This window comes from Impatiens glandulifera, chromosome 9 (genome assembly GCF_907164915.1).
Source record: "Impatiens glandulifera chromosome 9, dImpGla2.1, whole genome shotgun sequence".
Classification (NCBI taxonomy): Eukaryota; Viridiplantae; Streptophyta; class Magnoliopsida; order Ericales; family Balsaminaceae; genus Impatiens; species Impatiens glandulifera.
The window spans coordinates 33,369,470-33,428,929 of record NC_061870.1 but is presented as its reverse complement, the minus strand read 5'-3'; the positions used below and the strand labels follow the sequence as shown (position 1 = coordinate 33,428,929).

The following is a 59,460-nucleotide window of genomic DNA, read 5'->3' as shown; positions in this document are numbered from 1 at the left end:
ATCATAAAAATATAAGATTGCAAGTATTTTTTTAGAAAAATCAAACCTACACGAGTATTTCGGTAGTAAGTTGAAAAAAATATAACAAATAATTAAATAAACTGGAGCGATTACAAAAATTGAATATTATCATAATTATATTAGTGTTTAAGGCCAAATAAATTAAATCAATCAAGCCCATATATATATATTGGAGAAAAATACAAATTAAGTTGAATACTTTAATCATAAAATATATATATATTTTTTGAATTTAGGAAACTAGTATAATCCTTACGAAACGAATCATTTCTCAACTTTAGTTTAAGATATTTTTATTGAAAATTGAATTCATGATATTTGGTTTATTAGATACGATTCTTATCACTTGAGAGTCTTAAAATAATAATAAAGCATTATTAGTTACAAATTTATTAATTTAAAATTACATTAATATAAATGTTCAAACTTTAAACATTTCTCCCCTTAAACTATTTTGTAAAAATATTGCTATACAAATGAGTTATTGATGAGATGTAACGTTTCATGAGTTATTTAAAATCAAAGGTGCTTGAGTTTGACACGTACATGTTCTTTATAAAATTTATAAAAGGGAAACCTATAGTTGAAAATGAGTCAATAATAAAACAAATGCATTTTTGTGTGATAAGATGGTGTCAAACAAATGCATTATTTAAAGTTAAAATATGTTGTAAATATAAGTGATTCCTATAAAATTCATTAAATATATATTAAATATTATATAATAAGATTATAGTAATATCAATAATATGATTAAAATAATTAGATTTGATTAGATATTATTATCTTTTACTAATTAGATTTGACTAAAATAATTAGATTTGATTTGATTAAAACTGCATTGTATACAATGTTTATTAATAAATTATATGATGAGAATTATCTTAATAATAAATTATCTTTAATATATATATATATGTTGCATATATCCATATTATAAAATGGCAAAAGTAACTGTCTGTTAAATAATATATATTATAATACTGTTTCAAGTATACTAATTAATACACGTCGTCTACACTAAACTAAAACCCCTATTTAATTATACGCCTCATCTTTAACTCTTTAGTTAGTCAACACTCATATGGTGTTTGTCCATGCTTTAACCATTAAAAGCACACCACGTCACAAAACTCACTTTATGTATAAATAAATAATTATTTTTAAAAATTATTATTTAGAATTGGGTTATTATCTTGAGAATGACAAATAATCAAGCTAATATAACTTAATTAGTGCAGACAACATGATTTTGACCATATTTATAAGAAAAATTATTTTAATTTTTTAAAATTATAAAACGAGAAAGGATATATATAGAAGACAAGAATAATAGACAAGAAAATTAACATGTATACTATGTATGCTGTGTTAAAGATTCTTTGAGTGGTTAAAGAAATGACACGTCATTCGTGTTAATTTTATTCTCTTGCTTACCTAAATGTACTATAATATTATTATTCTAACTTAATCAAAATTTTGAAGAAAGATATCTGAAAAACTAATATTGAAGACTAATAATACAATTATGTTATATGATTAATATTTATCTTTTTTTTAGTTTTAATTAAATTACATGAACTAATATACAATTTCTATTTTCTATTAAAGATAAAATATAGAAAAGTGTGATTATAAAGAATCCAAGTAAGATAAAGTAGTCATAAATTTCAATATCTACGAATTTATTATGTCAATATCTATTTACAAAAATACAAAATACTAATAAATCGTAACAGTTATAAAAATTAATGCAGCGAAAACAATTTTATTAAAAACAAATTACAGCAGTAATTAATAATTATGTAATTCGTAAAAAATAGAGAGAAAGGATAGATGGGACCCATAGGTAGTTCCCGCGTTATGCCAGTTGTCATGTTCTGACACCATTTCTAACACGTACCCAAAGATGTGGGAGCCCCAATTCAAATCTAATAAATAGTTAAAACAAATATATTTATAATTATTTATATTAATATATGAAAATTGTAAGATATTAAATTTGAAAATATATATTTTTTAAATTTATAAATATGAATTATTCACAACCAAACTAGATATAAAAATTATCACAAGAATAATATGGATGATGCTCACTATCAATCTTTTTTTTTTAAAATGCTTTCTCTTCTTCCGTCCCACATTTATATGACAGAGAGAAAGAGTATGTGTGTGTGACTGTGTGAGAGAGAAAGAGAGGAGAGGGAAGGTCGAGAAAGAGAGACAGATAGATATATAGAGAGAGAAAGGAGAGAGAGAGGAAATGGAATACAAGTGTTACACGAAAGGGTGATGAAGCAGAGGACTCTCACTCTCTGTTTCACCATTCGCGGCACCGACGAGGAGGAGGAAAAACTCTGATGTTGTTTTCCAATTCCGGCTTCTTTCTTGACTTGATCTGCACCTTCAACAAACCAAAATAACCGCAGCAGAAGCGGTTTCCGGATGGCGAAAACGGCGGTTTTCGACGGAGATCCGCCGATGGTCGTCGCCAAGGCGACGGAGTTAAAGAAGGAGTTGCAGAGACTTGTTCGCGCCATCGTCGATGACGATGATTTCAGCGCCGATTCCGTTGATCGAGCCACTCATGCACTTTCCTTGTTGAAGGAAATGAAGTCGAAGAAACCGGTGGATCTGAAACTTCAGGAATCACTTTCATGTCCAGAAGAATTTCGTTGCCCTATCTCCAGAGAACTCATGAGAGATCCTGTCATTCTTTCCACCGGTCAGGTTGGTTACACCTTCCTTCATTATCATGTCAGGTTTTGATTGAACTGTGTTTCGTCGTAGTGAAATCTCTTTAGTGGTTACAGTTACAGTATTCGTAGCTCCAGCGTTTTGGATTGATTCTATCCATCTAAAGTGTCTTCAAATTTTGTGGTTGGAATGACTACACTGCTACAATTTTGTTCATATTTTGTTAATATCTTTGCTGATTTGAAATTAAACAGACTGGTAGGGTTTAATATTTGATACACTAAAATTGCGGTACAATTTGATCAATTGGACTTCAATTATCAGTAACCCTTTGTTTTAATCATCCAGAACGGTAGGAGATCTGGTTTGTTTTCTTGTTCAATCCTTTGGATAAAACTGTATTTATTAATGGTGTTTGGAAGAAGATCGATTGCTTTATGGTTAATTTGTTGACTTAATTCTGAAATTGGATTGTTTACAGACGTATGATAGAGCCTTCATACAGAGATGGCTAAAAGCAGGACACAGAACCTGTCCCAAAACTCAACAGGTCTTATCGCACACAATCCTTACACCCAATGTTTTGATACGCGATATGATTTCACAATGGTGCAATAGCCATGGGATGAAAATTCCGCACCCTGTTTATGATCCAAATGAGGATGGCTTGACCGATGCAGACAGGGAACACTTTGTAGCTCTACTCGACAAGATGTCAGCATCATTACCGGATCAGAAGGATGCGGCCAGGCAGCTCAGGTCACTAACAAAGAGGATGCCTTCATTTCGTGCTCTATTCGGGGAGTCCACAAGTGCGATAGGTCAACTGCTAAGCCCGCTCTCTAAAAGCAAGTCATTTAACGATATTCAACCCGATCTCCAGGAGGATTTGATCACAACCCTCCTAAACCTGTCAATCCACGACAACAACAAGAAGTGTGTGGCGGAGATGCCTACGGTGATTCCCCTTCTAATGGACGCTTTAAAATGCGGTACAATAGAAACAAAAAGCAACGCGGCTGCAGCCCTCTTCACGCTGTCTGCCTTAGACTCAAACAAGGCACTGATAGGAAAGTCGGGTGCCCTGAAACCGCTGATAGAGCTGTTAGAGGATGGGCACCCTCTAGCCATGAAGGACGTTGCTTCGGCTATTTTTAATCTGTGCATACTGCACGATAACAAGGTGAGGGCGGTTAGGGACGGGGGCGTGAGAGTGATACTGAAGAAGATAATGAGCAGGATACAAGTTGACGAGTTGTTGGCCATATTGGCAATGCTTTCTAGCAGTCCAAAGGCTGTGGAGGAGATTATAGAATCGGACGGGGTTCCTTGCTTGCTGAAGATAATAAGGGAGAATCCTTGCGACAGGAGCAAGGAGAACTGCATTGCTATCCTGCACACGATATGTTTCAGCGACAGGACTAAATGGAAGGAGATGAGGGAAGAGGAGAGCAGTTATGGGACGATATCGCAACTTGCTAGAGATGGGAGCTCGAGGGCTAAGAGGAAAGCGGGTAACATTCTGGACAGACTGAACAGGGCGGTTATCAATTTCACACACACTGCGTGATGAATGAATGGGCGGTCTGGCAGGCATCTTCCAATTGTAAATTCTCTGCTGTGGGCAAATCTCTTGTAAATTCCCGGGGTGGTAAGGAAGAAGGAAAATGGAGCATGCCAAAAGATGGTTAATGAGGTAAAATATATATATAAATATTACTGTGAATAATTTAGGAGCATGCAAAAGTCGGTTTGTTTGTTTGTTTGTTTCATGTTTGGTTGGTTGGTTTACATATGATATGATTTTCTTTCCATTCATCCTTCCTTTGTACTATTATTAATATTCATATTGCTTGGTCAAAAGCAATCACTTGGCATGTTCTTCTGGTTTGGAAGGAATGGAATGGAAGGATAGAATACAAAAAAAAAAAGAAGAAGAAGAGGGTGAAGTAATAATAATAATAATAATCTATTTTGCTTGGTTTCATTGATTTGTTGATTGGTTAATAGTAATAATAATAATAATAATAATAATAATATATCTTTCTTGATTTCATTGATTTTTTAAAAAGTTTAGATTTGTTACTTGAATTTGGCTGCTTTGGATAGATTGAGTAATGGATGGATGTGAAGAAAAGCAAATAAAAAAAAAAAAAGTCAAAAGAGGAGGATTGCTTAAGTTGTCGGGTAGCGGCGGTGGTGGATTAGATATATTAATATTAATATATAGAGTAAGAATAGATGATGGCCTATGATCTAGTCTAAAAGAAAATGAGGAATAAATCTATAGTAGTAGTAGTTCCCACTACCCAACTTATCCTTATTTTCTTATATTATATTAGATTGTTTGATGTTATTTTAGGATTTTTAGTGGGTTTTTATAAAGTGACAAAGAAAAGGAAGTATCATAAGAGACTTAAAGAACTATCTATCTATTCATACATTGCAATATATTTGTTCTGCAATTAGAGACTTGAAAGGTTAATAAAGACAGTCAGTCTACTAATCAAGTATCAATAAATATGTATTCTCTTATTTTAAAAAGCCCAAATGCAAATAAGCCCAAAAGGCCTTAAAGATTATATGCCAGTTTGGCTCGCGGGTCATAGAGCGGACCAAACCGGTGCGGGTTGATATCAGGCTTCTAGATAAGGGTTGACCTAATCTAACTATTGATTACTTCATGGACATACCCAAGAGTCAGAGGTCGGGTAGGCTTAAAAAAAAATGAAAGTGGCTTAAATAAATAACGTGAATTAGATAAACAAAATAGTAAATTATATTGACTGTTTTTTTAAAAATTAAGGGAATGTAACGTGTTTATTGTAAAAATGTTTTTTACAATAGATTCGTCCCTGATACGAAGGCAGGAACTCTGTTATAAAAAAATCTCATATTTACAATAGGTGGAGAGAAACTATTTCGTTTCTTCTTTTAAAAAATTGACAACAAGTAAGTTAAATAAACTTAGATATATTTTTACACATAGTTAGTTATGATTAAAAACAATTATGTGTAAAAATTATTGTTTTTTTGAAAGTTGAAACGAATCAAGGTTTCTCTATATGAAATTTATATAAAAAATTCTGATTTCAACCCGCACCGACGATTGAATGGTCTACCGACACCTCTAGCCTTACTACTCTAATTAGGAGTTAGATTAGGTCAAACTGTATTTAGAAGTCTGGTTTCAACCCACACTGAACGGTTCTTACTGTGACCTGTGAGTCAAAGCGGCCCATTGAATCTAAAGAAAATTCTTACTCGAATAAAAAGTCTTATCATCGGTATATTACTCGAATAAAAAGTCTTATCATCTGTATAATGGAGTTCGTAATTTATTAACGATTTAAATTAAATGTTCCATTCTGCCCACAATGCCAATGGTAAAAGAGTTTTTTGGGATCAGTATTACTTGCTTTATTAAAATGTTTATTCTCTGGTTCCTTATACCGTCGATTCTTTATCAAAACATCACAAACATTCGTCGACATCATCTTCGCCTTATCATTCACTTCCTCCAATTGCTTCGCCACATTCTCTGCCAATCATTCTCATCCAATTGGCACCACTTAATTTCCTGAGGAAGAAACACTAACTTCACCTGAAATTGTGGAATCGTGTATACAATAGACAAGTTATCCAGGTCGGTCGACATGGTTATGTCAGTTAATCGATTTACTACACAAAAGGGTAAATCTTATCATACCCTCTAAAATTTCTCTACGGTTTTGCATTTCTTGGCTCTCATCTACCGGATTTAATCAACCGTTGACATAACTCTAGATCAGGGATTAACTATGATAAATAAATCGGAATCAAAATTCAAAAATGCAAAAAAAAAACAAAAAACTAAGCTGCTGCTGGATATTTCCCGCCAGCGGCGAAATCAATTACCTTGAAAAGTCGGAGTTGGTATATGATTCCATTGTTGGAATTATTTCAATTATTTGAGTATATATATTATAGAGATCTCTATATTATATTAGTTCTATATTATATTAGTTGTTATCATAATAAAGATTAAAACATAATTAAAGTAATTTGTTAAAACATAAAGGTTATGAACTTATTTAGATATTTATAATAAATATGAGGATATGTTTGTGTAAAAGCAGAAATATCATTTATTATTTCGTTAATGAATCGAATAATAAATTAATATATTATGGATAGGTCTCCAACCCATATAGATAAACTACTTATGAGTGTTTCTCTCATCAGACAAAAATGTTTATGTTCATCTTTTCAAGAACATTTAAGAGGCTATCGATATAAGGTTAGAAGATTTAAACTCCATCACATCAGACATTACGATCCAGGTTCAGATCCAGAACAAATAGATTCAAGATCAAGAGAAGATATGAATAATAACGACTTAATGAACCGTTTTTTATTACAAATTCATGTATGTTTCCGCATCTAAAGATTGTCTCAATTTATCGACATAGAGTATTAAAGTTATAGAACTAAAAAATAAAGATTTAAATTAAATATTCTAATATTCATTATATATCCCTGAATCTAGGTCCACTGTTAAGTTAACGTGTATACTAGTTTCTAGGAATAAATCAAATTCGACGAAAATAAAGAATAAGAGAGAGGGAGATTTGCAAAGAGAAAGTGCCCATGTTTTCGTTTGTTCGTTGAGGATTAGGTCTTTCTAATGGCGGATTGGCAGTGGCAAGAGCTTCGGGGAGTTTATAGAACCGTATGGATTTTGGGACTTTGTATACGTTGAACTTTGACCATTTTTATTAAAAATTAGTTATTCACAAATAGTTCATCATTTAAATCTTTTTAAAAATTAGAAGATAAAATGCCACGTAAATTAGATGATGTAGATTAAAAAAACAGTCATGTGCAATAATTACATGAAAAATTAATAATAGTGTGAAATTATTTTTTTTGTTCTATTTGAATAAATATAACCCAACATAAAATATATGGTAGATTAGTTTAAGAAATGACAACAAATTCATAGATAAATTTATTAGAATGTCATTATTTTGTATTAAATTGGAATAATTTTTTTTAGACAGCCTTAAGTTATATTAGTTTTGGTTTACTACTCATTGGTATTTTAAGATGCCCTTTCCAAATATCCCGTAACCTTTTGCAAAAATTTTGAAGCTATACTGAGAAACGTTGAATTGTTGAAAATCGACGAAGAGAATGTTTAGTGCGTGTTGAACCTACCTGATGCGACGTCTAAATAATAAAGTCCATTGGGCAGAACTCTGATGATGGGTTAGAGTACATAAAAATTCTCAAGACTTGGAGAAGAAGATGAGTTATGAATGAAATTAGAGGTGCAAGCAACGCTCTCCATGACGAATATAATTTTAGCAAACGCGGATGACGACTTCAAACGTGATTTTGTTGTATACGTCGTATCTAGTTTTTTTTTAGACAACTCAAAATCCAAAATGCAAGTAAACAACTTCTCTTCAATCACAATTCGGCTAAAATCACAGCTTTTTGACACTAATTATGATTTAACCAAAGTATACAACAAAATCGCGTTTGAAGTCGTCACACGCATTTGTGTTTTTTAAAATTCTCTCCGTCATGGATAGAGTCCAGGAGCCCCTCTGATTTCATATCTTCTCCTTTGGAGGTACTTTGGTTTATCATTAGAATTCTTCCCAATGAACCCTATTATTTCGACGTCACCTCGGGAGAGGCTCGACACGCACTAAACATCATTCTTGTCGATTTTTAACAATTCTCCGTTGTTTAGTATAAAAACACTCTTTCTAGAATCGAAATTTTCCAGTGATACGCACATTTTGAGATACCCAAGAATAGTAGTGAGCCGAAACCAATGGCTTTTATAGCCTCTTTTTGAACATCCGACATATCTCAAACTAATTTGTAAAGGCCTTTTGGGAGGTTCAGATGTTTAAAATAGTCGATAAAATTCACACTGCAAAAAAAACAATTATGACAACGTAGTATTCAAAAAATTAGGTGGCAACTCTAAAATTTAAATTAAAAAATAAAGAGAGAGAAAACTAGTCGTTACAACCTTAATTCAAAATTATTTTTTGTTTTGGTTAGAAATAATATATTTTTGTGTTTTATAATTTTTAGAATTAATTAAAGAATAAAAAATCATAAATAAATGTAAAAATGGGAGATAATTGAATGGAGGTCTTCTTAAGGCTTCTCATACGACATGTTCCTCGAAGTTTTGTAGGAAAATGTAACACTTAGGAAAATGTAACACTTAAAGTTCATCTTAAATCATCTAATCATATGAAGTCCTAAATGCACTATTCAATCATATTGAACCTAAGGCTCAGAGGATTCATCCAAGGCTTAGAAGGTAATTACCATAAGTAAGGTAAAGTATTAAGAGCAATGATAATCAATAACACCAATCAAGAATATTCAATGGATATAGGAGGCAAATAAATCATCAGTGAGTCAACTCATCAAAGCATAACAGATTCAATCATCATGAAAACCAAATAATCATCATTGAAATAAAGTTAAACATGTTAAGCACATTTATCGCAATCATTGAACTAGAGTCATCAATTCGAAGCACTTGAACATGCAACTCAAACATAATTTCATCAATTCAATTTGATCACCTGACCATACTCATGGTAATCAACTTAACTGAAGAAAGCATACATTGCAATCATCACATCAAGTCATGTTCAATGAATCAATGAATTCAAAGCATAATCATGGAATTCATCAAATTGTCAAAACAATCTGTTTATTTTCGTTTTCTGATCTGATTTCAGCTTTGATTTTGCTCAATGTTCTAAATGTTGTCTATAATTGACTTCAATTTCACCTTGACAAGTTTAAAAAATCTTAGACAACATGTAGAACTGAGACTTGACAAGTTTTCAATTCATTCCATTGGTTAAATTGCAAGATATTGTGAAATAAATTAACAGATATAAAAACAAAATAAAACCATTTAAAATATTTCAAATTTGATAGAGATAGGGTCTGATTTGTATTTATATGATTTCAAATAAATTAATAAATATTAACTACCAGTTAGAGTTAGTTAGCTATTAATTTGTACAAAACAGAAATTTGTAAAATCAATTGAACTCAAGAGAAAGAAAGAAGATGATTTCATTGAACAAAAGCATTATTTTGCAATACTGTTTTTTCTATATTGAATCACACAACAAAAACAATGATCGAATTGTTCTTCATATTATTGAAATCTTCAATTGATGATCATGATTCATGAGAACCTATACGCCCAGGGGTGCTTGTCTAGAAATGCTTCAACAGCTTCTTTTATGGCTAAATTTGAGACCAACTGGTACTCACTCAGCGGTTCCCTTGTCATGGGATCAAACATACCCACCTACTTTGTTAGTTAGTTAGTTAGTCATTAATCATCCTTAATCAAAACAAACAAAAAGACATCAAGAATAGATGGATGGAACCTTTTGAAGATGGTCAAGGATGATATCCCTCTCATATGTAACTCCACTTGGACTTATAACAGGATCGCGAAATAGTTCTAGCGTTATTTTGCAACATAGGTAATCTGGCACCTGTTTAAAATGAAATTGAACCACATTATCAATAATATCATCAACATCATCAATCAGCAAGAAACAATCACCTCTGTGGGCATGTCGACTTTGGCTGCACCATTGAATACTTTTCCTAGAGCCTCCAGCTGTTCCTTTTCAGCTTTTCCAAAAGCATTATCTTCTCGCAAGTATCTCTCCTTAAGAGCCAATTCACAGCATTCTCTGAATAAAATCATTCCATCAACAACATTCTCCATCATTGTCCACATTCAAGATATAGTTTAAGAAGGCATACTTTAAGGTTTGCAGCTCCCACAAACGGTTGGCAGATTCGTGCTCCCATTCAAGGTATTTCGCTTTCGAAAGCTCCTTTCTTATCTCCTCGACAATATAGCTTGTAGGATTTCCACCCGTCCCTAACTCTAGAGCCTGTATCAAACAAATTCTTAATCACATCAACATCACAAGCAAATCAATAAGGCAGCAGCAGCAGCTAATTACCTTTTCCAATTTCTTGATTCCTTCAGCATACTGCTGCGTCTGTAGCAATGCAAGTCCTAGCATGTAATGTCCCTGTTGTTATGTTCATTATGAACTAGGTCAAAAAACAAAACCAAATCGGTTTAATCCATAGCATTGCATGCAAACAAGTCAAACCTTCACAGAAGCATGATCAAGTTGGATGGCTCTCCTGCAATCCTCCTCAACTTTCATCCAGTCACTGCCCAAAGAATACACAACACAAATGAAAATTGATGTCTAACGTTAACAACAAGCTAACAAATACATTACTTCTGCTTCCGATGACATAAGGCACGGTTCGTCCAGTAAACAGGAACATTAGGGCACAAAACAATTGCCTGAAAATCATAGTCACAAATCTCAAGCCAAAGAAGAAAACATATATATTTAACTTGCTGAAATCTAAGCGTACCTCTGTATAAGCGTGAATGGCGGCTGCGTATCTACATTTCTGGAAGTAAATGTTACCTTCTTCCTTCAGTTTCTCCGCTCCTTTTGTCCTCAACTTCGGAGCCATTATTATCTTCTCCCTTCTCCTTCTCGACAGCAAAACAGTTTCTGGTTTTTTTAGGTCAAAGGGAAATCTCTCAATAACTGTAATGCCGGGAAATTTGAATCCTTGTCCTTTTATTATTTATTTTCTTATTTTATTTTTCATGTTATTTCCTTCTGTAAAATTTAATTACTAAAGAGCGACATTTATTTGAAGTTTTGAAGAGTAGATTTTAATTATTATTTGAAGTGTTTTTACAAGATAAAAATAAATTTTTTTTGTTAAATAAGATATTTACATAATTATTGCCCATGTATTCTGTATAAAAAAAGTAATTAGTCAAATTTATCAGATTGAAAAAAAAAAACACTGAACTGAAAAGACACACTATTATCATTGAGAAGAGTTGAAGTGGGGTTTAAAAAAAAAACTTTCTATATGAAAGGAGACACTATTAATTTTACAAAAATGAAATTTTTTAACATTTTTTTTATCTCACCAGCACATACACAAACAGAACACAATTATGGGGGTGCAAAATAAACAAACAGTTAATAAAACAACAATTTTACACAAAACACAAACGTTTGGAACATGTCAGGATGCTACTAGAACTTTGTTCCTTTCTTTCTCTTCCTCCTGCGCTGTCGGTTTTAATTCTTTACGGATTTCCTCAAGAAGTCGCAAAGCCTCCTGTCCTAGCTTTAGAGGAAGCCTTCTCAAGCTCTGCAAATATTTCAACATATCAAGTAGTACACTTGTTTGCAATTGCATTAACATTATACGTATGGTATTTGACTGATTAAGAATTAAGTATGTCTACCTCCGATGTCCATAAGCAATCATGTGTTTTGCGAGGGATTATATGGAGATGAGTCTGAAGGGAATAAACGATCGAAAAACATTAAAGAGATGTCGTCATAGCATAGCGTATTGAGCATTCATTTAATTATTGCAGAATCTTACATGAAATATCACTTGTCCTGATGCAGCACCATTGTTAACCAACAGATTAAATGAATCTGCACCATGGATATTATTTTAACCATGGGAGAAATTGAAACTTGTAATGAGAAAATATCACACTATCAGAAAAACAACACAATTTAGCTTTAGTTTTGATTTTGATTTTTGGTTCTTCTAAGGTTATTAACATACCACATCCGGTTGCTTTCATGACCGCACTGCTTATAAATGGTACCTTTGAGCACATGGCACCTATTACCTGCAAGACATATTCTTCAAGCTTGGTATGTCAAGCATTCCGTCCAGCATAAATTATTAATACTAATGACTGATTAAAGTTCATCATAAGAAGAATATCCTTCAGTTATCACATCAAAAGTATGGCAGCATGAGCACAACTTGGAAGATATTCATAACATATTGATTTTCCAAATTCCATGAATTAATATCTTTTCCACATGAGTTTTGAGCCAAATCAATGTGTGACAGGTCTTTTACCACCTAAGCGGGTGGAGCATTGATAATTTTTTATAATTTTGTGATAAAGATCTTTCTCATTAAGATATTTTCTGAAATGTTTGTAACCATCTTCCATTTGAGAATATAAACCCTAAACTTTGCCCTATTTGATCAGGTAAACACACTCTTGTAGAGATCAAACGAGAGAAAAGGTGGTATATAGCACAATTGCCAAAAGTGAGAACACTGAATTCTGACTATAAAACATAATTCATATCAAAAGAACATATCACCCTTTAAATTACCCTATTTGGTCAAGTGAGCAAAACATAAAAGATATAACACAGCTGCGAAAAGTGAGAACTTGAAGTAGACATTTGACTATGTACACTAAAATATAACTCATATCAAAAGTAAGAACATACATGTGGAGGAGTTTCTTGTAAGGAAGAAAAATGTGACTTTGGGATAATGAGAGAATGCCTGCAAACACAGGGTAAGCATAAAACACTTTCTAAATAGATTGTAGACAAGAGACAAAATACATTATGGAAAAGTTTGAAAATCTATCTTCATACACTCTATAAATAAAACATCTACACAAATCAATGCATATTAACCCTTCACCTGAATCTGATCATAGCCTACTTATACAAGGATATGAACTTTATATCAACTGACGCCATTAATCCTTTTGATACCAAATATTCTTCCTTCCAATATATGAACCATAAACAGCAAGACTCGGCAAATTGAGCTTAAAGTAACAAAATATCATTTTAAATCAGGTAACGAGCAAGAAACATTAGTACGGCTTAAACTGTTATAGAACTAGGGAACATTTTAGAACAGCAGTTGAGAATTGTAAAATGTGATGTTTGGAAAGCTCAAGCTGGAGAATCTGTAAAATTTTCAGCCTACCTATAATATTGCCTATTGGTTGATTCCTACTCAACCTCTTCTAGAACATTTTGGATCATTACATAAAAGACAATGGTACTCAGCAAGTTGCATAATGGTTCTCTACCAGAAATTCTCCAATATTTATACTTTTATGTAGTTCATATTCACTTTCGCTGACCAACCAACCAGAGATAAACTATTTAGTTGTGGCGTAGGTATGTATCATTGACTACAGAAAACAGGTTCCTAACTTCATTGATTAACTAATAACAAGAAGACTAATCAAAACAATTAAAGAATATATACAGAAGACTGCTAGTGAAATAAATGTACCTTACCCATTGATCACTGGATTAATGTCCAAAATGCAGAAGCATATATCATCTTCGTAAATCTGTGGAAAACAAATTTCAATTGCAGCATGAAACCAAAGTCAAGTAAATGAATACTCCAGAGCAACTAGTTACAATTCATCTCCAATTCCATTCCATTGCATTCAAATTGATAATACAAATACTAAAAACAATTAGTTCCTCAACAATTCAGCCTATCGTGTTTCGTGAACTCCAATTAGATTAACTACAACAACAGCAAGTGATAATGAGATACCTTGAGAGCAGGAGACTCGCCGCGACTGATCTTGCAGAAAACGCAGCCATATTTTGGATCTCCGTCTTCGTCGTTGACGGAGGAAGTTGAAGAACAATTAGAACGCCATAGGCTAGGAGATGAAGGATCTTCTGAGCAAGCCGGTGGGAAGAGAGCAGTCGGACGTAGGTGAGAGGAAAGGATGGAGAAACGACGTGCAGCGTCCATCTAGCGGTAACTTATTTCAACTACATCAACTACTGTGGCTCGAATCGCCATGGATGGATGGGGGAGAGATAGATAGGATAATCTAGAGGTGGGGAAGAGGACTGGCCTGGTTTAATCTATTTATCTCAATTCTATCAATCATTCTAATTTTTTTAATTATTATTCAAATCAATTCATTATAATTGTTTAATGACAAAGTCTTTACCTGAAAAGAAAATGGAAACACATGCCACATTTTTTAAATGTTATTAGTTGTCTATAACAATTTTATAAATAAATAAATATATTCTTTTTAAATAGATTCGTTGACTTGTTGAATTACTTAAAAAAATAAATAATTTTGTTACATTTATTTAATTTTAATGTTTTTTATGCTTTATTTGAGAAATGTAAATTGTTTTTTCTTCATTAATAACAATTCATACAGACCTGTATAGGTCAGGTTAATGATATTATTTTGTCTTATGTTTAAATATTAATATAAAACATTTCTAGAACTTAGAACTTTGAAGAAATTGATTATCTCCTTAATTCATTTGTTTCTAAAAAAATATTATAAAGGATTTGAGTTAATTCTAGTTGGATTTATTTTACATTTAATAATAATTTTAAAAACACTGATTATCTAAAATACATTTTTAAAAATACAATATGGTAATTGATTAATAATTAAATTAATCTTCAAAACTCAAAAGTTCTTTTTCATTTGTTTCAAATAATTTTCAAAGTTAAAAGGCATGTGTTATGTAAACAGGCTTTTGGGCCTTTTAACTTATTAACAGGCCTTACAGTTTCACAAACATCTTACAAATACAACTTTTTTTTGGACTCACTAGTGTTTTATTATGAGGCTATGATTCAATGAAATAGAAACTTGAAAAAAAAATGTGTTTTTTTTTTGTGATCTAGTGTTAATTTTCATTAATTCATCACACTATGCTACTGTTGGACCATTGGTGAGAAAAATAATTTAAATAAAAATAGTGTTAATCAGTTGTGACATAAATTATGGTAAATTAGAAAAATGTCAAAAATATCATTTGAAAATCTTGAGAAGAAGAAGATACAAACACAGCATTTATTCCCAATATTTTATATAGACATTGTTTCCGGAGTGGTTAGGAACACCGCCATAGTCTCATGAGCCATATTTATTTATTGAGAAAAATTGTAATGAAAATCGAAATATTTAAACATATATATATATGATCCACTCAATGGAACACAAGAGTAGACAATAATAAATAAATATATATAGAAAAAAATTCTTCTATTCATCTAGTTGAAAATGATCCATTAAATAAGTATCAAATTTGTTGAGATTATAAACAAGCATAAAGATCTTTCAAAATACAATTGAATTGTGAAATAAGTCACAAAAGCTTAACAATCCACCAAATTAAGTACCAAACACATTAAATTCTCAAGAAAAAGACGACTCACCAGATAAGTAACAAATTTGTTGAGATTATAAGCAAACAAAAAAAAATTATAATTTTCAAAATACATTAATTAATCAATTAGGAAATAACCCACAAAAACTTGACAATCCTCCAAATTAAGTTACAAAGCTCCCCCACCAATTGACAATGTGAAAGTAGGTTATAGGTGAACTCATGTGGCCTCAAGCTAATACAACAACTCATTTTATTTTGAGAAAATATATACAAAGTCAACAAACCATTATTCAAAAACACTATATCTAAATATTGGTATATTATAGTCATCTAAACATTAATGCATTAAATGAATTTATCAATATTTCGAAATTAAATGCACATAAAACGTGAATAGTAATATAGTTGTGTTGCCATAAAAAATCTTTCTTACCACCTCTTAGTCTGGGCCTCTTAGTCTGATCTCTATTTTAGACTAGGCAATAAGATGTTGATACCTAAATATCCTACTCTTTAATGCATTAAATGAATTTATCAGTATTTCAGAATTAAATGTACTTAGAATGTGAATAGTAATAGGGTTGTGTTAACATAAAAAATATTTGTTATCATTTCTTAGCCAATCTATATTTTAGACTAGGGGCAATAAGATGGTTGATACCTAAATATTGGTATATTATAGTGACCTACTCATTAATGCGTTAAATGAATTAATCAGTATTTCAGAATTAAATGTACTTAGAATGTGAATAGTAATAGGGTTGTGTTACCATGAAAAATCTTTCTTACCACCTTTTAGTCCGGGCCTAGTCGATCTCTATTTTAATCTAGCGGCAATAAAATGTGAATATCTAAATATTGATATATTATAGTAATCTATTCACTAATACATTAAATGAATTTATCAGTATTTCAGAATTAAATGTATTTAGAATGTGAATAGTAATATGGTTGTGTTACCATGAAAAATATTTCTTACCCCCTAGTCCCTCTTAGTTTGATCTCTATTTTAGACTAGTGTCTTAGGGTATTTTCAGCCTTCTTGAAATAATGGGTTTGAGTCCGTCAAGAAGATTAATTGGTTAAGTATGTTTGTGAGTTAGGTGTTTAACCTGCTAAAAAGAGTCAGCACTCTAAAAAAATTCTTAATCCGATTAAAGTGTTTTTTTAGTGAATAATTTTAAGTTTTAAAAAATATATATAAATATTTGTTGGTGTAATAATAAAATAAATAGAAAGAAAATGGTGTCGTTTTAAGATCAACACGTTTTGAAGATAACTTGGGAAGGAGGGTTTAGACTTTATTGAACGTTGAGGACAGGAACAACTCCAATTTCCTCTTTCTAGAAGTAGGCATCCTATATACGTCAGCAGTTACGTCACTATTATTTATCCCCAATATTTTTATCTTCTGTTTATTAAAAGATAATTATGACCTTAATAATGTTTCATTTTGTTATAAGACTAATTTAAACTCGGAAAAAAATTAAAATTATACTCTATCTTAATTGATTTTCTTGATTTAAACTTAATCATTTCATTTTATTACTTATATTTACCAAAGTTTTTATTTTCTTTATTATTACATTAACTCTGTTTTATTTGAATGAAGTATTATAAGTTTAATATTATTTTATCCCAGTTATTTTTCAATGGTCTATAATCTATATCCCATTTCAATTATAATGTTTTTAATGAGATTTAATTTACTTATATTATTCACTTTTTTTGTGTTTTTAATTTTATTTCAAGTAGATGCAATATTCATATATCAAACAATATAAAACATTATACCTAAATTTGTAAAAGTATAAAATCAAATAAACAGTGATATCTGAAAACAAAAAATGAAAAAAGAAGATATAATTAGTTATAAGAAGATTGGATATTCAGAATATAAGAAAACAACTTTTATTCTTAAATGGATATGTATATATTTAAATTAATTCAATTCATCTTTTTTATGATAATTAAAATTGACGTAAAAATTATGATTCAACAAACAACATATTCTAGTGACGCAGACTCTTTCAAAATATGTTATAAGAATTCGGTTTATTACGAGTCAACCTTGTAATTGAAGTCGTGACCTAAATTTTTATATTATCTTTATTTAACGGGATTTTTAGTTTTCTTTTCTCTGTGACAGTTTTTATCGGACTTCATAATTTTTAATATCCTTAAGACCGACTTGATATTTTATTCTTAATATTGAAATCATCGAAAACTCTATAAGTGACGACTGTTTTATTTTATCAAAAATTTAAATAAAATATATTTGATAAAAGATGGTCATTTTTTTTTTCTTTATAGCATAATCTACAATTTATTAAAAAAATATTTTTTTTATCCATCTTTTATTTATACAAATTTTATATTAATTAAATTATATCTTTTGATATAAAATAAAAATAAAATATTAATCACAGTTTGACCATTTTTAATTATAACAAAGTTTTGAAAATAATTGGTAAATATTTCTGTAATTAATTACATATTAATATATTATGCTATTGATCTATAAGTATATTTCTGTAATTTGAATAAATAATTGATTATTGTGATTAAATCCAAATAACCCATTAATATTCCCGCGTTTGACGTAGCTCTTACCATTTCTTCATGGATACGTATCGTCACTATATAAAAGCTGTCTTTTAGAGAGAGAAGAAGTAAAAAATGGAAAACAGATAAGTGACAGAGAGTTGAGCAAAAACCATCAAACCCATTTCAACAGATCTTATAAAGTAAACAAAAACAGAGATTTCAAAGTCAGTCAGCTGTCAGTCAGTTGGCCGCCAAGCCATGGTCGAAGATGGAAGAAGCAGTTTACGCGAAGTTCCCATTCTAGATCTCAAAAACATGAAAATCATATCACCTCTAGGCCGCGGGGCAAAGGGCGTAGTCTTCCTGGTTCGAACAGAATTTCCATACAAAGAATTTCTTGCTTTAAAAGTTATCTCCAAAGCTTCCGTTGAGAACAAAGCAGTGTCTCGCAGCAAAAACGACGACTATGTTTTCAAAAGAATATGTATAGAAAGAGAAATATTGAGTCGTCTTCATCATCCACTTTTGCCAACACTTCGAGGTGTTGTCGAAACAGAGCAGATCATCGGATATGCAATTGATTACTGCCCTGGCCGTGATCTACATTCTCTCAGGAAGAAACAAACGGAAAACATGTTCTCCGATGATTCCATCAGGTAATTAATTAATTAATTAAACACTTTGCATGTTGCCTGCTGTGTTGGCTGTTTCTTACACGATCTTACGTTTATTGTTTTGTTTTGTTTTGTTTTTCAGATTTTACGCAGCTGAATTGGTACTAGCACTGGAATACCTTCATGGATTAGGGATCGTATACAGAGATTTAAAACCAGAAAACATATTAATTCAAGAAAATGGTCATCTAATGTTAGTCGATTTCGATCTATCCACAAAACTCTCCCCACCAAAATCCCCTCAAAATCTCCCAATCACCACCAAACCAGACCCATCCAAGGAGGAGAAGAAGAACAAGCGATTGCTCTGTCTTCCGAGATGTTGGAATTCGGGCGTCCTGCCGACAGAGGAAACGCTCTGTTCCAACTCAGTGAGTTCAGAACACAGTTCTGGCTCTACCACGGCGGCGAAGTCAAACTCGTTTGTCGGAACAGAGGAATACATTCCTCCAGAAATCATACAAGGAAACGGGCACGAATTCGCCGTAGACTGGTGGTGTTTAGGCATTGTCCTTCACGAGATGCTCTACGGATTTACTCCGTTCAAAGGATCAAACAGAAAAGAGACTTTTCACCGGATTTTAAACAAGTCGCCGGACCTCGTCGGAGAACAGACGCCGCTACGTAACTTAATACGGAAGCTTCTAGAAAAAGAGCCGAGTAAGAGGATAACAGGAGAGGAAATCAAGGGTCATGATTTCTTTAAGGGTGTAGATTGGAAATCAATATCGGAAATCTCGCGACCACCGTATATACCACCGGTATGCGATAAGGATTTAAATGGAAATAATGAAATAGACGTGGAGATGTTCGTCAACGGAGTATTCAAAGACGAAAACGACAAATCTTTGGAAAATGTTAAGAAGACGGACAATTGTAATCAGATCCTCGAATTTAAAGGATATCATGAAGCTAACCCTTTCTTCGTTTTCTGATTCAGTTTTTGCTTAAACGGGATCATCGGATAATAGATTATATTAACTCTATAATTCACATTTCAATGTAATAATATATCCTTTTATCTAACTTAGAAAATTATTTAATATATTTTGTGTTATATGTAAACAAGGGTAGCTCTTAAATTTGTTTTTATCATCCAACTCAATATTCAGTTATAATCTTATTATGGAAGCTTATTCATTCATCCTTTTGGTGACTCTTATTATTTAAAGCAAAACGGTGCCAAACTATAGAAAATATGGTAAAAGTCAAAAACAATAAATTATAGGTGGCCAGGGTCAAACCTTAACGGGGTGGTCTAAGCTCCTGTTGTTACACGGTTTCTAGAAGCACAATAAAATATTATGGGTTTGACTTTGATCGAACAGTTATTTTTGTTTTTGTTTGTTCAATTTAATACTTCTGTCAGGATGGATATTTACTCTTTGACTTTATCAGATACAAAATTTGATATATATATATATATATATATATATATATATATATATATATATATATATATTTGTGGACATTTTCCAATTTTAACATTAATTCAGTGACAGTGCCAAGCACCAACTAACAAAGCCACGTGCAAAAGCTAATTAATAATTTGGCACAACTAAAATTAGTTCAAAAAGAGAGGTTTAATTGATGACAATGGGGTCTTTAACTCTTAAATAGTATTGCTTGTTAGGTGGTAGGGGTAAGTTTAAATAGGATTTAAAAAAAGCATGGATGGCCATGCATATAATTTAAATGTAACCGGAATGTGTACATGTATTCAATACATAACTTAAAGTTGTTATAATATAATAATACCGATTACACAATACACATGTCCTTATTATACACCTAGTTTGATGTAGGACTTTTCTTTCTTTGTTTTAATTATTAATTCTAATATAATATCCAAATAACCAATATTTTTATTTATTTATTTATTTAAGGAAACCCAAAATCAAACAAGCTCTTCCTCATCATCCATGTGGTATAAACTTTTCCAAAGAGTCTCCCTTGCCCAAAAATCTCCGGATGGAGAGGAAATGTCTTTCCTGTTTTCTAAAAAAATAAAAAAAAAAATCAATCCTTTTAAATAATTGATTACAAAATTTGAAAGATTATATGTTCAGGACTCCAGGGTAAGACGGTTAAAATCTCGAGTTAACTCTTAAAATTTTAAGATTTTACAATTTCACGTAAGGTTAACGAGTCTAATTTTAAATAACTCTTAAATAAATAAATTCTTACAATTTTAAATTTACGATAATAAGATTTTACGAGTTTATAAATAATTTTGATTTTACAAATTTATACGATTTTATTCTTAATTAAACAAACAAATTTATATTTAAAAATTAAAAAATAAAGTTATTTTTTATTTAAATAAATTGATTAATATAATTAATTTTTTAAGTATAATTTTTAGTAATATTATTTATTTATTATTATTTTTTAATTATTTTTATATTTAAATATATAAAATTTTAAAATTAATTAAGTATAAAATACTTCATTGTATATAAATAATAATAATATATATCTATTATTTTTTCAAATTAAACTCTTACCATTTTAAGACCAGCTATATACATATATTTATATATTATATACTTATCACTTCCAACAATTAATTAATTAAATTTTGTTCAATATGGTTCTATAAGAATTGAGTTTATTATAATTTTTCATTGTGAATTTCAAACACATGGAGCATGTTTTATCATTACGTGATTATAATGGAGATCATGAGATTTGGGTCATCTTCATTTTTCAACATTAAAATAAAATAAAATAAAAAAATTAAAGAAACACCAGTAGTACAAACAATGAAACAATCCTTAAATCATCACAAGTCTTTGCTGAAAATACACCAAAAATTGAACTAGTCTTACAAAAGGAAATAGTACTCTATATATCAGCAGAGTCTTCTTCCCTTGGTCGGTCCACCATGATTTGAACTTGAAGCAGCAGAGCTCTTTCCAGGGTTCATAAGAGGTGGCTTTCTAATAGGAAGACAATTATTCCTATGCACAGTATTCATCTTCAAAGCTTTTAAATTCTTCACCTCTTGACTTTTAAGAAGTTGTGTTTTTGCCTTCTTCAATATGTTGCTTTTGGTGTTAGTTGTGCTTGGACCATATCCTCCAAAGAAACTTCTTTTATTAGATGGTGCAACTTCGTTACAGATCTTGATTTGTCTCTTCTGTTTACGTTCATCTTCTTGTTTGTAAAGTTCCTTCATTCTTTGGAAAGACTTCTCTTGAGCATCTTCAATATCCTTCTTCTTCTTTGCATAGTACAACATTTTCCACTTAAAAGATACATTATTCTCACGCATTCTCTCAATAACAAGATTGACGTTATCTACACTGAACTCTGATTGATAGAATCTTTTCCATAGTTTGTTCGTCACTTGGCTAAGATCCCTTCCTTTGGTTGATTCTTCGATGTGCGCCAACTGTTGGATTGTGCAATGAGATAGGATTGAATCTAGAATATTTATATCGGTTTCTCCTACGTCCCCAAGATATTTAAGATCATCTATTGCTTTCTTTACACAAAGTTCAACAAGTGTGGATGGAGGAGGACTAGGGTTCTTCTTTCTTTCAATCATCTCTTCATCAATGGATCTCATCTCTCAATTAACAAACTATTGAACTTTGGAAATCCAAGGTTTCGAACAAAGAAGATTATGGGATCAACGATTAGATAGGATTGGATTTAACCTGTTAAACTGTTTTATAGCCGAAAATAAAATAAAATTAGTATATATACCACAAGATTTTAGAATATTTAATCGATCTCCCTAACAGATTTTATTCTTTCTATTTCTAAAAAACAAATCTTCCTATTTCTAAAATTAAATTATTACCTTTTATTTGTAAACTCTAAACCCTAATATGTATTATTCCTTAATTTATATGATTTTTTCATTATTTTGATCATATTAATATTATGGATCAATTTACATAAATTTATTTTTTTAAATTGCTTATCAATCCTTTGTAAAAGACAGTTTTAACTATTGTTTAAAATAATTAATAAACCTACTTTACATTGCTTAATTGCAAAATTCTTGAATTTCTCAATTAAATTAATTATTTTTTTATAAATTTATTGGATATTATTTATATTTTTTTTATATTTAACTCTTTATTTCAAATAATAAAAACTAACTACTTGTATAAAAAATAACTGTAAATATTATTTCTAACAAAAAAAAAAATAATTTAAATATTTACAAAGAAAAAAAAAGTATTTTCAAAACAATTAAATCATCTTTAAGATTATATATTAATTTGAAATAAAAATAATAGTTCTATAAAATATATTTCATAAGCAAAAGGGGTAAAAATGAAGTGTTACGATCAAATTATACAATTAATATCCGTATCTTGTAATAATTAAAACATTATTTCTCGTATCGTATCATATCATATAATATAATATCTCTGTTCTGTTCTGTTCTGCTCTTTCAAACAACAATGGCGTCTTCATCTCTGACTCTCCACCTATCCGCCATATCTACATTACTGTTCCTCTCTTTGATTACACCGGCGGCGTTATCATTCTCTAATCTCGCCGGCGTTAAATGCATTTCCCAGAAATTCTCCAAAAACAGGGTCTACATAAATTGCGTTAATCTTCCCACTCTCGGCGCCCATCTCCATTGGACCTACTCCAATCACTCGTTATCCATCGCCTTCATCGCCCCACTAGCCAGCCCCGATGGCTGGATATCATGGGCCATTAACCCCACATCGACCGGAATGATCGGTGCTCAGTCGCTCATTGCCTTCAAAGACTCCAACGGGTCAGTCTCGGTTAAGACCTTCAACATCACTTCTTACTCCTCCCTCATACAATCTAGTAAGCTCGAATTCCCATTATCCGATCTGAGCGGGGAACAGTCCGGTCAGACGATGCGGATCTTTGCCAAGTTTGTGTTACCGGCTGCGAAATTGACGACGATCAATCACGTTTGGCAGGTAGGTACAACCGTCATTGACGGATTGCCGATGCAGCACGATTTTGGTTCTGAGAATTTGGATGCTTATGGTACGCTCAATTTGTTAAGCCATGTTTCATCAAATGAGTTAGGTTCTCCGGCTCCGGCGCCGGCACCGATCCCACTCACAGGCGGTTCATCACAGTGGCCGCCCAGCAGCGGTGATGAACAGAGTAGTGACGGTAGTATGAAGATGAGTAATCTATGTTCAATATATTTATTTCTCTCTTTCTTCTTCCTAGCTTCAAATGTTCTGTTAGATTCCTACATATATTCATAGTACTTGGAATGCATTTCATTTTAATGGTAGAAAAATAAGGGTTTAAATCTATTATTTCAAATGATATATTTAATTAAGTATCACTCTCACCAAAATTAATTATTTTAAACAATAAGTTAAAATTAATGAAGAGAAAAAAGAAAAAATTCACATATATTTTATTGAAAATATTATAAAGTAAAACATAAATTTTGAAATTAAAGATCTCAATCTCTCGAAAAAATAATGATTCTTATAAGTTTTTTTTACGTTGGTTTTAGTTTTTTTTAGGAGATATCATTCTTATATATAACTAGCATGAATCCCGTGCATTTGCACGGATGAAAATATATATAAAATATTATTTATTTATAAATATTTTAGATAAATTAAGTTTTATTTTAAACTTAATATTAACTTATATTGTATCCCTTCGGCACTCACTTAACCGCTCAATTGACCCTCATCTTGTGACTCATATTTTTTTATATGCAATTTTTATCCCTTCGGCAAATCACTCATCAATCTTAGTCGACCTTAATTATGACTCACACTTTTCATATGACTCCATCTCTCGACAAACCACTCACCAATCTTATTCAACCTTTTTTTATTTCCACTTTAACAAATCAACAACCAATCCCCCAATTGATCACAGACTTCTTATCCAACATCAAACCAACCACTATCCAACATTCATCTCGTGACCTCACACTTTCAAATACTCGTCAAACCAACCATTAATTTCAACCTCACACTCGACAAACCACCCATCACCCGACCTTCATCTTGTGACCTCACACTTTCAAATGCTCGTCAAACTCAACCAATAACCCTCCAATTGACCATCATTTTGTGACTCACACTTTTTCATATGCCTCTATACCTCAATAAACCACTCACCAATCTTAGTGAGCCTCTCTTTTACTCTCACTTCAACAATTCAACAACCAATCCTCAAATTGATCACAAACTCTTATCCAACGTCAAACCAACCAACCATTAACCACCATCCGGCATTCATCTCGTGACCTCACACTTTCAAATGCTCGTCAAACCAACCACTAATTCTGACGTCACACTCGACAAACCACCCATCACCCGACCTCCATCTCGTGACCTCACAATTTCAAATGCTCGTCATACCAACCATTAATTCAAACCTCACACTCGACAAACTACCCACCACCCGTCCTCCATCTCGTGACCTCAAACTATTAAATGTTCATCAAACCAACCACTAATTCCGACATCACACTCGACAAAGCACCCACTACCCGACCTTCATCTCGTGACCTCACAATTTCAAATGCTCGTCATACCAACCACCTAACCTCCATCTCGTGAACTCAAACATTTAAATGCTCGTCAAATCAACCACTAATTCCAACATCACACTTTCAGATGTCTATGATTTGTTTAAAATTTTGCATGTATTGGGATTCGAACCCTGGTCTTCCGCATGAAATGTGTACACTTAAACCGCTAGACCACTTATGATTGTTGAAATAATTTTATTATTTTGTGTATGCATATATATTTTATATTTAATATTTATTATCAATTAGTTAATTTTTATATTAACATAAAAATTATTTATACTCATAAAAAAATATTATATATATATATATATATATATATATATATATATATATATATATATATATATATATATATATATATATATAATGAGTGAAAAAATGTATGATAAAAGATAAAATATATTTATATAAAATTAATGATTAAAACTAATATATAATATATATATATATATAAAAATATAAGGTAACCAATAAATATAAAATTATGAATGTAGGTGCATTTATAAAAATTAAAAAAAAATGTTTATATTTATATATAAATAAAATAAATATAAAAATTATGAAGTTAGATTCATTTATAACCAATTTTTTTTTTTGTTTATATCTTGAATTAATAATAATATAAATAATGTTTTAGATAATATATGATAATGAAATGTATATTATATATAATATATATAATAATGGAAAAAACAAAATTTAATTAAGAAATAAAAAAGAGGAGAGAGGAGAGAAAAAATATTTGATGATATGAATTATATATGGATTAAGGTGGTGCTTGTTGACTTTAAACATTATTATATATATAGATTGTTATTATTAAATATAAAAATAAATATGTTATGTAATATCATATATTTTAATATAACATTATTGATAAAAAAAATATTTTATATTATTAGTCTAAAAAAAATATAAATATTTATATGGTAAAAGACAGTAAAAAATATATAATAACTAAATTAAGGGAGAGAAATATATATATATATATATATATATATATATATATATATATATTAAAAAAGAAACTTATATATATATATATATATATATATATATATATATATATATATATATATATATATATATATATTAGGAAAGAGAAAATAATTAAGATAAATAATTATTAGGAAAGAGAAATTATGAAATAAAGAGAAGGAGAGAGGAGAGAGGAGAGAGCAAATATTTGATGATATGAATTATATATTAATAACGTAGATTAATGGTGTGCATGTTGATTTAAACATTATTATATATATATATTTTGTTATTATTAAATATAAAAATAAATATGTTATGTAATATTATATATTTTAATATAAAATTATTGATAAAAAATATTTTATATTATTAATGCAAAAAATATAAATATTTATATGGTAAGAAAAGTAAAAAATACTTAATAATTAAATTAAGGGAGAGAAATATATATATTAGGAAAGAAATTTATATATATATATAATTATTTGGAGAGAGAAAATAATTAAGATAAATAATTATTAGGAAAGAGAAATTACCTTATTTTATTTGTTAATGATTGTGGAGAGAGCGTGTGATACACCTCCAACATTTTAAATTAAGCGTTATTAGATATATATGTAGATTAATGGTGTGCATGTTGATTTAAACATCATTATATATATATATATTTTGTTATTATTAAGTATAAAAATAAATATGTTATGTAATATTATATATTTTAATATAAAATTATTGATAAAAAATATTTTATATTATTAATGCGAAAAAATATAAATATTTATATGGTAAGAAAGAGTAAAAAAGACTTAATAATTAAATTAAGGGAGAGAAATATATATATTAGGAAAGAAATTTATATATATATATAATTATTTGGAGAGAAAAAATAATTAAGATAAATAATTATTAGGAAAGAGAAATTACCTTATTTTATTTGTTAATGATTGTGGAGAGAGCGTGTGATACACCTCCAACATTTTAAATTAAGCGTTATTAGATATATATAGATATTATCATATATGTGTTTTTATTCTCAATCCTACGACTAGAGACTCAATATATTATGAATTTTAAAAAATATATATATTTTTTTAATAATATATTATAAATAAAAATATAGAACTATTAATCATAGTATTAAAATAACAATAAATTTAATTTCATTAACAAAATTAAAATTTGATACAATATTTTACATTATGTAGAGGATGATTTGGATTATAAAAATAATATAAAATTTTAGTCATTAAATATGTTAATAAAAATGTCACATTTACTAAATTCATATAAATAAAATTTTAAAACTTAAGTGACAAATTTGATATTTTTATTCAAATTTGTACATAAAATTGACATTTCTTCTTAAATATTTTTGGATAAAAACTTAAAAATTATTAATTTATAATAATAAAATAAATTTTTATTTCAAAAATAATTTATATATAATATTTTAATTAATAAATTAATTTTCTAAAAATATGTTTAAATTTAAAAAAAAAAAGGAAAAAACTAAACAAATTATTATAAATAAAGGTACAATATAATTTTATATATATAATTTTATGTTTGAGACATAAATACAAAAACGTCATGTTTTTCTTTCTATTTTTCATATAAATACATATACATTCTATTTTTAAAAGTCTAAGTAATTTTAAATATAGTGTAAAATGATTTAGTTGAAAATAGGTAAAATAAACCAACACAAAAGAGGATTTAATATTGCATATTAATGTGGAGATATCTTAGAAGATATTTTCCTGAATTTTGTTTAGTGAGTTGATATAAAATCTTCTGAAGTAAATTAAACTTTACTAAATATTTTATTCAAGCTAAAGGTATTGAAACTATTTTTTTTTGGAAAAAATTATATATAATATTTTTTGACACGTGCTATTTAGTAATAATACTAAGTATATCCTTGTAAGTTTCTAATAAGCAAGAGATAGGGAATGGACTTGGCTATAAGGCCTTTATTTTATGTTACAATGTCTAAGAAAAAAGCCCAAACTTTACTATTATAAATATACATATATTAATATAAGGCCTTTATTTTATGTTACAATGTCTAAGAAAAAAGCCCAAACTTTACTATTATAAATATACATATATTAATAAAGAGAAATGAATATATTAATAAAGAGAAATGATTAGGCGAGGAAATTTGGTGAGGGAATGATTATATTAATAAAGAGAAATGATTAGGTGAGGGAATTTGGTGAGTGAATGATTTGGCATAATCTTGTTCGCTAAAAAAATTAAATAATTTGTCTCTTTTATCTATTTCCTCCCACTTTTACATTTTCTAACCAATGAAGGTGATGCCAAGTCATTCCCTCACCAAATTCCCTTACCAAATTTCCCCTCTCTATCACTTCTCTTATTTTAATTTCAATAATTTTATATATAATTTTGAAGTGTTAAATCTAAAAATTTGATTTGTATACATAAATTATGATATAATATATAATGTAATTCATATTAATACTCTCTGCTAAATTTATTATGTTTTGGAGGTGGTAATAGTTTATTCAATGAAAACAATTTATTTAAAATGATTGGGTTTGAGAATGTGTGAAAGGAAATTTGAAAGGTACACAATTTGATTCATTTCACGTAATTCTTTTCTCGATAAAGGTTCATTATTACTTAATAGTGTAAAAGGTAATAAATAAATAATATATTAAATATATTTTTGTAATTATATTATATTATAAGATATTATTTAGAATAAGATGTCTTATATTTTGCAAAATAAGGTTAGCAAAACCTCTCCTCCCTCACATTTGATCTCCATCGCTCGCCTTCATTAGCACCCTTTTGCGGGTCGCGGCGGCTAAGAAGCTACTGTCTATTCTTTTTCTTCAACTATTATTAAATGTAAGTCTTCTCTTCTTTCTAACTTTGGATTTCATTCTGTAATTTCCGGATGTAGCTTTCTTAATGACTCTAAAGCCGATTAATTGTCTTCTTAGCTCATTGTTTCTTTCATTCTATGGTATCATGGTATCGTGATTACTCGATTTAGATCTGAAAGATGTTTAAAGTATTGTTAACAGTTTAGCTTATTTGATAAATACATATTCTTTCACAGATGTTATGCGAAGCCTATTCAGGATAACCCATAAATTGGCTGTAAATGCTGGCCGAACGAGTGGTGTCTTTTCCAGCGGCAGAAAGGTCTTACAAGAGGGTTCCTATAGTAATTGAACAATCATCTAGAGGCGAGAGAACTTATGACATCTTCTCTGGCCTTTTAAAGGAACGAATCATTTGCATCAACGGGAAGATCTGCGATGATGTGGCTAATGTTGTAGTAGCGCAACTTCTATTCCTCGAGTCTGAGAACCCGTCCAAACCAATCAACATGTATATGAATTCTCCAGGAGGTGTTGTTACAGCAGGTTTGTTCTTGTTTTAGCTTTTTTCTAAATTACCCATTACTATCATTAAGCATATGTTTTTTACTTACTTATTTTGTTGTTATATAAAATGATATAGGTCTTGCTATCTACGACACAATGCAGTATATCCGATGTCCCATAAACACGATGTGTTTGGGGCAAGCTATGTCGATGGGCTCACTCTTGCTGGCTGCAGGGACAAAGGGAGGAAGACGTTCACTCCCAAATGCATCGATTATGGTTCATCAACCTTCTGGTGGGTACAATGGGCAGTGTATGGATCTTACCATTCATGCGAAGCAAATGGCTAAGATGTGGGATTCATTGAATGCATTGTATTCAAAACATACTGGACAAACAATAGAAGTAATCCAGAAGAGTATGGAGAGAGATAATTTCATGACTCCTGAAGAGGCCAAGGAATTTGGGCTAATTGATGAGGTTGTTAACAAACGACCCCTAGAATTAGTTGCTGATGCCGCCGATCAAAATGCTGCATCTGAGAAAGTTTAGTGGGTTTTTGAAAACCTATATTGCTTTGATTGATCGTAAATTTGTTTGTTTTAATGATATTATGTTAGCCCATACAATTAATTTTTTAAAGCATTTTTTTTGCAATATTAATCTCAATTTTTTATGTAACAAAATGGTGGAAATTGTTATATAATATTGTCAAATATCTCCTATTATTTTATCATATTTATCCTTCATTATCATTTTCTAGTATTTTTAAAATAATAAAAAAAATTATTTTGTTAAGTATGAGAACATAAATAAATTTTATGAGGAGTGGTATGGTAGAGAATGATGTGTCACTATATTACTAATTAAAAAAAGAATAAAATGTAAGAAGAACGAAAAACTTTGTTATTTTTTCAATCAATCAAATTACGTGTCACTAAAATTCTATCTCCCAATCATTTCTCAAATTTTATACAATTAAAAGTGAGATAGGAGGGGATGCGTCAATTATGAAAAACATGTAAAGTGATTAGAGGTGTTAATTGATAAATAAAGAAGGTTGAATGACAAGTCATTTTTAAAATGTGATTTAAAAAAAAATATATATTAATATATAATAATAAAATATATATTTTTAATAAAGAATAATTTAATATTTTAAATAATAAATTTAGTGATATAATTAGAAGGGAATTAAATATTACGATTAATTTAAAATAAAAATAAAACAAACTTTATTTCGTTCATTAATTTAGGATGTGAGTGGATGATTTCAACTTGTCACACCACCATCATTTTCACTGTTGCCATTATATGGGAACTCATTACACTTTTTTTTTAAATGAAATTCAAATAAACATATATATATGTATACAAGTTTATTAAATACTATATTTTTTACAATAATTACAAATTTACTAAAAACATAGTTGAATTCAATGATTACACCGTAACAACTATTCTACAACTATAATGATAGATGATTAGATCCTTCTAAAATGCTGGTTTGATTAATTTAATTTCACGTGCAACACAAAAAATGGTAAAATAAATATATACGATCACTTTACAAAGAAGAGATTGGAGGATGGGTAAGTGGTCATAGTCAGCGTGCCTTTAAAAAAAAGAAAGTCGAATCAATCTTTACCACAATTTCTTGTAACTTTAACTATATAACATTATTATTATTATTATTATAACAACGTTGCTTTACTACCTAATTTATTTATTATTTATAAATACCTATAATAAAGCTCTACCTGTTATTTTAGCACTTCAATAATATATAATAATACCCTTTTTAAGATAAATCCCATTTACATTATAAGGAAAGAAAAATGCTATTATATCATAGGCTAGTTTAGTAGTTAGTTTCTAGTCATAATATCAAATAAATAAATATGGAAATGAAATGAAGAATGTAAGAATTTTATTATTTTAGTTCCAATTAAACAAAGAAGTACTATACAATCAAGACAAAAAGAAGTCTTAAAAACAACAAAATACAAAGCATCGTGGACGACTTTATTTAAATTAAGGTTGGTGAATTTGATAGGTTAAACTTTCTTAATTAACTGTTAGCTAGTCGCTAATTACTTACATACGAACATTTAAGAAATAGTAGAACATTTTAATTAAGGTAACTAGCATTCATGTTGAGAAATTGTTTAAGCAATATATTTAGATGTTTTCTAAAATTGAATTATTTCGTTTGGGATTTCTATTTTGATTGAATTTGCAATATCAGTTCATTATTTAAAATTCTCCCAGTTTTTATATGAATTGTTTATAATATATATTTTTTTTTTATTAAAAATGAAAATTTTAATTTACATTACATTGTTATATACTCTATAAAAACATAAAATTTTCAATAAAAAAGTTTATAATATGGTATAAACGATGCCCGGGAATTCACCGAAACTAAATTAGTCGAGATGTTAAGAAATCTCCGAAATATATTGTAGAATTCAAAATTAGACATTAAGAACATCTAAATTAGTTCATAAGAAAGAAGAAGAAGAGATTAATATATATATATATATATATATATATATATATATATATATATATATATATATATATATATATATATATATATATATATATATATATAGATATATATATATATATATATATATATATATATATATATATATATATATATACTAATTTCAAGAAGTATAAGAGCATTGAACCAGGAATAGAGAAATAGAAATGAAGAAGAAGAAGAAGATAGGTAGGGTTCTTCAGATGTACAACAAATGATGAGTAATTAAGTACGTACCGGCTGCAGTCTACTTTGAATTCGTCTTCTTCCTCCTGAGGACGATGATCCAAGTAATAGCTTCTAACACAATTGCCAGTCCTCCAATGGCTAATATCACCGCAATGTAAGCAGATTTCCACATCTTTTCTGGACTCAGTATGTGAAAACCCTTTAAGATATTAATTATGCTGATAACGATTATAGTATATCCAATGCTGTGATGATAAATATTCCAGTATAATCGAAACTTATGCTCCTTCTTAGGCCTCAAGAACAAAGCACACATCTGCACACATTTCATTCATCAAAAATCATCATCATCATCATCATCATCCATTTTCATCAATCAATTAATCAATTACCTGAACCGTCGCAAGACTAAACAGCGTGATCCCAAGATTACGATGATCAGAGTACTGCACCCCTACAGATTCACTCCCGAGCTTCAGTCCGGTAACCCAACCTGCAACACCAATGGCGTAGGCTGATAATTGGCAGGAAGCATGAAGGTAAAACCATGCCGGATCAGCAGACTCAAACGTTCTTAAGTATCTCGCGATAATCACTCCTACGGGAAACAGGATTCCCCAACTCACACCATTCAATATTCCGTGGATCTGATCAAAACAACATATATTACGTTACGGATCATCCATCTATTCTAAACAACGATGAATTACAACCGTTCCTTAATCTACAGACAGTCATCTACAATTCTACAAATGATAGAAACTTACATTTTTTCTTTTGGTTCTCGAATCAGTACCGCTTGCAGTATTACTCTGTCCATTCAACAAATCCAGCGTCCCCTTCGAAGCCAGATTTTGCGCTAAAAAGTCATGTTTCGCCGGAAAACCGTCCGTAACCGCCGGACCAATCTGCCAGACCTGATTAATCGTCGTTCCCAAACTCTCCGGCAATGTAATCGCCGCGAATATCCTCATCTGGCCGTTTGAGTAATCAGCGGTCATATCCGTCACATCAAAGGAAAGCTTCGACTCTAAAATCGAAGAGTACGAACTTATATTATACGTCTTCACCACCATCGATCCGTTTGAGTCCTTGAAAGCGACTAATGTCTGAGAACCTGCCATTCCAGTAGAGGTCGGATTAATGGCCCATGAAATCCATCCATCGGTCTTTGAGGGAGACGAGACAAAGGCGATTGATAGAGAAGATTTGGAAGCATCGTAAGTCCAATGGAGATAAGATGACAGTTGTGTAAGATCGCTGCAGTGATTATAGAGCTTGTTGTTTGTGAATTTCTGAGATGTGCATGTGAGCGCTTGTGAAGATGAGATTAACGAAACGGCCAAGAAACCACATAGAATAAGAACACGAAAAAGAAAAGCTGCCATTGATGAAGGGCAACCGTTTCAGAGAAGAGAGAGAGAGAGTGACGACAGGAGAGAGAAAGTGTGGCAGAGGAAGGAGGACAAGGATATATTCCGCCAAACAGCACAATGTAAATAGGCCTTTCTTTGGCCATATTTTCACTCTTGCAAAAGTTTAAGGACCGATATGCACTATTAATTTAAATTTAGGGTGAATATGACACAAATATATTTTACTTTTGAAATTCTTTTAATTCTATGAATAAATAAATAATTATAAATTTGATAAAAATGAGCCTTTCATTTTATTTATTTTATCAGTATCTAGATTATGATTTTGTTTATATATAGTATGAAAATTAAGAGTAAATAAAAAAGTGATTTTTTACTAAATTTGTAAATTACTGTAATAAAATTGTTTGAATAATATTTAATTTTGTCAAATGATAATTTTTTACATTTTGTCCAATATATATATAATATATTAAGAGAGAATAAGAATAGAATATTTGTCTCTCTTAAACACTATCTTTTAATTAAATAAATAGTCTAAATTTAATAATATAATTTAAATTTAAAATCTTACTAATAATATAATTTAATTCAATTAAATAATCAAATCGTACTTTTTTTTTCTGATTCAGTAAATAATTTTGGTTATATTTAATAAATTTATTTTCATATTCAGTGTCTTAAACTACTTTAATAAGTTTATTATTTAATGAGAAACTAAACATTTAAAAAAAAAAAAAAAGAGACACGGCTTAGTTTAATTTCCATTTCCATTTCCTCTAGCAAAAACAGGAAAGAAACAAATAATGTGACATGATTAGGGTCTTGTTTGTTTTTTAACTATATAATCAAATCATAATAAAAATACAAAATTCTCTTATTAAATACCTATGAAAATAAATTAAGACATTTTGAATTATTATTATTGATTGAATGAAGACCTTAGGTGTTAAAATTAATATTTATCATAATCACATTAAAATTATAATTATTTTAAATTACTAAAATAAAAGTTATTTTATTTGTATTTAATTAAAATATGTTTTTAATAAAAACAAAATCTAGAGCATATTCTAAAACAAAGTTTTGATAAAGATTTTTTTATCAAATATATATAAATATTTTAATAAAATACTTTTTAAAGTTTTTAAAAATAATGGTCTTGACTTCTTTTTATAAGTAGGAACATTGCTAAAAATAATAGGAAAATATTTAAATGAAAATTTAAGAATTAAATCTAGTAATATGATTCTTAAAAGAATAAAATGATAGAATCCCTTTTAAAAAATAAAGTAGAAAGGAAAACTGTGTAATAATATTTAGTCAATATATAATCAATTTTTTTTTAGAAGAAACAATAAATAAGTTATAAAACAACCACAATCAAATAAGATATTTTATAGAAAATAATCAAGATTGTCGAATTCATGACCATCAATGAGCCTGATTTTCTACTATAATTATATAAACTAGCTATCAAAATCTATAGCAAGATTTTATACTAAATATCACTTGAAAATTTAAGGGTGCTCAAAATTTAAATTAATGTCATTCTTTCTGTCACTCTAATACATTTAAATAAATATAAACTTAACTACATTCTTCCATGTTTATGAAAAGGCAGGGCATTCGGACATTGACAAATACTTTGATTATCAAAATAAGTTTCACTTATAAAGCAAAGTTTGAGAACAAAAGGATTATCCTTCTCAATCACTCATTTTTTTTTGTATTGAGTTCATTAATGAACATTGGAAACAAAACTCTTGCCCATTGTTAAGCCAAAATAATTTTTCAAAAGTTAGTTGATGAAGTTTCCAATATTGATTTCGAAAGATTTTATTCTCAATCTGTGTTTTGTGAACTTGATCATCTAGCGCGTCTACTTTGTAATTTGATAAATAAATAAATAAATAGATTGTTTGTGAAAATATGGGGACATTAACAACTTGTTAAGCATAGTATAATGTTCTTCCCTTTAACTTTTCTTTCAACCTTCTTTGTAATAACTTTTGTTTTTCCCAATTAAAGAAATTTTAACTATTTTAAGAAAAAAAAACAACATTGTTATATTATAAAGATGACTATGAGGCGTAACAATGCACACAAGCTAAAAAAAAGTTAAATAAACATTTATAATTATAATAAAATAAATATAACAACATATATCTAACTTTTCATTTTCGAACTAAATTCAAACTTAATAATTACTATCCAAACTCGAATCCAATAAAATATGTTAGCTCATTTAACTGATTGAAGCTACTTAAGAATTTTACTAACTCACAAGAGTATTTTTATATTTATATTAAAAACGATGTTTACAAAAATAAAAAATTGTCAAAAGAGATGACCGACAAAAAAAAAAAAAATAAAATAAAAAAAATAAGTCATTATTGTGTCACAAATAAATATGAGTTTAAAAACATAAAAAATAAAAACATACAACAGTGTACACTAATTTATTTGTGTAATACAAAAACATAATTATAATAGTTGAGAGAAATGTTTATATATATATATATATATATATATATATTTAGTAAAAGAAATTTCATAATTTTGTATAACATGATATAAAAATTTATAAAAAAATAACTTTTTAAAATTTATTTTTACCTAAAAATATTGTATGTAATTCAATCACACTTCATGTTAATCAATATTATTTATATTACTTATAATTTAATAAAAATGATTGGGATATTTTTTATTATTAAAAATAAATTGAAAATATAAAATATTGAAACAAGTTGGGCTAAAGCCCATATATAGTTTGTCCAGTCTCTAAACGTGGACCACAATTCACAATATGACAACAAACAGCTTTATTGTGGCCCAATAATAAATTGGCTTTATTAAATTATTACACTGATATTTTTCATATTTTTGTTTTTCTGTAAAACATTATTATTTAAAACTTCAATGTAAAATTTAAACATTGATATGAAATAAATGGGCAAATATAGAATTTGTTCCTAAACATTATCGCAATTGTGCGTTTTAGAAGCCAAAACAAACGCGTTCGTTCACATTATAAACAATCATTATCACCGCCGGCGACACAAACTGACCGGTCCTCTCGTTACCATCAGCGCCAAAACACGGTCCCGCCTTCGCTGATTCTCGGGTATATGCTCTACGAGGACTGATTATTATTATTACTAAGGAAGAAACCAGCCGCAACCTCAACATTATTACTCTCCTTTTCCTTCCATTAATTCATCCGATTACAGGGTTTTGGTGAATGCACAGTTGATGGGACATTGATGGAGTCTCTGCAAAATAGAGTAGAGACGTGGATCAGAGACCAGAGTGCCAAGATCTTGAAGGTCCAATGGCCGACACGGATGGTTGTCAGGTGGCCTTGGGGCACCGGACGGGAGCAGAGGAAGAGGATTCAAGAGGAGTATCAGCGGAGGAAGAAACAGTTAAATGATCTTTGTCTGTCTCTGAAGGCAGAATCGGTCTCCGATTTGCAGGAAGTTCTCTGCTGCATGGTGCTTTCCGAGTGCGTTTATAAGGTATTTCGTTATTAGAATCGGCACTTGAAGTGAAATTCATTATCTGATGATCTGAATAAGTAGGAATTGGTTGCACAGTTCATGTAGTTTCATGGAATTGAGAATTAGGGTCTGGCTAAATATATATACTGACTTGTGATTTTGAGCTACTAACTAAACCTTATTTGTGGATACAGGAAATTTACTTGCTTTATTTGATAAATGTTGTGTCCTTTTTCCTTCAGCATGTTATTGCATCCAACTACCAACATTCTCTCTTGATGATTTTTGGGATCAAAATGGAAGCATTAAAGTGTTCTTATTTCCTTGTTATGCTTTTTCTTTCCTCATATTTTGATAGAAACCTGCTTCAGAGATGCTTAGAGCCGTGAATAAATTTAAGGAAGACTTTGGGGGTCAAGTTGTTTCTATAGAGCGTGTGCAGCCTTCTTCAGATCATGTTCCTCACAGGTGGGCACATTAATTGTCCTGTAGATTAGTATGCATGAGTACTCATTTGAGTGGATTTTTAAATTATGCTGCAGTATATGATATTATTTCTGTTTGATGCCTTAGTATGAAATTGTATTAATGTATGGTTGGCAGCTCTTTGACATTTATCCTACTGGTGCTTAAGAAATTTCCAATTTGAATTCCTGGAGTCACATGTACCTGGATAGGCCTATGCTTTATAGCTTTACATCTGATATAATTAGCAAGAAAAAATATTTGGTTGGGCATATAGAGACAAATTGGATGAACACTTGATTTTTCAAAGTGTTTCAACAAGTTCTCCATACTTTGGCTGATCTGGATTTTATTTCATTTGAGTTCTCATGCTGTTTTCTTTTCATTCTGTTCAGTTCTATATGCAGCAGAACTACCTTTATTTCTAGTTCTATTCCCTTGATGTTGATGGCCTTCATGTCTGGCAAAAGGGCCAATTATTCAAATGTGGAGAACAATGATGAGGGGAAACATCTATATTTTAAACCCAGTTTGTCTCCCTTTATCAATTATTTGTTGCACCATAGTTTTTCACCTTGTTATGTATTAATGGAATATATGAGACATCTCCAGACTTCCCCCACCCTGGACAAAGAGAACCGTGCGATGATCCTTTTTGCAGCTTATGTTATAGTGTTTATCAAGATTCTGGCTGTTTTTTTTATTCTTCAAGTGACGACAATATTCTGGTCATGTAGGTATTTATTGGCAGAAGCTGGTGATACATTATTTGCATCTTTCATAGGGACCAAGCAATACAAGTAAGATTATTAGACGTGTAGAAGTACTTTTTGAAGTACAAGGTTAATCCATTCTAATGTGCACATGTTCCTTTTATTATGCTGTTAAAGAGATGTAATTGCCGATGCAAATATACTTCAGTGTGCTATATTTCATGAAGATGACGGAGATGTGGATTTGCATGAAATTGACATCTCCCATTCTATACAAGCTGATTATTTGAAGACGAATGTTGAGACCCTTTCCAAGTTCTCTGAAGCAAAAACTAAGTCCCCAAAGTTGAGACCTAAACCTGCTGCTCATCGGGTAAGATAAAAGCAATTTCATGGTCATTATTGCCTTCATGTGGTACCATCACACAAGAAAAGACGGCGAAGAAAGGTCATAATAATGTGGAATCCTTTCTTGACACCAGTATTTCCTTGTTTTTCTTATTTATAGGGATTCATGGCTCGTGCTAAAGGGATTCCAGCATTGGAATTATACAGGCTTGCTCAAAAGAAGAAACAAAAACTTGTCTTGTGTGGTCATTCGCTAGGTGGAGCTGTAAGTTAACATAGAGTTCTTTTGTGTGTTTGCATTTTAGTCTATGCAAGCATGAAGATAACACTATTGTGCAACTTCTTTCTGTGTTCTAGGTTGCAGCCTTGGCTACCCTTGCCATTTTGAGGGCTATTGCCACTTCTCCATCAATGAAGGAACAAGAAGGAATTCAAGTCAAGTGCATCACATTTTCTCAGCCTCCAGTTGGGAATGCTGCCTTGCGAGAGTACATTATTACACCTAAATTTGTTCTTTCTTGTTCTTATATTTATCATGTAATGGTCTTAATATGGTCTACATTTTCAGTTATGTGAACATAAAAGGGTGGAAGCGTCACTTTAAGACCTACTGTATACCTGAAGATCTGATACCTCGCATTCTGTCTCCAGCATATTTTCATCATTATACTGCACGATCTCTTGTTCCACCTGAGGAAGGATTTAAGATAGGGAAAACAGAAAAGCTGAAGGAGAATGAAGAGGAGAAGCTGGTGTTAGGTTTAGGCCCCGTGCAGACTTCATTTTGGAGACTTTCTAGGCTTGTTCCTTTAGAAGGAATGAGAAAGAAATTTAGTAAAAATAAAAGGACAGAAGTTGGTTCAATTGAGTCATCTTCAGCTGCTGTTGCTTCAATGACATCAGCACTTCAAGATGTTATGACTGCTCCACAATCACTTGAAATTCAGGAAGGTTCTAATGGTATTTCTCTTAAGCCATTTATGGGAACTGAAAGAATGCCTCAAGCTGATGCAAAAAATGGCTTATCAAACAGAAAGACTGATGCCAGCATGGAGGAAGACAAAAGATGGCTTCAAATGTCCTTACCTTCATATGTACCATTTGGCCAGGTAGTCAAAGGGAAACGAATCATGTTGTTTATTCATCTTCATTTGTACTTTAATTGTCAATACTCTGCTTCTTTTGATGCTAATAGGACAAGGATATGTGATAGGTTGATAGAAATCTCATGCGAGGATAATAGTTCGGTGCATATTTTGAGTTTCTTCTATTAAATGTGAGGTTGATAATCTGATATGTTTATAGAAGTCTCATGTAAAGTCTATTTATGTTATCCATGATCTCTTTGAGAAATTTTCATGTCTTTGTTCTATATCGGCATTTAAACCAATGGACTTCCCATTTCTTGTTCCCTAGATCTTTCTCATTAAATTTGCTTCTTTGTTCCTAGGCTTGATTTGATATGTGCTCCAAAGAGTTAAATTGATGAATTTACTCTTCAAGAGACATGTTATAAAACTTGCCCAATGTATGAAGTTTCTTATTTGGATAGCAACCCAAAAAATTAGAAGTTCAAAATACTTGAAAAAAAACTTTTCTCTTAAACTTCTAAGTTAATATAACTAATACAATAATCATATCTTAACTTTGAACAAGTTGCATTATTGATTTTGGGAAATTGAAAATAGAGGAGATGGATTGTGGTTTTAATGTTTTTAACTTTCATCTTGTAACCTATGATCACACACAATTCTTCTTGCAGTCTTCTCTTTCTTTCCAATTGGAAACTATCTTGTATATTTATGTAAGCTTACAAAAAGCTAATACAATAAATAAATACAAGTAAATATAAGAGAAGTGTTGATGAAAGAGAAGGAAAATGGCTAGCCATTTTGTTTTTTATGTTATTAATTTATTTTGACAAACTGATTTATTATGCATATTCATGATTGCAGCTCTATCTTCTGGGAAATTCATCTGTGGAATCACTATCTGGAGCAGAATACTCAAAATTAACATTGGTAGAAGTTTTGTTCACTCACAAGCTTTAAACCCCCCCTAGGAACTTGAGTTGTTTATTCTCTTGTGTTATTATCTTAGCTTTAAAACATCCACATATAGTGAGTTTGCAAGGCAGCTTCTAGAGCCTCTCATTTGTTGCTTTTTTTGGCAAAGACGTTTTCAGGTTAGATCTGTGATCACTGAATTAAGGGAACGATTTCAGTCTCATTCAATGAAGTCATACAGATCACGATTTCAAAGGTAAAGTGAGTAATGTACAAGGTCTTTGTAACACATTTTTCTACTTGCTCACTCTTTCCCACTTTTTTTGACACCCATTTTTGTGTTACATTTTCAATCAAATAAACATCTTTTTCCTTTAAATGAATATCTTTTTTCATATAAAGATACCACAATATACACCTTACTTTTCATGTTGACAAGAGAAGACATTTTGGGTTATAAATTTGATCATTGTTTGCCTTAAGCATCACACAAAAACAAGTTTCAATAACAGGAAGGGTTTTTGTTATTGTTCATTGTGTGTAGTGGCCACCATTCTATTTCCAGTACTCCTTTATTGATATTCTCTAATTTATGTTAAATATTGTTGCACAAAGGTGTAATATATTGTTCATTGTGTGTAGTAGTCAATTGATAGCAATCTCTTGCAAAATATTGTTGCACAAAGGTTTAATATGTGTTGCAGATTTACTTTATAGATATACTGAATTTTCTTTTCCTGCAATTCTTCTTGTTATGTTGTAATTTGCATATATAGAAGCTTAAGTTTCCGTAACCAATATAACATTGTACACTATTCAGGATATATGACCAGTGCATGAATGATGACACTTCATCATTTTTGGGGGTGGAGCAACTTCAGCATTTTCCACATTTACAAAAGTGGTTAGGCCTTTCAATTGCAGGGACCGTTGAACTTGGGCATATAGTTGAGTCTCCAGTTGTTCGTGCAGCCACTTCCATTGTTCCTCTTGGATGGAGTGGTATCACGGGTCAGAAGAATGGGGAACCTCTAAAAGTAGACATTACTGGTTTTGGACTTCACCTTTGCACACTGGTTAGAGCGCGAGTAAATGGGATATGGTATTGTTCTTATTCTTCTATGAACAATCTCATTGTTTCTTTTGGAGTTTTGGAGCTAAGAATGTGTTGGTATATGGTACAATGGTATTTGAACCCAAAAATGAATATTTACTTATTTTCTTGTGTAGGTGAATTGGCCCATATAAACTATCTGTTTCATTTACACTCTTGAATGAATGTGATCAAGCATTCTCTTTTCTAACTGCACTTGGCATCATTGCCTTTCTAGGAATGCTAAAATAGTTAAATATCACTTGAGCAAGGTAGGAGAAGGAATGAACTTTTTGAACACACATTATATATTAGAATTCCTTATCACATGACCTTTTGATTTATTTCTCACTTATGTACTTAAAATTCCAGAGATAAATTCAATTAATACATGCTTAAAAGTTCTTTTAAAAATAGTAATTCCTAATCGCACGAATAAGCACTGAAACTGCCTTCCCTCAAACAAACAAACAAACAAATAGCCTGAAGTCAGTTAACTGTACATGTTATAGTTGTTAGAGACCTTTCTCAGGTTATACTCCCCGAGTTATGCTGGAGACCTTGGCAGCCTTCCTTAAATTTTAGTAGAATTATTAAAAAGTGCGTTGAGCTCAGCGAACTGTTTGCGTTGCTTTTTATCTGTTTGTGTAACCTATAATTCTTGTGTTCTCATTTTTAGGTGCTCAACCACCTTAGAATCCCTTCCCTCTTCACCAACTCATGCCTTAGATGGTGGATTACAGCCAGATATACAGAAGATGCGGGTGTTAATTGGACCTCCATTACGTCAGCAGCCAAAAGATCAGATGAGAGAAGAATCCTTCTTTCCTCTCTTTCCTTCTATCCATCCTGACTCTATTGGTGTTAAAATAGATCAGAATGAGCTCAATCCCTTTCAATTCCAAGAGGCAAAATTCATATGTCCCAAAGGATTGGACGATTTTGTGGTGTTCTGCACAAGTGATTTCTCGACTGTGTCCAAGGAGGTTTGTGTTAGAACACGCAGAGTGCATTTGATCGGCCTTGAGGTGCGTATCCACCATTATCTGTAGTATATACCTGTATTCAATATTACATACCGAACTATTTTTTTATGTATTTCAGGGTTCAGGGAAAACTTCTCTTTTGAAGGCAATTTTGGCTCAAGATGGACAAAATGCTACTGCCATTGCCAAAGTTGAAAGTCTGCAGATGGATGTAGACGTCAGAGAAGGCATTGCTGGTGGCTTGTGCTATTCAGATTCTGTAGGAGTAAATTTGCAGGTATTACTTACAAATATTCTTTTCTTTTTTTTGGGAGGTGAGGGGGATGAGATCTGAATTAGCAATTGATTCCATTCTGGTGTAGGATTTAAATGCAGAGGTCTCTAATTTCAAAGATGAGCTATGGAAGGGAATTTGTGATCTAAGCAAAAAGATAGATTTGGTTCTTGTAGTTCACAACCTTTCTCACAGAGTGGCAAGGTACAGTCAGGAGCCAGCTCTTTCGTTAGTTCTGCATGAAGCTAAATCCCTTGGCATCCCATGGGTGCTTGCGGTTACAAACAAGTTTTCAGTTAGTGCACACCAGCAAAAAGCAGCATTAGATGCTGTTCTCAAAGCATATGAAGCATCTCCAAGCATAACGGGGGTTGTGAATTCCTGCCCATATATAATGCCAAGTGCATCAACCGATCACACTTCCTCCCCATGGTCTGATGATGATGGGAAGATGAGGACGAGGGTTCCACAAAATTTTGTAACTTCTTCGATGGAGCTAATCAGAAGGCCTTTCCAAAAGAAGGCAGCTGTTCTCCCAGTAGAGGGTGTGTCTGCTCTATGTCAGGTCATTCACTGTGCACTGCAAAGACACGAGGAGGCAGCCCGGCAGGTATTATTGAGGTTTAAACATTTATTTATTGTCCAAACCAACTAATAATTAATTGGTAATTTTTTAAAAGGAACTTGCACAAGAGAGGCTTGTATTGGAGACAGAAAGAGAGAATGCTATGATGGCAGCTCAAGCTGCCCGGGCAAAGGCAAATTCATTGAGTGCTGCGGCTGTGGGGGCTTCTCTTGGTGCCGGCCTTGGTCTTGTGCTAGCAGTTGTCATGGGTGCTGCCTCTGCTTTGAGGAAACCCTAACCCTTACTACCGTGACCTATCAAACCTCATTTTTGTTACATTCCTCCTTGTGCATACATATTAATAATATAGTTTAACTCTCTTTGATGATCTTGAGGCTTTCTTATTCATTCATTGCACCCATAATTTATTGTATCTTGTAGGTAATAATAGTTTTTGAGCGAATTATCGTCCACATTTTTAGTCTTTTAGGCCCCTATTTGGCTTGGGTATAAGTTAGGTGTTCCTTTTCGTCTGAACATGAGTAAGTGTTATTTTGCATTTACCAGTTTGTAAAACTAAAGATGGTTTATGTTGGAGTGTTTTCATTATAAAAGTTCAAAGTGATTGCAGAGTTAATCAAATCATTCAAAAAAACAAATAGGGAAAATATATCATCAGTTGGGCTCTAACACGTGGAATATCAATATTTATTGATTACTTTAGGATCAACAGTGAGTGCTATGCGTTGCTCTTGTGAGTAATTTGTTCAATATAAGAATCCAAGTAAAACTAAGGATGTTAGCAATGAGTATAAAATAATTTCCAAAATTTGGAGTGGATTTAAAATGAAATTGAATTGATGATGTAAACACTGGTTAAATAGTAACCAACAAAGAGGAGGAGGACATTGATTTTGAAATGATGTTGTACTCAATCAATCAATCATGTCCAATGAAGATAGATACGATTGGATTGATTGATTGATTCTCTGTTTTTATGTTTTTGTTGTTTACCAAAATTTCAAATCATAGCTTAGGCTTAGAGTTCAGAAGCACAGTTGGCTAAGCTCGGTCTTATCCCTCCACAGAATTTCTATTGTTTTATATTATTTTTCTAGGATAAATAATAACTAAACACATAAATTTCAAACAATAATAATAATAATTAATTGATTGATTGATTGGAAAGAAAAGAAGAGAAGAAAAATGGCAAATAGATAAATACATATAGGTCATAGTGCCATACTCATGTTGGTTCCCACATCCTTCTTCAAGGAATTTCAGTCAAGACAGAGGAGGAGGAGGAGGAAGAAGAGAAACCCTAATTGCTGGAGCATGATGGCTTTTGGGTTAAAAGCCCGTTTTGGCCCTCCCTGAAACAAGTTGATGATGGTGGGGGCAGTGCCCCCTATGAGATGAAGGCAAAGCCAAACATGAAAATTGTTGTCAGATGAAGGGGACCTCTCTTTCTTTCTTTCTTTCTTTCTTCTTCATCTTCTGGACATCATCATCATCATCATCATCCTCTCATTTCACACCACACCACACCAGACCTCTCTCTTTCTTTCTCTAAAAAATCATATTCCATTCTGACATCTTTCCTTCATCACCATAGAAGAGAAGAATTGAATTAATAATGGTTAAAACCAGACAACAACCCATTTTCGTGCTGTTGACGTTGCTGATCTTCCTTCTTTTTTTGTCTGTACAAGGTTTAAGTAAGTCTATACTCCTCTTTTTTATGTAAAGAATTTGAAAATAGCCATTATATATTAATTATTTAATGATTATTTGCAGGAGGAGAAGAAGGTTATAATAGAATAAGAAGAATAAGAAGAATGATGATTGGTTCGAGTCGGCCAAGTTGCACGTACAACGAGTGCAGAGGATGCAAGTTTCGGTGCATAGCCGAACAAGTTCCGGTCGAAGGAAATGATCCCATCAACACATCTTATCACTACAAATGTGTCTGTCATACCCACCATATCTAATTCCATATATCATTCATTCAGCTTCTACCTTTTTTATATATTCTTTTCTTTTGGCCATAATATATAATAATTAATTATGATCTACTCTAAATTAGTTAATTTGTGCTTCACTCAAGTTTTCTCAACTTCTTCTCCATGCAACTTTCAAGATGTCACGTTTAAATATAATGCACGCTTGAATATATTTATTATTGTCTCAATTTTTGAACATGTTACTTAGCAAGCTACCACCAAATTAGAAATAATAATAATTAGGTTTACTAGAGTAAATGTTACAAGTCAACTCAACTAAGGTTGTTCAAAGAGAAATAACAATGAAATCTTTTTCCAAACTAATATTTTATTTTATTTTTTTAATAGAGAAGCTCTTAATATCAAATTAAAACCAAAAAGAATTCACTCACCCCTTGTAGTAAAATTCATCGTCCATTCAAGGGTCTGCAAATCCATCTCAGAAACAACAAATATAGAAAAATCATAGACAAAAACATCTATTTGTCTAAAAAATCACAAATAGTACGTACTCAGTTGTTTGAAATCATAAGCAAATTCATCTTTATCTTCCTACTAGGTGCAATGGTAAGGAACATAGTTGAACCACCACTAAGCACAATGTATCCATACATCACACTTCATGATGGAGTTGTAAATAGTCTCGTGGAATCGCGCAACTTACATTTCAATCATCGATGGCTGGAAAAGTACCTCAGGGCATCGGAACCTCTCAGCACCAATGGTGATCCTTGACAGTCAGGAAGCTTGTATGTTTTCTCAAGTGACGAACTGGTTCTTGAAGTCGCAATCTCCTCCAGAGCTCTCCTTCACATCCCTCACATAGTCAGAGCTATGCAAGCCACCTTCTCCTTCACAATCAACATCCTCCTCTTGAAGTAGTGGTAAATGAATAACCACATTCTGTCACGATCATCTTCATCAAGTGATCTATCAGGTCTCGATCAGCCAAATCAAGACGAATGGTTGCATGTGGTAGGGCGTATCCATCGAATATGGGACTTAGTGGCTCACACCTTCACCCGAATCTAGCACAATACTAATGGCGACGTACATGGCAGAGGTCTTAAATGTCTCTTAACATAATTTTGGTAATCTTTTCACTATTAGCCCAAGGGTTAAGAGGTGATTTGGTAAGGAGAAAGGATGCTCTTATGTATCCTAGTAGGATGGTAGTAATTATTAAAATACTTATTTTAATTATTATACTATTAAATATAAATAATATTTTAATTATTTATTCCAAATTATTTTCTTGAGGATTTAGCTTAGTTTGGTTTTGAGTTATTTAGATAATTGTTATTTCTAAATACTTTGTTCACATAATTAAAAAAATGGATTATTTTGATATAAATATATTAAATACGAACATGTTACATTATTTAACGGGTTTAGGTCGGTTAATTTGTGTCTTTTTCATGTTACATTACATTATCGTGTCCCATTAGACACGACTCATTACCCATGTTTAACATGTTATCCAATTTTGAACCATCCCTCCTCAAACACCCAAGTCAACACAAAACTCAACCAGTTATTCTAATTGTCATCCCTAATTACACTCAAATAACAAAACAAAAATAAAAAAAATAATAAAAAAATATATTTATAAAAATAACAAAATATAAATATAAAAAAATAATAATAAAATATATTTTTGAAAACTAAATCTAAAACATAATTTTATATTTTTAAGAGGGAAGGTTCTAGAAAAATATAAAATTAAATCTAATTTCTTACTTGACTTCGTTTGTTTATCTGATAAGGGGAGAAAGGAAGGATCAGTTTTGTTGTTGCAGAAAGAAAATTCAATCGTTCCAATGGCCTCACAAACCCTAATCAGCCAAAACCCTAGCTTTCTTCATTCTACTCATCCCTCTCCCCCCTTCCGCTCAATCTCTCTTATCAGAACCGCCCTCAATTTCTCCGCCTTCTCATCCGCACAACGTTTTTCTCTCAAGAAAATCTCAAACCATGTTCTCTCCGCCGCCAATTCCAAGCCTCTCGTCGTTCGTTCTTCTTCCTCCTCACCATCATCATCTCCTCCTACACTTCTCCCACCAGAATATAACCTCCCGACTTCTCCGTCAGTGGTTGCCAGTTCAACTCGCACAATCGCCGCCATATTCGCACTCGCCGTATCTGCGTCGAGGATTATCGCATCTAGAATCAGCAACCAATTCAAGAGCGTCTGTATCATCCCTACAACCGACGAGCTAGACGCAATTAAGAACCTCCAAAGAAACGTTGTATGCGCAGTCGGACCTCTCTTCTTCGCGGCGATAAGGAATCAATCTAGCGTAGGGATAAATACGCCGCTGACGGTGGTCGCGGCAGGAATGGCAAAGTGGCTGGATATATACAGTGGGGTGTTGATGGTGAGGGTTTTGCTCAGTTGGTTCCCCAATATTCCGTGGGATAGACAACCCTTATCTGCTATACGTGACTTGTGTGATCCGTATCTGAATCTATTCCGTAATATCATCCCGCCTATATTCGACACGCTAGATGTTAGCCCCCTTCTCGCTTTCGCACTCTTGGGTACTTTCGGTTCCATACTCAATAGCAGCAGGGGATCGGTTTAAAGCAGAGAGATTTATTGTTATTATTATTCATCCCTTTTCTTTTCTTTTCTTTTTTAAACTTCTTTCTTTTTGAATTCCTTAGTTTGTTGAGTTTGACAATTCCATGTGGCTGCTACTCATGTTGAAGATGATAATATTTTGTTTATTTTGTTGATCATAAGTTATATAGCCAAAACAACCACCATTAACATTTAACTGGTTAGCTAATTAATTCTTCTACTAGCGTTTACCAAAATAAGAAAACAGAGTTAGTTGCTGCTGCTGCTGCTTATCATCTCTAGCCTTTTTCTTCACTGGTTGCTTGGATTTTGTAGAGATTTCATATGCTCTTTTAACAACTGGTGATCCTAAAATGGATTTCTCAGACAGAATGGGATTAACTGTTTGATGTTCAATATCACATTCCTTCTTGATGTGGTGTTCTTCAGATGCTGCTGGTTCTTTTATTGCCAAACATGGTTGAATGTCTGATTCTTCTTTTGAGATGTGTGGTTGATGGGTTTGTTTATTGTCATCATTTTCATGGTCAGCACTTTCTTTCTTGGTATTGGGCTCTTTAGTTTCCTTACTGTCAACGCCATCAGGTTCATCTTCATTTTCAGGTTCATCTTCATTTTCAGGTTCCTCTTTCAACTGTTTTGGTTGATAAGTTTCAGCCAGATGTTTAACCGATTCTCCAATTTCTGTATTTGACTTTTTATTGTCTGGTTCTCTCTTTGTAAAGAACTTTGAGATTGGTCTGGTTTCCTCAGTCTTCAACTTCACCTGCAGCGCAAGGTTTAGGACTAGGAATCAAAGCAACAAACAAGTTGTACTGCAGTTTTCTAACATTTTGTATTTTTGTCGCAACAAATTACACAAGTTCTGAATGTTACTCAGCATGCATGACTAATGACATACTTTGGAAATAACATCTTTCTTCTCTAACACAATCAGTCTTCACATATAGGCAATACTAGTCATGTTTCTAGAAACACATGTTGGTCAGAGAGACCATACTCACATAAAATCATGTTTCTAGTAAGATTCATGTTTTCAATAAATGGTATGAAATAGTAATAGCTCCCATAATGTCATACCTCTTGGATACATTCTGGTCCATTGAAAGAAGGCTTGCCCATTGCAGCAGTTACTGGGTACCATACCTGCAGAATTGAACTTTTAAAAGCCAACAGTATCTAATAGGTTCTCATTCATGCATGTTTCAGAGGACACATGCAAAACCTGCAAAATTGAACTTTTAAAAGCCAACAGTGTCTAATAGGTTCTCATTCATGCATGTTTCAGAGGACACATGCAAAACCTGCAAAATTGAACTTTTAAAAGCCAACACTATCTAATAGGTTCTCATTCATGCATGTTTCAGAGGGCACATTCAAAACCAACATCCAGAAGCTGATTAATTTTCCAAAGGCACTTTACCAGTTCTGGTTCTTCATATGGTTTAAGTACATCATCAAATTTAGATGTGGAACCATCTAGCCAGGCATCAATTGCCTTCTCATCACCCAAGATGACAGGCATCCTATCTGAAAAAAGAAAAATACACTGATAGGGCATCAAACAACTAATATTATCAAAATATCTAAGCAGCAATGAATTCAATCATTTTCAGTCAGCAAGATTGTCATGAACATGTATTACAACAAGACTAAGCACAACCAAAAACATCTTCAATATCTAAAATGCTGCCTTATATCTTAAAATATTTTCAACTCCGAGCATCAATTATGAGCTCTGATTGGTTGGGGAATGGAATGATAACCTTCGCATATGACAACTGCTTAATGTAGAGCATAGCCATAGGCATGAAGTCCCGCGTAAGAAACTATGTTAGAGATTTGGAATTTACAGTTGAAGATGCGAAGTTCAGATATTATCATCATTGTGTACTTCAATACTACAACAAACTTCGATTAAACTTCGAATAAGAAAATCGTAAACCATGTTTGTCTTATGTACACTAACTAATTTAAGGAACCTTTTTGGGCATCGTTATGGATAAAACGTTTCTGGTGATGACCTAATAAGTTTGCACCAACATTTCTCATAATACTCCTAACGTGAGAAAGAATTGACAAAACTTCATCTGTGTGATTGTGGAAGGGTAGGAATTGTGGCAAAAACAAAACTTCTATTTCCTAAATTGATCTGCTTAAATATCGATGATGGTGCATAGTAGTAACACGTAATTCCATATGGACCTCAACTAAGAAATATGACTAACCATGCAGCCACCTTAAAGCAGATGATGAGGAAGTAGTTAATATTGTGAAAGTGTAAAGAGCTTCTCCTGCACATAAGAGCAACATATTAGTGCAGATCTTGAAAAGATCATCAAGGTTCAGCACATTCTTTTTATTTTGGAAAGTCAAGGTTCAGAATGTTGACTTACCCATATTATGTAAATATCCTCTTGTCATGGACAAACATTAAATGGAAGTATAATACATATTCTATATAATGATAACACTAATGGAAACATCTTTCAATTTGAAAAATTAAAGAAAACAGAATGTGCTAGCTCTACAGGATTGAACTTTACCTTCAGAATTTTTCCAATAATCGTAAAGTGCAGCAAACACTAGTGGTTGGCTGCTCTTGAAATGAATATAGTATGGCTGCTTTTTCGATCCATCCTTTTTCCACTCATAAAATCTGGAAGACAACAAATAAAGATTTTAATTGCTAACACTCCCACCAGACAGTACATAACATGTTATCCACATCAACTTTTATGTGCCAAGCACCTTTCAACTAGCCTCAAAGGAAATAGATGAGAAAAATTAAAGATAAAACTGCACATCATGTCCAATCTCTGTAACATTCAAATGAAAAACTAAATTCAATCTCAAATTAAAAAGGAGTACACCTTCTAAGATATTGTGGACTCTTGCATTTATGAATAAATGATATAGAGATGAGGCCAAGTTCGAAGAGGATAAACAGAAAATGGTATCAATTTTTTTTTCTACACCTCTCTTTACTATTGCTTATCATATTATCTAATTGTATCACATATAAAGCTACCTGTAATAAATAGACACTATGAAGGCAAGGTCCTAAACAGTGACAACACAAATACAATGAGAAATACTGAATATTCTGTGTCATTAAATAGACCCACTCCACATCCATCTACATTGTTTTGTTCTTATTGATGGGGTGTAATACAATTTATATCTGGCAACTAGTTAAAACAATAGACCACGCAAAACAAGTGCAAAAAAGGACAAATATGAGATGAACGATTCAACAAATCATGCTAAAGGGAAAAAAAAAACATATATAATGAAAAATGCAATACCTACCCTTCCACAACCACAAGACATCGATTGTTAGGAACAAGACGCCGGAATGATGGTTTCTCACATACTGACTCGGAGCGTGCATTAAACTGCTTACAAAACAAGTAGAAGAAAATTCATTTGTCAAAAAGAAAACCATCTGTGTCCATTATAAAATCACAATAACAGACACTGCACTAGGAATTCAGTCTTAAAGACACTATTAATCATGACACATTTAGTTTGAGTAAATTCAGTTAAGGAATTCAATAATATCAACTAAGCAAACAGACTTTTACTTTACATGATTGATAATAAATGATCTGCTTTTATTACATTATACAAAATTCTCTACTGCGTCTTAAGCATTCAAAAGTAATGAACTCGTGTTTAATAAACCAAATATCAAGAAACCATATATGAAGATCCACCGTCACCTTGGTTTAATACAGCAACTTAAGGTTTAGCATTATAAACTGAGTTAGGAACCATAAATAAAGGCCTCATTGATTCTTCACCATTAGCTTCAACATGAAAGCAAGCAAAGAAAAGCAAAACTAACACAAATTCAACAATTAAGACAGTATTTCACCATCTTATAGTGATCAGGTTTCTCCGTTTTCTTTGTGAAGCTGGGAATAAGCCCCCATTTCATGCAATGAAGTACCACTTCATCGCCGGTATCTCCTCTCCGGATCACAGGCATATTCGAACCAGGAGAAACATTATATGAAGGTCGATACCTACAGAATTCATCTCACTTCAGTTCTCAACCACAAGTAATCAACTAAGGAGCCCTAGAGGCCAACGATTTCATAATCAAATTATAGCAGAAATCGGGTGTCGTTCAATACTTCATCCATAAATTCCTCGTACATATTACTATACTAGCGTGTTCATTGATTTAAAAAGGCGAACAAGATTTATGAGCGCCTATGTATGAAAGTAGTAATTTACAGAGAACACTGAAAATCTTACCTGTCCATGTCAACGGAGCGGACGGAACGACCATTGCGGATACAGGATCCAGGTATGCCATCGGCTCTGATAGTACACCGAGCTCTGCCGCACATCACTCTCGGTCGCTACTCTCTAAACTGGAAATGGAGCGCGGGAAGAATGTTGATGTACATCATTTAAGCGGTAAAAGGACGGTTCATGCCTATCGTTTCGATGAAAGCTAAAATAAATCAATATCCTTCAACTTACTCTAGATATTCATTTAGACCCTCGTGGTTAAAACTATACGAAACATACCCCTAAACATGTAAGTATTTTAATAATTGTCCAAAGGTTATAACGCCGTTTGTTTTTATGACGTGTAAAATGTTTATTTTTTAAATTCCTTTTTATGCTAACTTTATTATAATAGAAGGAAAGATGAATGTATTTAAATATATATATATTCACTCACTTTCTCATTTATTACCTCACTTATCTCAATAAACAAAATATTAAAATTTATTTTATTTTATTTTATTTTTTATTTTTATCATTATATATTAACATTCTTAAAAAAAAAAAAAATTACCTATAAATGTTCTCAGCTCCTCAAAATTACCTTTCAATAGTTATTTTTATAAATAATTCATTTTTTTTCAAAAACCCTTATTGAGTCTTAGGGTAGAGGGATATAGTTAAAAGGATTAAATTTAAGGTCTCTGTTTAAATTATTATTTTTTTAAAATATTGTTTATTTAAAAAGTAATAATAATATTTTTGAGAATTTTTTTAAAAATAAAAATAAAAGGTATTAATATATAAAATAAATAATATTTTAATTATTAAATTAAGTGTTATAATAGATAAAAGAATAATAAAATTATGTTTTTTTTATTAAATTATTTAAATAACTCAAAATCGAAGTAATTAAATTTAAGTTAATAATCTAGATTTGGTTGTAAATGTGCCCGTACAATTTAATTCTTACCAATTTAAGAATGTGTTAATTTTCCCTTGCATGTTGAATTTATGGTTTCATGTATCATGTTTAATTTCTACTTAAAATGATCTGATCTAGATGAGAGGTAAGGAATATATGTGAGAAATCGTTTTAGTTTTTCTTAAGGTTTAAACTTTTTTATATAAAATTAAATGTTAAGTTGGTTTTCTTAATGGATTCCTTTTTATTTTAATGAATGCAATAAAAGAAAAATGACTTTCTTAAAGTTTAATGTAGCGTAAAAACAACCTAAGCTATGAATAAGACAGCATAATTATGCATGATCACACTCATCCATCCTCTTCTTGGGACAGAGACTAGCTAATTAATTAATCAATATAGCTTTTTATCTTGGAATATGTTCTATATATTCGATTGTATCGGATAATTATTTTCTTCCCGAACAAATGCCAACCCACTTAAATAAGAATAATAATTCATATAGAGTAATTAATTTAAAATGAAAGTATTTAGTTTAATTAAAAATAAATTAGATAAGGTATAATTAAATAGTGGTGGGTGAGAAGTAGCAATTAATTAATTAAAAAGAAGTGGTCCTAATTAACAAATAATTAAGGATATATAATTAATTAGGGAAGAAAAATAGAGGGGGAGGAAAAAGACATGATACTTGGGGTTAGGTAAAGGCTTAACTTAAGAATGATTAATGGTTTAGTTAAAGGGTCGTAATAATTAAGACTTGTTTGTTTCGCAACCTCTTGCCATGATGGTCCTACCCACATGTTCATAAAACCAAGCGTGCGCCATCTCTTTATCTTCTCTTAACCCCACCCAAGAAAATTAAACTCTCCCAAGTTCCTTCACTTCTAATTTGGTTTGGTTCGGTTTAAGTTCATTTTCTTCTTTGTCTTTTCTACGATGATATAATTAATACTGAAAATATTTTGAGAGGAAGCGAGTGACCATGACCATGACGGTGAAATGACATGACACACTAGTAATTAATTTGAAAATTAAATCTGACATGACAAAGACTAGATTTACTATCCTCATTCAAATTATTTTACTATTTTAATTTTAAAGAATTTGTGCCAAACACAGTTTATACAAATCTCTCAAAATAATTTGAAAAAAGTTATATTTTATAGTATAATATAGTAAAATGTTATATTATAATGATATAAATAAATTTATTTTTTTTATAAAATATGATTAATAAATAAATATATTATTACACAGGACGGGGTTACACACAAATATCACCCTTCATCTCATATCAACTACCGATAAAAAAATCGCCCAAATAAGACGATTTAAATTGTAACCGCGGAACGAGCTATAATAGTTATCCTTAAATCCGAGATTGAAATTATTTAGATAATATTATAGTTCAATATCACATTAAACGATGAGAATACATAGAATTGAACAAGTGAGATTATAACTGTGGAGGTCGGGGTAGTTTTTCGGTCTTTTTTTGCAAGCCATGGCTAGCTAGGTCAGCTTTGTCACTTGTCCTAGCTAATTCCTTTCCCGACTCCTATAATCATATATGATCATATATATTATTGTTTTAACCTAATTAATTAAAGAAACAGCAAGATAGTAGCCGTTGGGTTGGGGTCCTACGGGCGGCACATCTACTCGATCAATTATTCAGTTTGTCACGGACAAATATTAATAATATTATTAATGTTTTGCATGATGAATTGATGGGGAATATATTTATTAAATAATTCTAAGAGTGTTAAATTGTAGAGCTTTTTTCTTAAAGGATATGGAATCATGGAACCAAAACGACAGAGCCACATTTATATATATATAATCATAATAATATTTATCGATGAATCCCTTTTCCATAAAAATATATATTGTATTGATGAATCCATTATTATTTTCTCTTCCATGCACTGCAAGCCTAAATAAACATGCATATATATAAGTTATAACAAACAAAAAAAAAATTACAATTAATTCCACTCACTCTCCTCACCAAAAAAACTAATTTTCAATTAATTAGTTAATTATTTGAATTAAAGTCACATTCTTAACAAAAGAAAAAACTACGAATAATTACTATATTTAAGAAATTAAATTGAAAATGTTCGTATGGCAAGAGTAGGTTATTTATTTTCGATGAATGAACCTAGAAAGTCACTTTATTAGCTACAAAGTGAAGACAAATCATAGGGGGGACATATGCATGATCCCCCTCACCCAAAACTCAAACTAATAATTTGACAAATTTAGAATACACGTACGTTATTAATTAAGTCCATATATTTCCAAACTTTTATTAAAGTTGTACTAGTTAATATTTTAGCTTGATGCTATGGTTGATTTGACATGAATATATATAATAAATATTGTATTATTGCCATAGTACAATACAATATATATCACAAGAACTTGATAATTAATATGATATTAACTCGAAAATTCAAATTAATTCACGACCTTAATCATAAATTTTGTTATATTCAGCCAATGAGACTTAAGACTTACATTATAATAAACATTTTATGAACCAACTTTTCTTTTATTTTTGTACACCAACTTATAGTTGTTTAATTAGTATTTTTCTTCAGTTCAATTATTTATATGCTTCTCTTATTTAATGGAAGTCTCACATATGTATGTAGAGGTTTTATATGGTGACAAAGTTGGGTTTCCCAACTCTCACATTTGAACATATGAGGCATATTTAACCGTATCTAATTATTCTATAGTTAGTGATAAATTTAGAACTCAAAATCATTTTTTATTATTATTAAAAAGTGAATTATATTATATTTAATATTAAAATTTTATAAAGTCTGAAGTATATATATGTGAATATTTCTACGTTCTAATTGATGAATTGAATCTATAATAAAATTGTTAAAGTCATAGAATATGCAATAATGAATTATTTGGATTGAATCCAAATAACTCCACATCAAACAAGCTAGCTCTTGGTTGTTGTCGGTACTAATTAATCTCTTATTGGGAAAACTTGATGCAATTGTTCCATTTTTTTTAAAGAAAAAGTGGAGCTATCAATGATATTATTTTGTTATAAGTGAGTCCTTCAAAGATGTAGTTATGATAGTGACATGGGACTTTTGATCATCAAGAAAACTCCATGCAATTATAATGATTACAAAATGAAAACAATAAAAGATTCATGATCCATTGAGTCGAAATATGTCGCCTCATTCTTCCAATTATATTTATGTTATGTTATATATAAGTCTACCAAGTAAGATGCATATATATGATCAGGGTGTTCTTACTTCTAGAACATAAGTTGGTTTCACATAGATCCGATGTTCTTTCTCTTTGTCTCTGCTGCATGAGCTCATTTGGCTGGTATTTTTGCATTTTTTTTCTTCTTCTTCATGTACTTGTGGGCTTATTTTACAAGACATTTCTAGCTAGCACATTTGGGTGATATTTCCGGCCCCCCACATTGAGCTTTAAATCGCACCCATTGGATCGATCGATTGGATATGGGTGCGGTCTACTTTCATGTGAAAAACAGTAATGGTGAAGTTGCCATTGTAAGTAGTCTACCTACCTAGCTAGCTTAGCTAATTGGGCAATCAATCAAGGGATTGAGAGAATTAAATTGTGATAGTGTGTGTACTGTGTGAGAGAGAAAGATAGAAGGTGGGTCCAAAAAAGAAAAGGGGCAAGTGGGTAAAGAAAGAGGAAAGGAGCATGTGCGATCATATGGTGGTTGGAGTCTTATAGCCCCACCACTCACACCTCAACCTTTGCCCACTTTTCACCTTCAAACCCTTGAAAATGACATTTCCATCTCTCTTTTTATTTAAATTTATTAATTATTAAATATAATTTGTTTCTTATGCATAACATTCATTTGGTAACTAATCTTGATTTTTTCAGCTTAATTATTATTAATTGTGAAAAGAGTTAGCTAGCTAGCTAGCGCATGACATATTTGATCGATTCAGCTAATTAATTAACTAATTCATTGCGGTTAATTAGATATGGCATCAAATTAAGGAGGTCCACATATTATACGATAATTATTAATTAGAATAAGAATAATAAACAATTGGATAATAACTATTAATTACTTATTCCATGTGAAAGTTTTGATTCCCATTAGTCTTCTCTCTCTTCACCGCCCATTCCCAATCCATTAATTTCCCTCATCTCATTCCTCATATTTGTTTCTCTGATCATAGTTCTTCTCTCTCTCTATATATATATATATATCCGGTTTTATCAGATTCTGTGTGTCAGAACAACAGATAGCTGAACTGAACTGAACTTGAAAGGTCCCCTCTTGTGTCAGAGCAAAATCATTATGTCAGTGTTTCTTTGTCTCTCTCTATCCTTAACCCGAAAACCCTAGAAACGAACGAACCAAATTATTTTCACATGACGACGGTTTCATCTATTAGGACGAGGTTTTCCATCCGTTTCATAAGAGCACTGAAGAGAATCAGCACAAAAGGTAACGAGTTGTCGTCAAACACAATTATGATTACTCGCAGGAAGCAGCAGATGATAAAGAGGGCGGCTTATGTATCCATGGCTTCAGCCGTGGGACCGAGAAGGGCCTGGGTTCGTGCCCTGAAATGGAAGCTTAAGCCCTCCCGAACCCGGTTTATCAGTCGGCCGGCATGGCTGATGAGTAGAAGGAGGAGGAGGAGGATGATGAAGAGGATAGGAAGTGTAGGCGGGGGCGAGAGAGAGAAGAAGGTAGCTTGCCGGTCTGAGGAGGAGGAGGTGCTGCGGAGGCTGGTGCCCGGAGGAGAGGGCATGGATATATACAAATTGCTTGGTGAAACTGCTCACTACATAAAGTGCCTTTCAACTCAGGTAGAGGTCATGACGACTATTACCGATCATCTTTATAATATTTGACTCTATATATATATGTATATTGAGTCCGATCCAGTTAATAATTAATTAGTGAAGGGGGGATCTGATCACTCACATAAATCGGGTAATTAAAGTTATTGTAACAAATCTATATAAGGTGTTGTTGTTGTTGTTGTAAATAATAATTAATTTCAGTAATAATCTTAATATATATTATATCGAAGTTTTCTAAGTGTTGCAGGTGCAGGTAAGTAAGAAGAACAGCTAGCTTTGTTCAGCATGCATGCATCCTCTCTCTCTCTCTCCCTCTCTAGTTTTTATGAGCTACAGCTAGCTAGGTCTTATCTTTTATGTGTGTATAAACAAACAAAAGAAGAAAAGAAAGGTGAAGATCTTGGTAGGAAGTGATGGATGTGGGATTAATATATTGATAGATAGATAGATGATATATGGGCCCAAGTGAATTAAGCATTAATTAATGAATTGATTGCCTATATATAATTGCTGATCAACAATTAATCCCATCTCCTATAGAACTGTGCTCAAATATATATATATATATATATATATATATATATATATATAAAATATGGAGTAGTACTACTGTTTGATCATCAATATTTATATGTCATTAACTAGTTGTAGTTCCTTTCAAATTCTAAAATGAAGCCTTCACACGATCATTGAGATATTGTTGTTGGATGCAACGGGTCTCTCTCTAAATTGATCATTATCCATACAAGTTGTTATAGTTTTGTTGTTATGAATTGGAGATTGAAGTTCTAGCTAGGGATGGATATGGTGGACAGTTTAAACATTTTCTTGGATTGATTATCCATGGATGTCATGTTTGCTTTTGTTTTGTGGTTTCTTAATCA

General features: G+C 31.3%; 10 protein-coding genes and 1 long non-coding RNA gene across 13 annotated transcripts; 6 read left to right on the top strand and 5 right to left on the bottom strand.

The window, feature by feature from the left end:
* The first annotated feature begins 2,144 nt into the window (after positions 1-2,144).
* On the top strand, positions 2,145-4,588 carry LOC124914223 (U-box domain-containing protein 9). Its single transcript, XM_047454729.1, has 2 exons — positions 2,145-2,751; positions 3,200-4,588. The coding sequence occupies exons 1-2, from the start codon at positions 2,467-2,469 to the stop codon at positions 4,286-4,288; spliced, it is 1,374 nt and encodes a 457-aa protein (XP_047310685.1). The 5' UTR covers positions 2,145-2,466; the 3' UTR covers positions 4,289-4,588.
* A 5,215-nt stretch (positions 4,589-9,803) lies between these two features.
* Positions 9,804-11,325, bottom strand: LOC124916621 (E3 ubiquitin-protein ligase CHIP). Its single transcript, XM_047457360.1, has 8 exons — positions 11,176-11,325; positions 11,034-11,101; positions 10,899-10,962; positions 10,743-10,814; positions 10,537-10,670; positions 10,331-10,463; positions 10,149-10,259; positions 9,804-10,066 (listed from the first exon to the last, which is right to left on the bottom strand). The coding sequence occupies exons 1-8, from the start codon at positions 11,278-11,280 to the stop codon at positions 9,941-9,943; spliced, it is 813 nt and encodes a 270-aa protein (XP_047313316.1). The 5' UTR covers positions 11,281-11,325; the 3' UTR covers positions 9,804-9,940.
* A 299-nt stretch (positions 11,326-11,624) lies between these two features.
* On the bottom strand, positions 11,625-14,505 carry LOC124914473 (adenylylsulfatase HINT3). Its single transcript, XM_047455030.1, has 7 exons — positions 14,194-14,505; positions 13,923-13,978; positions 13,107-13,164; positions 12,415-12,481; positions 12,223-12,278; positions 12,080-12,133; positions 11,625-11,982 (listed from the first exon to the last, which is right to left on the bottom strand). Exons 1-7 carry the CDS (start codon positions 14,398-14,400, stop codon positions 11,854-11,856), a joined length of 627 nt encoding a protein of 208 aa, XP_047310986.1. The 5' UTR covers positions 14,401-14,505; the 3' UTR covers positions 11,625-11,853.
* A 3,962-nt stretch (positions 14,506-18,467) lies between these two features.
* LOC124913730 (serine/threonine-protein kinase OXI1-like) lies at positions 18,468-20,162 on the top strand. Its single transcript, XM_047454146.1, has 2 exons — positions 18,468-19,000; positions 19,101-20,162. Exons 1-2 carry the CDS (start codon positions 18,603-18,605, stop codon positions 19,951-19,953), a joined length of 1,251 nt encoding a protein of 416 aa, XP_047310102.1. The 5' UTR covers positions 18,468-18,602; the 3' UTR covers positions 19,954-20,162.
* A 1,710-nt stretch (positions 20,163-21,872) lies between these two features.
* Positions 21,873-22,592, bottom strand: LOC124916300. Its single transcript, XM_047457024.1, has one exon. The coding sequence runs from the start codon at positions 22,590-22,592 to the stop codon at positions 21,873-21,875; it is 720 nt and encodes a 239-aa protein (XP_047312980.1).
* A 9,969-nt stretch (positions 22,593-32,561) lies between these two features.
* Positions 32,562-34,089, bottom strand: LOC124914876 (cytochrome b561 and DOMON domain-containing protein At3g25290-like). Its single transcript, XM_047455496.1, has 3 exons — positions 33,401-34,089; positions 33,026-33,280; positions 32,562-32,949 (listed from the first exon to the last, which is right to left on the bottom strand). The coding sequence occupies exons 1-3, from the start codon at positions 34,019-34,021 to the stop codon at positions 32,692-32,694; spliced, it is 1,134 nt and encodes a 377-aa protein (XP_047311452.1). The 5' UTR covers positions 34,022-34,089; the 3' UTR covers positions 32,562-32,691.
* Positions 34,090-37,000: 2,911 nt separating this feature from the next.
* On the top strand, positions 37,001-44,602 carry LOC124913845. Of its 3 annotated transcripts, XM_047454276.1 has the most exons (15): positions 37,001-37,139; positions 37,246-37,533; positions 37,874-37,983; positions 38,718-38,780; positions 38,871-39,066; positions 39,202-39,306; positions 39,399-39,529; positions 39,610-40,150; positions 40,997-41,062; positions 41,227-41,303; positions 41,868-42,149; positions 42,820-43,168; positions 43,245-43,403; positions 43,489-44,010; positions 44,081-44,602. In XM_047454276.1, exons 2-15 carry the CDS (start codon positions 37,279-37,281, stop codon positions 44,261-44,263), a joined length of 3,039 nt encoding a protein of 1,012 aa, XP_047310232.1. In that variant the 5' UTR covers positions 37,001-37,139; positions 37,246-37,278; the 3' UTR covers positions 44,264-44,602. The 3 variants fall into 3 exon arrangements, with proteins under 3 accessions (XP_047310232.1, XP_047310231.1, XP_047310233.1); XM_047454275.1 differs by lacking the exon at positions 37,001-37,139 and having other exon boundaries at positions 37,150-37,533; XM_047454277.1 differs by lacking the exon at positions 37,001-37,139 and having other exon boundaries at positions 37,398-37,533; positions 37,887-37,983.
* A 628-nt stretch (positions 44,603-45,230) lies between these two features.
* Positions 45,231-46,066, top strand: LOC124916757. Its single transcript, XR_007096910.1, has 2 exons — positions 45,231-45,683; positions 45,763-46,066. It is a non-coding gene; the product is annotated as an uncharacterized LOC124916757 (long non-coding RNA).
* A 1,655-nt stretch (positions 46,067-47,721) lies between these two features.
* Positions 47,722-48,698, top strand: LOC124915147 (ylmG homolog protein 1-2, chloroplastic-like). Its single transcript, XM_047455811.1, has one exon. The coding sequence runs from the start codon at positions 47,789-47,791 to the stop codon at positions 48,551-48,553; it is 765 nt and encodes a 254-aa protein (XP_047311767.1). The 5' UTR covers positions 47,722-47,788; the 3' UTR covers positions 48,554-48,698.
* On the bottom strand, positions 48,008-52,961 carry LOC124915145 (abasic site processing protein YoqW). The gene is made up of 8 exons (XM_047455810.1): positions 52,819-52,961; positions 52,433-52,583; positions 51,865-51,950; positions 51,099-51,211; positions 50,781-50,846; positions 49,976-50,082; positions 49,633-49,698; positions 48,008-49,318 (listed from the first exon to the last, which is right to left on the bottom strand). Exons 1-8 carry the CDS (start codon positions 52,911-52,913, stop codon positions 48,773-48,775), a joined length of 1,230 nt encoding a protein of 409 aa, XP_047311766.1. The 5' UTR covers positions 52,914-52,961; the 3' UTR covers positions 48,008-48,772.
* Positions 52,962-57,978: 5,017 nt separating this feature from the next.
* LOC124916705 (transcription factor IBH1-like) lies at positions 57,979-58,703 on the top strand. The gene has a single exon (XM_047457456.1). It carries the CDS (start codon positions 58,136-58,138, stop codon positions 58,622-58,624), a length of 489 nt encoding a protein of 162 aa, XP_047313412.1. The 5' UTR covers positions 57,979-58,135; the 3' UTR covers positions 58,625-58,703.
* Positions 58,704-59,460: the final 757 nt, after the last annotated feature.

Coding starts and splice junctions, on each gene's coding strand:
- LOC124914223 (XM_047454729.1), top strand. CDS start 2,467: ATGGCGAAAACGGCGGTTTTCGACGGAGATCCGCCGATGGTCGTCGCC. Junction 2,752..3,199: donor TCATTCTTTCCACCGGTCAG/GTTGGTTACACC, acceptor GATTGTTTACAG/ACGTATGATAGAGCCTTCAT.
- LOC124916621 (XM_047457360.1), bottom strand. CDS start 11,280: ATGGCTCCGAAGTTGAGGACAAAAGGAGCGGAGAAACTGAAGGAAGAA. Junction 11,102..11,175: donor CCATTCACGCTTATACAGAG/GTACGCTTAGAT, acceptor TATGATTTTCAG/GCAATTGTTTTGTGCCCTAA. Junction 10,464..10,536: donor TGGGAGCTGCAAACCTTAAA/GTATGCCTTCTT, acceptor GATTTTATTCAG/AGAATGCTGTGAATTGGCTC.
- LOC124914473 (XM_047455030.1), bottom strand. CDS start 14,400: ATGGACGCTGCACGTCGTTTCTCCATCCTTTCCTCTCACCTACGTCCG. Junction 13,979..14,193: donor GCGAGTCTCCTGCTCTCAAG/GTATCTCATTAT, acceptor TGTTTTCCACAG/ATTTACGAAGATGATATATG. Junction 11,983..12,079: donor ATTGCTTATGGACATCGGAG/GTAGACATACTT, acceptor AAATATTTGCAG/AGCTTGAGAAGGCTTCCTCT.
- LOC124913730 (XM_047454146.1), top strand. CDS start 18,603: ATGGTCGAAGATGGAAGAAGCAGTTTACGCGAAGTTCCCATTCTAGAT. Junction 19,001..19,100: donor TTCTCCGATGATTCCATCAG/GTAATTAATTAA, acceptor TTTGTTTTTCAG/ATTTTACGCAGCTGAATTGG.
- LOC124916300 (XM_047457024.1), bottom strand. CDS start 22,592: ATGAGATCCATTGATGAAGAGATGATTGAAAGAAAGAAGAACCCTAGT.
- LOC124914876 (XM_047455496.1), bottom strand. CDS start 34,021: ATGGCAGCTTTTCTTTTTCGTGTTCTTATTCTATGTGGTTTCTTGGCC. Junction 33,281..33,400: donor CGAGAACCAAAAGAAAAAAT/GTAAGTTTCTAT, acceptor TGTTTTGATCAG/ATCCACGGAATATTGAATGG. Junction 32,950..33,025: donor TTAGTCTTGCGACGGTTCAG/GTAATTGATTAA, acceptor AAATGTGTGCAG/ATGTGTGCTTTGTTCTTGAG.
- LOC124913845 (XM_047454276.1), top strand. CDS start 37,279: ATGGAGTCTCTGCAAAATAGAGTAGAGACGTGGATCAGAGACCAGAGT. Junction 38,781..38,870: donor ATAGGGACCAAGCAATACAA/GTAAGATTATTA, acceptor ATGCTGTTAAAG/AGATGTAATTGCCGATGCAA. Junction 41,304..41,867: donor TACAGATCACGATTTCAAAG/GTAAAGTGAGTA, acceptor TACACTATTCAG/GATATATGACCAGTGCATGA.
- LOC124915147 (XM_047455811.1), top strand. CDS start 47,789: ATGGCCTCACAAACCCTAATCAGCCAAAACCCTAGCTTTCTTCATTCT.
- LOC124915145 (XM_047455810.1), bottom strand. CDS start 52,913: ATGTGCGGCAGAGCTCGGTGTACTATCAGAGCCGATGGCATACCTGGA. Junction 50,083..50,780: donor TGCTTTAAGGTGGCTGCATG/GTTAGTCATATT, acceptor TTCTTTTTTCAG/ATAGGATGCCTGTCATCTTG. Junction 49,319..49,632: donor GACCAGAATGTATCCAAGAG/GTATGACATTAT, acceptor CTTGCGCTGCAG/GTGAAGTTGAAGACTGAGGA.
- LOC124916705 (XM_047457456.1), top strand. CDS start 58,136: ATGACGACGGTTTCATCTATTAGGACGAGGTTTTCCATCCGTTTCATA.